The sequence below is a fragment of the Protobothrops mucrosquamatus genome, unplaced genomic scaffold, assembly GCF_001527695.2.
Source record: "Protobothrops mucrosquamatus isolate PMUCROS unplaced genomic scaffold, P.Mucros_1.0 scaffold42, whole genome shotgun sequence".
In the NCBI taxonomy this organism is placed as follows: Eukaryota; Metazoa; Chordata; class Lepidosauria; order Squamata; family Viperidae; genus Protobothrops; species Protobothrops mucrosquamatus.
In genome coordinates this window covers 1,095,355-1,161,316 of record NW_015386424.1, presented here as the reverse complement: position 1 = coordinate 1,161,316, position 65,962 = coordinate 1,095,355, and the positions used below count along the sequence as shown (strand labels likewise).

At 38.2% G+C, this 65,962-nt stretch overlaps 1 protein-coding gene across 1 annotated transcript; it reads left to right on the top strand.

Annotated features, from left to right (window-relative positions):
• Positions 1-16,351: 16,351 nt before the first annotated feature.
• LARP4B (La ribonucleoprotein domain family member 4B) lies at positions 16,352-42,705 on the top strand. Its single transcript, XM_015811493.1, has 16 exons — positions 16,352-16,467; positions 23,554-23,698; positions 24,252-24,413; positions 26,722-26,803; positions 27,747-27,883; positions 30,089-30,192; positions 30,446-30,556; positions 31,386-31,439; positions 31,524-31,736; positions 32,696-32,802; positions 34,067-34,318; positions 35,131-35,176; positions 37,270-37,431; positions 38,522-38,640; positions 40,427-40,535; positions 42,137-42,705. The coding sequence occupies exons 1-16, from the start codon at positions 16,387-16,389 to the stop codon at positions 42,398-42,400; spliced, it is 2,148 nt and encodes a 715-aa protein (XP_015666979.1). The 5' UTR covers positions 16,352-16,386; the 3' UTR covers positions 42,401-42,705.
• The last annotated feature ends 23,257 nt before the right edge of the window (positions 42,706-65,962 follow it).

Below are 65,962 nucleotides of genomic sequence, written 5' to 3'. Positions count from 1 at the left end.
ACCAGGATCAGCGCCAAGCTCCAGCTGGAGCCTGGCGCTGATCCTGGCGTTTCCACTGAGCCCTGACAGCCCCGAAGAAGCGCCAATCGGATGGAAAGCGGCACTGATCCTGGCGCTTCCGCTGAGCCCTGACAGCCCTGCAACTCCAGCCATCTCTCGCTCAGGCCTGTGTGGTGCTGCCATCGGTTCAGCTCATTCCCCTCCCCCGCTACCACTTTTCTAGGATGGTCGCGTACCACCTGCCAGGTGCCAATGTACCACAGGTGGTACCCGTACCACTGGTTGAAAAGCTGTGAACTAAGGAACATGGGGTTCTTTATCCATATCGTATAACAGCTCAATTCTTTAGTTCACTTTACATCAGTCCTGTATGAGTGAACTAAAGATCTGAGCTAAAGCTTTGATGATTTCTCAGCCAGCCCTTGTATCTGTATTAGTATATTAAATTGAAATTCATAGTAAATAAAAAAAATGTATCAGAGATAGGAAGATTTGTTTTTCTTCTAATTTTGTCCTTGAACAGAATGACTACATATTTATTGGTCCTGCTGGCCTAAAATGGCAGGCAAGTTAACATGTTTCTGAAAAATATGCAGAAATTCTGCTTCACTTTGCAAAATGTTGACAGCCAACAGCATGAATGTATGTGATACATGAATGGTTATTATAGTAGCAAGTTAATAGCTAGAAATACTTGATAGAGGAAACTGACTTCAAATAATAGGCTTCTAAGGTATGTATAATTAAAAAGGTTTAGGTGTGTTGCCTAAACTACAGTTTAGTTTGGTTCTTTATAAATGTATGACACATGGTTATGTTATTTCCCAAAATTAAAAATACTTTTGAATTATGTTCCTTGAAAACATCCAGTTTTAACACTATGAATTTACAAAGTTCTAACATACTTGTTTTTCATACTCAGCAATGTCAATACTTTATTGAGTCTCCTCAGGTTAATATGTCAATTTAAAAGAAATACCCTGGAATTTTAAATAAAATTTGGTAGTTTTTCAGGAATTTAGGATAGATTTTTAAAATATCTACAGCACAACCTGCTTAAAGCTAGTATTTCTTGCTTGTGATTTTTTTTATATTTTAAAAGTGTGTTCTTTCCTTAGCTACCTCAATCTGAATTGATCAAGTACCATAAATACATTTGAAACACTATGAACCTTCCCCTGAAGTTTGCTTCACAAACAAAAGTTGTCATGCTTCACTTGGTCCTCAGATCGATTGCATGAAAAAGTTTATGCACCCCTGGTCAAATTATATGTTTTAGTGAATCCCTAAGTGAACAGAAGCTGATGCAATATCTACATAGTAAAGTGTTAAACATTAAATTTTTTCTACACACTTGAATGCATTCTTACTAGTTTTGTGTAGTTATTTATTCAAGATAAGAAAACAATAAATATGGATGGGTATCGGTTTGGATACCTTTTTAGTCAGTATTTGTAACACTTCCTTGGCAGATAATGCAGCTTCCTGAAGCCATGTAAAAATGTCTGGGTTTTTGCTTTTGGAGTTATTTTTGCACGGTTTCTTGCAGCTCAGAAATATTCTCAGGCCTCCTTACATGCTTGAAATCTCCCCACAGATTTTCAGTTCTATCCCAGTCTGAGGACGATGAAAAATACTCCAAAATAGGTGTCTTTCTTTCCTATGCTTCATGGTTGATTTGAAGGTATATTTTGGATGTCACCATGTGTAGGTGTGTGCATGCATGTGCATATCTCTTGATTTATTCATATTGTGTTATGAACCTTTTTATGTCTTCCCCTCAGACAGAATAACAAAAACTTCCATTCAAGCATTTTGTACTATTTTCTGATGAAACTTTGCTATATATAAAAACAAAAGCATTTTTCTTTTTCCCAAAATGTTTTAAAATCTGATTCCAGTTCCTGTATAGTGAACTATTAACTTTATGTGACATACACCTCCATAAAGATCATTGGGAAAATACTCTTGAGTCACTTCTGTATCATTCCCCACCCCATCACACATCTCTCTTAATTTAATAAGAACAGTCCAGGAATTTCCAGAGTCTCTCACAGGTACAAATAACTGGTTATTGTCTTTCAATATCATAGACAGTTAAGTATGGTAACTTTTTAGAAAATAATACACCAAAATTATAGTACTACTTATTACTTGGTATTGCCATATAGTTTGTTTGAAATTGTTTAAGCTTTGTGTATTTTCAGATTTCAGTATGAGCAGGATTTGTACTTTGCCTGCTGTTATTTCTTTCAGGTTAAGATTTTTCTCATATGTATATGTATAGGACAATAAATACAGAAGGTACCGTATTTTCCGGCGTATAAGACGACCGGGCGTATAAGACGACCCCCAACTTTTCCAGTTAAAATATAGAGTTTGGGCTATATCAGGGGTAGGCAACCCAAAACACTCAAAGAGCCACTTGGACACGTTTCCCACCGAAAACAAAACACTGAGAGCCTCAAAACCCTTTTGATATCTAAAATGAAGATAAGACTGCATATATCCTTTTTTACCTTTATGATATACAGTATGGGTGTGTGTGTGTATATATATATAAAATAAAGGTAAAAAAGGATATATGCAGTGTTATCTTCATTTTAGATGTCAAAAGGGTCTCTCTCTCTCTGTGTCTCTCTTTCCTCTCTCTCTTTCCTTTCTTTCCTCTCTCTCGTTCTTTTTCCTCTTTCTCTCTTTCCTCTAACTTTCTCTCTCTCTTTCCCCTCTCTTTCTCTGTCTCTCTTTCCTCTTTCTCTTTCCTCTCTTTCTCTTTTCTCTCTTTCTCTTCTCTTTCCTTTCTCTTTCCTCTCTCTTTTCTCAATCTTTTTTCTCTTTCCTCATTTTCTCTCTTTCCTCTCCCCTTCTTTCTTTCTTTCCTCTCTTTCTCTCTCTTTCCTCTCCTTCTCTCCCTTTCCTCTCTTTTTCTCTTTCCACTCCCCCTCTCTTTCCTCTCCCTCTTTATCTCTTTCTCTTTCCTCTCTCTTTCCACTTTCCTCTCTCTTCTCTTTCTCTCTCTTTCTCTCTTTCCTCTCTTTCTCTTTCCTCTTTCTTTCCTCTCTCTTCTCTTTCTCTTTCTCTCTTTCCTCTCCTTCTCTTTCTCTTTCTCTCTTTCCTCTCTCTTTCTCTGTCTCTTTCTCTTTCTTTTACTTTCTCTCTCTCTCCTCTCTTTCTCTTCTCTTTCTTTCCTCTTTCTCTTTCCTCTTTCTCTCTTTCTCTTTCCTCTTTCTCTCTCTCTCTTCTCTTTCTCTTTCCTCTTTCTCTTCTCTTTCTTTCCTCTTTCTCTCTCTCCCTCTCCCTCCAGGTTAGGAGAGAGAGAGAGAGAATGAAAGGCAGACGGCACCGAACGGGCGGGGAGGGGGAGCAGGACGGGAGGCAGCGGCTTCAGTGGCGGCGGCGGCGGCCACTGCAGCATCATCAGGAGTCCACACCGCCCCCAGCCTGGCCACCGCGTCCTCAGCCGAATGGGAGGGAGGGGGAGCAGGACGGGAGGCAGCGGCTCCCGGCCGCCACCCCCATCGCATCCTCAGCTGAACAGGTGGGGAGGGGGAGCAGGACGGGAGGCAGCAGCTCCCGGCCGCTGCCCCCATCGCGTCCTCAGCTTATATAAAGGAGTAAAATAGAATACCCATATTTTCTGGCGTATAAGACGACCGGGCGTATAAGACGACCCCCGACTTTTGAGAAGATTTTTAGGGTTTAGAAAGTCGTCTTATACGCCGGAAAATACGGTACTTTTTCCCTTTAAACTTACTATCTGTGTTGAGAGCCTATAACTGGACTATAAAACTAATGAACCAATTTAATCTTATGAAATATATAGTGCTTTTCCCAGATTTTAATTTTATATAACTATAAAAGTATATGCTATATTCACAACTATTAATAGATGTCTTGTTTTGTTACTAGATTTTTTTCCCCCTGAATTGTTTGAGTTCAGGCTTAGTAATGGCTGCCTGCGGCGCAACAGTTATTTGGTTTCATTATAAGCATAGATTTAACCCTTGTTACATATATAGCAAGGGTACTGTATCATATTATTTGATAGATTTGCTTCTCAGTAGGTTAAATGGCGGCTAAATGTGCTGTGGTGGTTGATGACTCACACCTTTAACTTCTAGGATGTTCTCCTGCTGACCTTGTTCCTGAGATATAGATAAGAAAATAGCACTTTGGGAGATAATTTGCTACTCCCTCTATTTTTGCCAATTGTTGTGCTTTCCTCTGGCACCAGAACCATTTGTTTATGCTAAGGGTAAAAATTGTTGATTGTAATTATTGCCTTTAATGAGAAAGCCACCTCTCACCTTTTAATTTTTTTTCTTGCCTTAAAACTGTCATAGGAATGGTGTAAATTCTGGCAGCTTTCATTTGCTTTCATAGAAAAGTAACAGTCGGAAAAGTATCTTTATTAGTTGGATTCAAACATTTCAATTAGTGGCTGCATTTATACATTAATAACAATGGTTCACTTTACATAACACTCTAGATTGAAGCTAGATTAATTACTTTATAGCTAAATATGATGCTTGAACCAGCCATTGAATTAAAATGCACTTTATTAATGCTGTGAGTAGCTGTTATTTTTACTGAGCTGCTCTATTGTGATAACAGCAAGTTAATAACATAGACCAGCAGATTCTTGCTTGAATTGCTTATAAATAAATGTCAGTTAGGTTCTTTATATGTTACTTGGCTATAATATGTAGAAGAACCAGTATACTGAATCTAAGAATAGAGAGTCACAATTAGTTTTTTTTACTTATACTGGGCAATAAACATTATTTCTTCATGCCAGAAGCCTTGGCATAATTACCAAACTTAGCACTTGGCAGACTTTAATGTGAATGTCTACAATCTCCTTATGGAGTCCATTTGAATAAAATGACTAAATCTGGATTTCATGACTTCAATGTTAGACAAGTATTTACCTTTTTTTGTTTTTGCTCATGTCTGACATTGGTGATGAAAATCATAATTTTTCTGTATGCTCCTTTATGTGGCATTGAAATTACATTAGAATAAATAATTCAATTTTGGGTTATTCCTTTTTTTCACATTTAACATGTCCAACTGCACAAAGAGTAGAACTGCTTGAGGAGGTTTCAGACATTCACATAAGCTCTGCTAGGTACTAAGTTTGGTAGTTGTGCCAAAAAGTAGGTTACGTGGATTTCTTGTGCAATTATTGTTTTGGCTTGTTTGTTGGTTGAGTAAATTTTGCTTTTGCTCTTTTACTTTTTATTTGTTTTTACTTTATTTTTTTATTTTTATATAGGTAGTCCTTGACTTACAACCATTCTAAATTACAACAGTCCTCCCCAGTAGTACTTACAACATGGTTCTGAAATAATGGAGGCTGAGCATCCCTGCAGTCCTGTGACAATATTTTGGGCATTTGACAATCTTCCCACATTTATGGCTGGTTATAGCGCCTTATGGCCCATTTTATGATGCTTTGCCAGAACCCAGCATTTACCTCTGATTTTCAGCAAAACTGAATCAGAGTAAACAATTGATTTGCTTAACAGCTGCGGTATTCATTTAACAACTGCCACAAAAAAAGTCATTGGGTTAGTCATACGGGTGACCCATTCATAATGGATGTACAATCATAATGACGTACAAATGTAATAAATGTATGCCAGTTGCCAAGTGTCTGAATTTTTTTCATGTGACCATGCGGATGCAGAAATGGTCGTGTTAAAAGCGTTCATCAGTTGCTTATTTCAGTCCGTAACTTCATACGGTCATTAAATGAATGGTTGTAAATGGAGGACTGCCTGTAATCTTTAAAGCAGCCCCATGTAAGGTTCCTTGCTGTAGTATGTCATGTGGTAATCAGGGCATTGTTTACTGCAGTCAGACCCTCTTGCACCACATAAGGCTATAATTGTTGCACCAGCTGGAATTGGACAATGGGCCATCTAATCAAAACCTGCATTTACTTTTCAAGCAGGAACTGTAAATTTCGAAGTACCCCTAATCTCAAGCCTGCTCCTTCACAGGTAATACTTGCTTGTCAAAAGACAGCACTTGTATCACTTGTACAAACAGCATCTCTATTCTGTTTGGGTTCAACTTTAATCTGTTCTCTTCCGTCCAAATTCTTGCAAGTGCTGGCTAAAACATCAATAACATCTTGCCTATAGATTGGAATGGCAATGTGTAATTGGGTATGATCAGCAAACTATTAAATGACTTTTAGTAATTTTATACGAATACTAAAAAGCAGGGGAGAGAAGACCACTCCTTTGCACCCCACAAATCAGAGGCCACAAATCTGATTTCTCATCCCCATCACTACAAACTGCAACTATTCACTGAAGGAGAATGACCTTAAAACAATGCTTCTTATCCCCAACTCCCACAGATGATCTTATAATTGACAGTGTCAAAAGCTGCCAGGACGTGTAAAAGGATCAGGAGAAGTGCACTATTGCAATACAGATTGTTAAAACATTTTCAGTCATTTCAGAGAAGATATTTAAACAACTTAGAGTATTGTCGTAGTCATTTAAAGTTGATGCCAATAGTTTGCATTGGGAGAAGTTTGTACTATTCTATTCTGCCAACCCTGGATTTTATAACAAAATTCCACCAAGTGCAGGCTTTTGTTTGATTTTTTTTCCCAACATCAAGAATGCAATTTTTTTTGAAAAAAAAATGAAATTTTTTTAAATAATTTTCTTGGGGATGTTGAACTTGCAATGTACACTTCTCCAGTCGTCTGTGGGAGTCCACTTAATGATATACTGAGCCCAGTTGCAGACATTGCTATTAGTTGACTAACCCACATCCTGCTTTCCACTCAACTTTGTCTCTCAAGTATTTCATGAAAATGGTTCGGTGGCTAATAGTTGGTTCATGCAAGTGCTAATACTAGTTAGGATGTACTAAAAGCATAGTAATGAACAGAACTGTAGTACAGAGGTGTAGTGCTTTGTGAATAATAAATGTGACAATAAATATTAAAACACTAGATTTAATTGAGCTGGAGATCCATTTACTTGTAGCTCCTGGTGTTCAGAGATTTTTTATTATTATTAAAGAACATTCTAGATTAGGAAGCTTGTGTTAATAAACTGCTGTTATGGTATGGGTTAAATAAATCAAATGATATATTTATTTGCTTCCTGACAAAATGGTTATATGCAGTATAATAGTATCAAATTCAAAGTAAGACACAGGGAATGGTTATGAGTTAAGAAATAAACATTAATGGAACAGTAGGCATGTTAGTTGTGTTGATAACAATCTAGCTATACACAGATATTTGTCAGCAAAACAAACTTCTGCAGTGTTTTATTGAAATGATGTTAATTCAAAATTATTACTATGCAATTGGGTTTTAAGTTTCATACAATGAAGTAAAGAAAAAAAAGATGACACATCCCTGACTCAGTTACTTCGTTTGTTCTGTCAAATGCATTTAAAGGAAAGGATGACATGGTATCCTAATTTGGAACATTATATGTATTGGGACTGATTATTACAGAAAGAGAGAAGAAAGTCCTCTGAAGTCACTTCTTGTACTCTTAGCTACAGTAGGCAGTTGGCTCCATGACAGGGTCCTGTAGTTATGTATCTAGAATGCTGAGTCGTCACTGGCAGACCTGCAAAAGCTGTTGGATTGTTCTCCATAGCTTGCTGGTCTGCTCTTCAGACCAGACAGTGTTCAAAAAAAATGCAACACTACACAAATGCAAGATGATTTATTTGAATTTGAACTATTAGATGAATTTAAACGACTAGAAGATTTATTTCAGTTATCTCAAGCACTCTTCTTCAGCTATTATGCAGCAATCTAGGAACTTATTTTAATGTAAAGTTAGCATTGTGTTGATAGAAAGTGTGCTTCAGAAACGACTGTGTTTATTACAATTAGTTGTTTGTTGCCTACTCAAGCAACTCTAGCAGCTTACAATAATTAAGACTGTCAAATCAAAAATATTAAAAACATTACATCAATTCGTATTGTTAGCCTTTGTCTTTAAATTCTCAGAGTAGAGATGCTACATTCATCAGTTGGGTATATTATCTCTGCAGCTAGAATTCCTAAATGTGGTGGAGTACCACAATTTCCAAAGTGCAGCTAGTGCCATCTTAATGCTAACATCATTTTCAGTAGCATTTTTCTTCCTGAAAGATGCTTTAAGCAGTCAAAATAATTTATTTTCTTATTTTCTCCCAGTCAGAGACCAAGAGTATATAAGAAATGGGCACCAAGATAGCTTATCAGAAGCATATTCCTTCCAAGATTGATTATATAATATGTAGCATCCATATTTGGTATAACTAATGTAGAATTCCATCTTTGGGGTGGCAGTCAACTTTTAAAAGCTGTGTGCATGTTCATCGTTGATCATTTGTCTGATTATCATTGGAAGGATAATTACAGTGCTTCCATTACCAATGCTTTAAAAAACTAAAACAATAATTCCTAAGTAATGTGTCAAGGCAGATTAAAGTGCCTTTTTATAATGTAACTTGTAAACTCATTCCCATTTACATAAGATGCCTGAACCATCTTATGTTTGCAGAGTTGGCTGTGTCTTTATGAGAAGTCTCCATTGTAAGTAGGCAGTTGCATAGTGTATCTTCAAAATTTTTATCAGTTCACTTGGCTAATTGTAATGTGTATCCTTATAGCAAAATTGCTTGCCTTTGAAGAGTTTGTAAAAATGTGCAGCTCTGTGAGCGAAATAAACACATTTTTGATAGGGAAAAACTATCTTGTGAATTGAAAACTTGGAAAATGCTGACTATCCATACCAAATTATGATCTGGTAGCTGGATTCCTGTCACTGCATGTAATTGATAAAAGGTCCCAGAGATATACCCGATCATCTGTTGATGCCTTTAATCCCAGAGGCCTCAAGAGATGATGGTGAAGGCTCTGCAGCCTTCATCTTGTTCAAATCTTAACAATTTTGCAAATTGTTTTTGCTATCCCTGTTTTAAACCTCTGTTTGCCATTCAGCTAAAGGAAAAAAAACCAAACCAAGATATGATTTAGCTGAATTCTGATAAAATTCTGATTCTAATGAAAATTCTAATTCTGATAAAAGTGTAATCTTTCAAATAGTTTAATCTGTCCCCTATTCTGGCTGTTTTTACTGCCTTGGCATTTCTTTTCCATTCCTTTTCAGATGTTTAGTAAATCCTGGATTCATATAATGGATTTGAAAAACTGATGCTGTTTGCCACCAGTTATGTGCTGTGGAAGATGGCTTCCCAGATGCCTCTTGCAGCATGGCTACAAACTCTTGCAGGGAGCTGAATTGTTCGTTTCTTGCCCCTCCACTGGGCAAGGAACCTGCAACAGTAGTGCAAGCTCCCCAGTTGAACTTGAGTCCTCTAGCAAGAGTTGAGTTAAAGTAGCAACCACATTAAGACCAGCAGAATGTTCGTTAAAGTGGTTGAAGTGAAACTGGTTATAGCCTTACTTCAGCTTTCCTTTGCTTTACAGACCTGTGAAAGTCATAGATGTGAGGATTGGTCATAAAGTTATTTGTTCATCACCTTTTAATTGCAAAGTCTTTGAATGAGGCAGTCACTAAATAAGGACTACTTGCATTTAGAAAGGCAAAATAGTCCTATTTAAAATAAGGACCACATTTGTAATTCAGATTATTCTAATACATAGGTGCTAGAATTCTCAGATTTTTTTTGCAATCTAGATCACTCTGGTTTTTGTTTCATGCTAGTAAATAAATAAAACTTTACCTAACTTCTGTAGTAGACAGTTCACATTATTGGTACTGCCCTCAACTGCATATTATAGAATTTGCTAGGAAGGGTTTAGTTACCTGTTATCTAAAACTTTTGCAGATCAATAAAATAACTTATTTCTGATCATAACAACAATAGATCCAACTCATCTGAAAAATTACCACCTTAGGTTTATGCTTTATTATAGATATTATCTTTCATCACCAATTTGCCAGTTTGAAGCTCAAATACTTTTATATTTATAAGGCAGAAAAGCTATCATACTTGCAAAGCATTTCATCCAATTTGCCTGTTGCACATTTTGTAACCTTTGTGAAGACTAATGTTTTTACGGATAACTAGTTAAACTGTCAAATCTGAGGGTTAAGGTCAGGAAGCTGGAACCAAACAACAAACAGAGAAAAGTATAATTAGAGAATTATAGAAAAAATAATGTAATGGCATGAATAACAATTGATAGCAAATGAGCAGAGGAACCAGAATGCATAAACAGAGACAGAAAAAGTAAAATATCTTTGAATTATTTAAAAAGTCGTTCATTTTGGCGCCACACATATTGCTAGACTTTTAGACTCTAATATTTAGAATTGTTTATCAATAAGAATGACATACAAGGCTACATAGGTTTTGAAAGGAACAATAATGTTGGTGAGAATTGTGCAATATAGCAGCTGAAAATAGATGCCTTCTAGTTGTTCAAGGTGTAATGGCATCTGTTAATAACAAACAAGCTGCTAAGATTTTATAAATGAGAATAAAAACTATTGTTGTGTCACTTCCCTCACACAGATACATTTTGTCCCCAGGCTGTGATCCAGAGTGATGATTCCTGGCATACAGCTGACATGTAGCTTATTAACCTAAAAGTAGTTTAGCTGGCAGGATGTTTACCTTTGTATAGTATCTACGATTGTACACAACTTAGGTGGAATGGAAAAATGGAAGTGTCATCCCTAACTAAAATCCAAGTGATACAAAAATATGTATGTAATAGTTTTTTCTAGTGCAAGTTGTTGGTAGATGTGGTCAGCACCTTCAGTTTTAAGCTTTCAGTGCTTGGTGGTGTCATCTTTCCAGGTTTATTTAAAATATTTATATTTTGTCAGTTAAATGGTACATCTGTAAGTGATGTACAGAATTAAAAATGAAAAATACAGTAAATGAAACAATAAAACCACAGTTTAATAATGATAGTATTGATAATCAGGATTAGAATTACTTTGTCAAGATTATGAAGACTTTAAGATTAATAATCACATTTCAAAAATCTAGAGTCTTTGCAATTTTATTTTGAAAGGAAGGGCATTCAGGGAATGAATGTTACAACCTTAAATGTTATATTCCTGATTGATATCAAAGGAACATTTAGAGCAGAGGTCTCCAACCTTTTGGACCGGTTCCGTGGAGAGAGATTTTTCCATGGACTGGAGTGTGCATGGTTTTGTGGGACTTTGCTTGTTTGTGTGGACTGGTTGCTGGCCTGCGGTGGCCCGGTACTGGTCACGGACCGGAGGTTGGGGACCCCTGATTTGGAGGATGTTTTATACCTGATGTGGTTCATAGTAGACTTATGTAGGAGAAGGCATACAGACTTATGTAGGAGAAGGCATTCCGTCAGTGCCTCAATTACATAATATGAAAACTTTTAAATTGGTATGGTACCAAGTCAGCAGCCAATCTTTCAGAAACAGTTTATGCTGCAGTAACTCGGTAAATCATAGCAATTTTATTAGTGCATTTTGCATGCTACTAACGATAGATCTACATATTGCATTTAATGTTTCATATAAAGATAGCTCCCCCCATAGACCATGTTATAAGAATCACATTAGGAAGGGACTAATGTATTAATTCTAGGGACTAAGCTATACAATCCACGTGGTTTCTACATTTCTTACCTCTGCTGTTAAAACTTTAAAATAATTGTAGCTTTAAGTGTCTTTAGTGATGATTGTATATTTCTGTCAAGAATTCTGCATTGCTGCTTTAAAGAGGAGCACAGTCCTCATCCACAAGAGTGAGGTGTGCAGCAAGGTAAAGGTAAAAGGTAAAAATATGTTTGGGGGCACTCATACAGCATCTGTGTAACTCTTAAAGCAGCTGTATCTTTTCCAAACATATTAAGGCAGCTTTCCACAACTGTTGCACGGCCCCAGGAAAAGACACTTTCAGCGGTTGCAGACAGATGCTATATGTCTACTCTTGCAAGCTTCAAAATACTTTTTACTTTTAAATCCACAGCAGTATACAGCCCTCTTGTTTTTTTAGATTTGAGAGTCATATTCCCATAGAATATTTCAGTGTGATTTATCAATCTCATGAATCTTATACTCTAAGCAATCTTGTACTTCATTGAAGAGGGTTTTCCCACCCACCCGTTTCTGTTCCAGTTTCTAGGACTGTTGACAACCTCTTCCAGACTGAGGGATTCTTCAGAACACCATAGATGCAACACTGTGTTACTGACACAGTAAAGGGGAACTGACAGGTATCAGGGAAGGAACCTACAATTTGAATGTAAGAGGAAGAATTTGGGATTCCTTCCCCATCCATTACTAGAGAGTGCCCTCCTTTTTATTGTTTAGGGAGGCATTGAAGACATCTTTGCTGTTCAGCTTTCAGTGTTTATAGACTGTTGCTGGATGCTGGGAAGGTTGGCTTTTATTCAGTGTACAGTATAGACTTTATAATTTTTAATAGCATTGTTTTACACCACTTGGAATATGGATGTCTAGAATATTCCTTGATTAATTCTGTCATGCAAAGACAATTTTTCAATTGTCAGTATTTCAATATATAGATTAATTAATAATTAGATAGGAAGAACAGAATTTCTTAGGATGATTTATTATATTTGAATAAGGTGATCAGGTAGCATGAGCCAAACAAATATCATTTTTGAGAGCTTGGATTTCCCTTTTTAATAAAAGTTAATTTTTTAAGTACTCAGACAAGCTATGTGAGAGAAATACATTACTATTGTGTCATAATAATATAATTTTACTTATTTCTGAATGGCAACTATCTCTGGGTAAATCAACAATAATGCAATTTTTGCCTTAGATATAATAAGAACATTTTGTCATAACGGCTGGCTCCCAAGATTGCAAAATCTATCATATAGAATAGATGCAATTTGTGTTTGCACAATAGTTATCCAAGACATTTGTTTTAAGATATGAATATTGCAAATCTACTGATTTTTTTTACACTATAATTGGCATGTTGTTAAAAAGCTAACTTGTGAAGAAAAATAAGCATTTACAGGGCTTGGATTATTTTAAAGTTTTAATGCCAGAGGTACTCAGTGTGGTAATGAACTCAATGATTACTTTTATGTACTGAGGTGGGTCTCTGAATATACCTATTGAAGCATGTAAATGAACATATAAAATGACTTTATGTACATGCAGTACATGTGATCAACACTCTAGTCTTTAGGATATATTATAGGAGCAAGTTCTACTGCATGTGTACCCACTTAAGGCTCTACAGTACAAGTAGTAAGTTCAAACCCACACCCCAGTTTGCATATAATCTAGGTGACTACAGCATGTTCACTAATAAATGGATATTTTGCAAATAGTGAGCATGTCATATCTGCATAGCTTAAGGTAACATTAATTTTTCAGAGTTTGATAAATGTTAAAGCAGTTTATCTCTTACTGGAGGTAACTTTGCTAGAAAAATAGGGGAAGATGCAGTACAGCTTATTATATTAGCCGTAGTTTACAAATTTTTAAACCATTGTATTGTCAACTAAAATAGAATTCAGAATATTTATGCAAAACAATACAGTGGATACTCTGAATTTTAAAAATATTCATAATTTCTCTAGCACTTTTTATCAGGCTAGGCAGTCATCATAATTATCAAAAATGTGTGGTGAATTAATTCAATTTTAGAAATGGAAAAGTTATGTTACTAATGAATACATTTATGGCTGAGCAGAAAGTCTGCTTCTGCCCTTAGCAAAGTACAGTACTTGAGCATTCTTTCAAATAAGCTGTTACTTAATGTCTGTATTGTCAGGCACAAGCAACCAGTTCTATACATGAAGGGTTCAAATTGAATATACTTACTTTATTGTGTTCTATCTATGATAAAAGACTGCTTGCCTTTTTTGACACTAACAAATAAGATTCCGTGGAACCTGGCGAGAGGTCAGTCCGAGATCTTTTGTAGCTGTGCAGCAACTCAAGGCTAACTCCTTACTTGATTCTTCCTCCGTGTCTGGCTCCTAGTTTCCCAATATCACCCTTCTCCACAAAAGCCCCCCTTCCTTTTCCATGTTGCCTCTAATGTCTGAGTTCTCATAGGAAATTCAGACGAGAATTGTCTGCCCCAAGTCTAGAATTTTCCCCAGCCAGGTGGTAAGATACTACATATCCCTTGAGGCCTGCCACCATCTTAGGTCACCTAAAGTTTCACAGTATCCTCCTGTGTGGTGTCTGGAGGACACTTCCATGACCAGTTGTCTCATTATCATGGCAAAGCTACAGAAAGGTAATTGTCCCTTACAGTGATCTTATTAATTATCTTTATAATTGTGGACTGTGTGCATCTGGATTTCACCATTCTGAAATTCTGTCTCTTGCTTTTGAGGAACAAAAAAGGTAGGTACTAAAGCTGGTGACCTGAGAGTCTAATAAATCCTTTCTGCAAATTGGAATCCAAATAAGATCAACAGCTGATATTGGATATTTCTTCTTAGATGGAATTCTGGCCCCGCTTTCTATCAGTGCTGCTTTGTTCCAATCCACATCTGCCAACAACTTGAAATCGTCTATGCCTTCTTTGAGCTGCTGAATCTCGCAGCTGTCTGTCATGATTCATACTCAGAGTCTCTAAAGTGCCCCTTAATTCTGTCCATCAAGTTCTGGTAATTGTCCATGACCTGGTCATTTCCTTTTAGGATTGGCAGCACTCATTTAACTTGCCTTTAGCAAGCTTAGCACGAAAGATAGCCTTGCACATTCTGTAGGGAAATCTTCAGTTCACTCTGAGTGATAAAGTTCTTATCTGCTTCTCCGTCAAATGTTTCTGGCAAATCCCCATGGCAACACAGCAAAACTGGCTGTGCAGCTGGAATTGCTGGGGGTATTGGAACAGCCAGAGTCGCTGGCAGCAGGGTGTTCTTAACCTGTTGCTGAACTAGGTGAAGCACTATGGCCTCCAAGTTCTTCACTTCGGTCTCTATCCCTTCCTGATGCCATAGCGAGGCATCCACTATATTTTGACGTGATTCTTTGGGTTTTGGCTACCCCGGTAAACTTTCTCCTTTCCCCAGAAGAAAGAGAGAGAAATCTGGGAAGATTAATGTCAGGCACAAGCAACCAGATCCACATGTAGAAGGTTCAAGTTGACTAATTTGTTCTACCTATAAAACAAGTATCTGCCCAGACTGCTTGCCTTCTCTTGAGAACCAACAAAAAAGTTCCATAGAACCTAGGGGGTGTCATGTGTGTGTGTGTCAGTCTTTTGCAGTTGTGCAACAACTCCAGGCTAATTCTCTTTACCTTGCCTGGCTTGATAGCTTCTCAGCAGTTATGTAGAATTACAAAAACTTCCAAGGATTCACCTCTGGTTCTTTAATCATGTTTTGGCAAACTTCAGGTTTAATCAGCTATAAAATTAAATCTTGTAAAACTGTCTGAATTATTTATATGTATTACTTGGCATACAGTCTATTTGTTTAGGAGGAAAAATCTCAGATCTGAGCTGCCTCCCAGGTTAAAAAAAAAAGTCGTAACTATATAAACATTACTTAATGGTCAACATATCTAATTATCTAAAGGTAGTCCTCGACTTACAACTGGTTGCTTAGTGACTGTTCAAATTTATGACGGACCTATTTTGGAACTATTTATGATCCAGTTCTGAAGTTCCAATGATTGGGCTTCTATAGTCACATGACCAAACTTTGGGTGTTTGGCAACAAAGCTGCATTTAAAACTATTTGCAGCATCCCACAGGCATATGACCTTGTTTTATACCAGATTTGCCAAAAACTGGCACTTCCTGTTTTTGGAAAAATTAAGCCCATGGCAAACCATGGATTTGCTTTAAGCCTTTTGTTTAAAAAAAAAGGCTATAAAATTAAGTCAGTCCTGTGAGCAATCTATTTTATGAGCTAATAACTTTCAACCATCTACTACAATCAAATGTCAAGGACTACTTATATTCATTTGTAAATGCCACGTTTCCATGGAGTGAGCTGGGCAGTTCATCAGTTCACACTGTCATGAAGCAATAGTGTGGTAGTTCTTCAAAATTTTGACTTTCCAGTTAATTCATATCTAACAATCTGTTGCCAAATTGCATAGACAAGGTGAGCCTCTACATTCCTGCCCCAAGTTATATCTGACAGGCTCTAAATTAATGCAGCATGTGCTAAATGAAGTGTCTTTTCAGCATATTAAAAATTTATGTATTGAAAAAATAAGTGCTGTTACCAATGAGGGAAGAAGATTATTTTTTTCCCCACAAGATATATAAATCAGAAGTTTTTTCACAAACTTTCTTTCAACATAATATATTATGGGGTCTGTTTGATATTTTTATCTGTATAGAAAATAAATTATGGTGGTTTGTTTTGCAGTTTAGGTGATCCATATAGTTCTCTTTGAGGAGTCAAAAAGCAGACAGCTCATGACTTCTGATCAGGACACTAAAGTTGTGGCTGAACCGCAGGTGCAGCAAGTGCAAGAAGTTAAGGACAGTTTTCATCTGGTAAGTATTGAGATTATCTTGACTAGTGGGAACGTGCAAACATAATTAATTAGGCACTGTGTTTTATGCTGTGAAGTACATTTTTTGTGTTTGGTAATTTGTCAAGCTATTTTACAAAATCCATTTATAGCAAATAGTCTTCTCATGCCACTGTAACATATTTTTTCAGATTTTAGTTATGCCAACTAATACTAACTTACAGTAAATGAAGAAGTTACATAATTGATATTGCCAGTAACAATGGCTAGCAGATCAGTATTTTTATGGTTTCACCTTCAAATCCCAGCAGCTCTGAAAGCATTGTTAGAGACCAAGAATGGTAGGGGTTATGGTTTAGCAAGATGTTTACTCTAGAACAATGGTATTAGTCTAGATTGAAAAATGTGCTGTGATATATTGACAAGTTACAATATGCTCAGTTTCCTGCTACTACACAAACACTTTTTAAAGTATGATTTTCTACTAAGAAATAGTTCATTGGTTCTTCTGGGAAAGTTAGTTTCTACAAAATGACATATAAAAATGAAAATGGGATTTTTTTTACAATATTGCATATATTTAATATAAGTATCTATTACTATCATTCATTGGACTTGTAAGATTTCTTTTTTGTGTTTAAATTAGTAGCAGAGAAGATAGGCAGTTCAAAATATAGGAACATTTCATGTTTTGTTTATTTTTTGTTTATTAAATTTATATGCTGCCCATCTTGCTGTCCAAAGCGATTCTGTTTGGAATCTACTTGCCCAAACAAACTTGAATATTGTAATGTTCCAACATAGGAAAATAAACAATGTTCAGGATAACTTTAGTTTATTTTTTAAAATAAAAGTACCTTGGCCATTTTTTTTTTAGTTTGGGTAGTAGAAAGTTCATTTCTTAGAAAAACAATGGAGCAAGAACTTATTTTCATATTGTTCCCTTTGGGAAACACACAGAATGGAACAAATTTTTTTCACAGATTTGTAGAAAAATTCCAGAATATTTCAGGTGCTTTCTTTAAGCTTTAAAATATTTGTATGGCTTATCCATATCTGTTTTAAATAAAGGCTGTTAAAGTTTTTGGTTCCCTTTTTGAAGTGAGTAAAAAAAAAGATATTTTTGGCTTGAAGGATTTTTTTCTTTTTTAATTTTTCCTTTTTAAGGCTATAGTAATGGTGGAGTTTTATTTAAGAATTTGTTATGCTTTCTTGCTCTAATTTGTAGGCCACGTGTGTTGTGGGGGGAAATTGGATTTCTTCCCCCCTCCCAACAAAATACATTGAATTGAGTGTTACTTTGCTCTTAAGTTAATTCCGTATTGTATTAAAGTAATGTGTATATACAATGTATATCAGTGGCTTCAGAATTCGGCAAGCATTCTCTGGCTTTTTGACAACATTCTTGTAAGGAGAAACTGCTGAAGTTCCTAACTTGCTCCTTCCTCTTGTAGAATACAGTACAAGCCCCCCAAATACTTAAGGGGTAAATTTCTCAGTGCAAAACGCCTTGTATGTATAATATACTAAGGCATTTCTCAGAAACTGAGCTTAATGTTGAGTGGCAATAGCACATGAGCCCCCTGCACTGTTTAAACAGTACTATTTTTGGCATCTGGGTGTTGGCTTGTCTCCCCAGCAGTTTTATAAAGCGAAGTGGTTATATGCAGCAAAGAGCTTACAGCTCTGGGACTTGCAAAGGAGAACTTAAAATGGGCTGCTGTTTCACTAAGGAGCCAAATAACAGCCATAATGAGAAAATGAGCCTGCTGCAGAAAAGTATAGAAGAGGAAACCTCTGAAAATAGGATAAGTAAAACTTTAACTACGATTTTAGAGGCTAAGGAAAAAACGGGATTGCACGTAATCCAGGAGGAAGGTTGTCTAGAACCTACCATTTATAATGACTGCTGCATAGAATCAATTAAGCATCCTTCAATCCATCGGGTGGTGTTTGCTGGGAACATTTCCAGTAGGCAATTTAAGCCTCATTGGTTTAAAACCAAAAGGGATTTGAATAAGTATGATCCTTTATCAGAAACCGAATTAACAGATGAGATTAATGATAAAAAGCTAACAGAAAAAAGCAGTCATAACAATCAGTTTGTGAATAATGTAAGCAGCCATCATATTAATAGTAATAGTGAAAGTGAATTGATTCTCTCTGAAAAGCAACGGCATTCATTTGAAAATACTTCTGTTTTGTGTGCACCAATGGCTTTAAATAAAGGAAGTTTGTTCCCAAAAGCTCTAAATACATATAGTATGATGGACAATAGTTTCATGGCACATGCTGAAATGAAGACTGTTGAAGATAATGATGCAGTTTCAAGTAGAATGGATAAGGAAATAGCAGCTTTGACCTCTGTATGTTTTGACATAGATAGACATCACAAGAATGCCAAAGATGAATTCTATAGTATTTGTATAATTGACGATGATATGAGAAATGAAGAAAGGCAAACAATCACTGATGAAGAGTCTATTACAATTGTACAACCATCAGCTATTCAGGAAGGCTGCAGTTTAACATGTCTTATAGAAGAGAAGAAAGAATTCTTCGTTCAGGAAGCAGAGCGTGTGCCAGTTAATATCAGCATTCTGAAAGATGCTAATCTGATGAACAATAATACGGTGCGAGAAAGTGAAAAGAAAAAAGACCCTCCCCTTGGCTTGGTGAGCGAGGGTTATAGGTTAAATACTGAAAGCATAGCAACATGTGGTATAGAGGCACAAGCACGTGTTGAAGAAGGTCCTCAAAATAGAACTTGGGAAATGGATATGCTTAATAGTAGAATCATTTTGAATGAATCAGATTGTGAACACAATTATTCAATACCTGTGGAGGAAGGCATAGACGTGAATTCTTTGCAATTAAGTAAGTTAGTGTGTACATGCCATTCCAGCCCTGATAATGGCAGTAGCAATGATATTAAAGTGAATTTTGAACATAATGAAAATCAAACCATTGATGGAGAATATTGTAAATGTTTGTTATCGAAGCCACTGCTTCCATCAGAATGTAGTAATGCAACCATTGATTCAGTTTTTGTAAGACAAACTAATATAGAAGCTGTAAGGCAAGGAAATAGGCAAAAATCTGAAAACAAACAAAAGTGTTTCAGGAATGTGAATGAATTTCAGACAATTTCTGATTGCAGTGATGAGGAAATATCAGATATTTCTGAACACAATAATCTACAGAATCTCTTGAAATATGAAATAGTTTCCCATCAAGAAGCTTCATGCAGTCCTGAAAACCTGATTAAAAATGCTATCGTCATGCTTTCAGCATCAAATGATTTAGTTTCTGGAGCAGAACAAACTCATGTACCAGAGTTTAGCAGTAATGAAGATTGCAACTCTGTAAGAACTGGTCAGCAACTCCAATCTCAAATAAATAGCTTACCTTCAGAAAACTGTGGTTTGAAAAGAGGCCTGCTGGAGAACAAGGCAACTACCACTTTTTCAGACCTATTCAACATAAATGTTGAAGGTAAGAACATTGAAAAAGAAAATTGCTTGCAAGATCAAACCCAGCAAGATTTCTTAAAAAGCAGCAGTAAAACATATGAATATTCCCATGCACTTAATAAAGACAGTTATTGCTCCATCTCTTTGGCATGTTCTAAGTCAAATGAGTTGGATTTGGACAGGAAACAGTCAAAGGCATGGAGCAAATATATATTCTATAGGCCTGAAGAATTTTCTGCAAAAAAACTTATAAATGGAACCCATGAGACACTATTTAATGAAGTGGAATCTGAAGATTCTGATGGTTCCAATATTAGTTTTAGTTGCATATTAAATACCAGTAATAATTCACCAGAGATGCATAGTGTACCTCCAGAAGCACAAGAGATGCTTGCAGATCTGAAAGCTTCTAGAAATCTGCAGACTTACATATCTAAGAGCCAGTGTGAAACCAAGAGGTTTCCTGCATCGGATTTACTAGCAACAGAATGCAAAGAAACATCTAGTAATTTAAATGAAAAAAGTTCAGACATTTATAAAAATAGCTCTTCAATTGAACAAAGTAAAACGACAACTATATGCCCACGTGATCACTTGATTTCTAGATTTTCTGTTCACCATGAAAATTTATTACAAGAAAAAACAGAGAACTCTGCTTTTAAAGATAACCATGATGATGAATTAAAAACCAAGATAGAAAGCTCTTCTAAAGCAAGGCCTAAAGGCAATGTGAGCTGTGGTTTAGAAACTTATGAAGATGCAGGTATAAATTTTATTGACCCCAGACAAGAAGATAAGTATGCGGCTATTCCGTCCTATGAAATACCTCTTTTCCCTGATAACGAACAAGAATCTGAACAGGACAGTTCAAACAACGTTTTCGAGCTGATGGAAGATATATTAAAGGACCCTGATAATATGCAAAAACTGTATCTAAGAGATTCACAAGATGATGCTGCATCCCCAGTTTGTCAGTCTACTGAAATAAATAGATTGTTTTCAGGCACTGATTTTACATGTGGTCAGGAATGTATGAGCTACCTGTGGATCGATTCTTTTAACAAAGCTGAAAATGCATGCCTGTCAGCTGGCACAGTGCAAAATCAAGCTGGAGATCTGAGAGTTTCTCCTTTTCATATGGGAAAATATCCTTATCATTTGTTAATGAAAGAAAAGAGTGCTATTTGGGAATGGCAAGAGAGAGATGAAGAATGTGTAAGTTATTGTAATTTCATTCATAAACTTTCTTAGAAAACCCAATACAAATAGTCCTCGACTTAAAATAGTTAGTGACTGTTCAAAGTTACAGTGGCACTGAAAAAAGTTACTTATGACCATTTTTCATATTTACGACCATTGCAGCTTCCGCACAGTCATGTAATCAAAATTTAGATGCTTGGCAACTGATTCATATTTATGACAATTGCAGTGTCCTGGATTTATGTGATCACCTTTTGTAAACTTCTGACAAAGCAAAGTCAATGGGGAAGCCAAATTCACTTAACAACTATGTTACTAACTTAACTGTGGCAAGAAAGGTCATAAAATGGGACAAAAGCCACTTAACAAATGTCTCACTTAGCAACATAAATTCGTGATTGTAAGTCGAGGACTACCTGTACATGATTTGAAACTTAACTTGAAGATTTTAATTTGACAAAAGGTTTACCTAAAGATCCTGTGGCTTGGATCTAGAGGTGCCTGTTTGCTTACTGTACATTACTAATGCTTTCCTGCAAAAATGTTCTTGAGTTCCTTTAATGTTGCAGTTTCTTCATGGCCTGTCCCATTCTGTGAGAACATAGGAGGCTGCAATTGGCCCTATTGCAAGACCAAACCTCTTCTCTTGTTTTGTAGAATCAATTCACTGTTGTAAAGTTTTCTAATCTTCTCCCAAGGCTTAAGCCAGGAATATCACTCCTCCACCACCATTGGACAGGAAATGAGATTATAACTGAGATACTTTGAGAAATACAATTTAAATTAGTGTAGCTTGACAGAATAACATTATGTATTACATAATTCTGCAAAATATACAGAAAAGTGTGGTGTATATGATGCCCAAATGTCAAAGTTAGTACAGTGTTTAGAAGTAGCACCTAGCCACCTCGTTGAAATACAAGAACAGTGAGAAAATTCTTAGTTTATTGGACAACCTGTTGCAAAATACATGGGTTTGTCTTCCTTTTAAAAAAGATAAGAGTTTTTTGTTAACAATATTAATGTACTCTCAAGATTCATTTTTCATGACTGAAATCCAGATGCAGGAATATCAATAAAGAACGCATAAATATTGCCTCAATTGGATTTGTAACCAAACATGTTTTAATATGACAATTGAATATTGCCATTGTTTAAAAATGATAAGGCACTGACTTCCTTACTAACTCTGAGGGACTGAATTTTGTAGTATTGTTGGCAGACCTAACCATTTATCTTCATAAAATATTATGCTACATGTGTCTTATGCATCCTTTTGTCTTTATTTGGCAAGGAGATGTAATACCTAATGATTTAAATGCAGTGTATTATTCCTTTTAAAAATGTTCTCAGGCATATCTCTTTTACAGTGCAATTAAAACTAATTCCTTAAGGGAATTATTTAATTAAAAGAACCGTTTATAATATAAACATTTAAATAGCTTTTTTATTATGAATTGCTATAACTAGTTAAATTGTAAGATAATACATTAACGTGGAGAACTATAAACCTAAAGGATCTCAGTAGTTCTAGTGTAAATTTTACTTAAGGCTTTTAACCATGCATATTATAATTTATTGACTTAATTATCATTGGCTAGACTTGGACTTACAAACTACATAACTACTTAGGATTATGTGATTCAAACATTGTCCTGAGTTGTTAACCATAGTTATGCAACCTAATGGTTGGGCTTACATATTAAACACATTAAAAACAGATAATAGAGTGTATTCAAATTTAAGTTCAAAACTCTCCTCTGTTTTCACTGGTTAAGTAGCTCTAAAATAGCAATGATCTGTATCTCTATACATCAATGGCTTTAACTTTTGAGGTTTACTATAAGAATATAGTATTGCTTTTTATTTTTCTATTGATTATGCTTTTTATATGGCTCCCTTGTCCTCTGCTGTCTTTATTATGAGTTGATGAAGATATTGACACTAATCTTACAATGTTCTCAATGACTTAGATCTACTTTTTTGTCATAGATAAGAATGTTACTATTCTTTTTCTTGTTCCTCCAAAGCTTGTTCATGAGAACTGTGAGGATACAGAGCATGTTATGGGAATAAGTTGTGCAAAGAGGTTAAAGTGAACATTGGTGGAAATCCATCCCTTTACATTGGAACAAATTGGAATAAATTTAAGTTAGCGAATATAAATAGTGTTTTTCATAATAAAGAAATATAAACATGAGATGCTTATGATTTAGACTTAAGAAGCAAAGTGAATTCAGCTAAACATTCAAGGTCTTTATAGGAAGTCTCTTTTTTTAAAAAAGAGTATATTTTCAACTCATATTGTATAGTTCTTATATAGGCAGCTTACAATAATTTATTTTTAATGAGACAAATGCTGTGTGTATATCTGTATATGTGTATCTATGCAGTTAATGAACACACCTGTTCTGAGTATGCATTATGTATTACAGGAGCCAGCCAAGGTTTCAGAATTAAATCCTAATGCGAAAGTGTGGGGGAATCACATGGTACACGTGGAAGCAAGTGGTACTGAAGGGGGTGTGAACAAACCCTTGGAAGAAATAACAGATCACCCACCAGATTCCTGTAAAGAAGGTACAAGAAATCTGTTTTGAAATACCGCATTATTACTAGTACTAAAGCTAACTATTTCTATTTATATAATGCTTTACTTATACAAATAGTTTTCCTGTCTTCAGTCATACCTCCTCCCAGTCCCACATTCTTCTCTGTTTTTATTACAATCTAATGAAACCAACATTTGCTAACCAGTATGCTCCTCTTAGCTAACCTCTTGCTTTCCCTTCCCACACATCCCCATGCCCTAACCCAAAGGATATGCTTGTACAAACCCTGTCCTAATTGTTCAATTTAAAAAATGATTACTTAAAAAATTAATTAATCCACCCTTACAACATATTAGAGGCACCAAGTAATGGCTTAGCTTGAGGAAAGAAGAAAAGTTGTTTGCCAGCAGCAGTCGTGCATACACAAGTAACAAATCATTGCATATTTCTTGCAGGTTTCATTGAGAGAAACTTACAGTAATTATAGCGAATAACAGCAGTTAGTCAGAGTATGAAACCTTTGATGTCTAAGTCACAGCAAATGAAGTATATTTTTGTGACTCTTATAGTTTTCTCCACAGCATTAGAGGCCAATGGTGATGGTGACAAAAAACACCAGAACGAATCGTTAACAAAACATCAAGAACCATCACTATCTGTTCCATTATCAAATCAAACAGATATGAACCCTTTGGCTCTAGATCATGCAGAGTACGAAACTGTACATGAAAATACTGAGAAAGGTATGGAAAAGGTCCTTGCTCATTCTTAAAGCTGTTTAGTTTTCTGGTTTATAGAATGATCTTCAGGAAATTTGCACATTCTAGCTACTGAAGAAACATACCTGAGCAGGACTGAACTGTAGGCATTGTTACAGATGTGCCTATATAAACAACAGCTGTGACTATTAAATCCATAACACAGTATGAAATAGGAAATGCAGAGTAATAATTTTATCAGCAAACCCGTATATGTGTGAGTCATCTAATTGGAATTGTTGCTTGTCTTGTTAGATTTGTCCTGCTTACATACAATTTGCTTCCTGTCGTCTTCCATTTCAGTAGAGGAGGCTTTAAAAGACATACCAGTTTAGAATCCATTTGGGGGAGGAAACATTTGAAGTCAAATCCTTAAGTCTATATCTGTTATTTCTCAACAATAAAGAAACCTATTTAACCCATTCTCAGAATTATTCTGGTTGCTTGCACCTGGCATTTCTGGATGCTTATATACCATTTGTTCTAAATTTATTTTGGAAGAGTGGTGTTCTTACCACTCTTACCATTTTCATTTGATGGAGTTATTTTTGAACTTCTGATTTGTTCACAAACCATGAAATGCAGTTAACTGGAAGTGTGCTTAGCTCCGACATTCCCTTGGTGTAGTAAAAAGTCAAGTTCTTCCTCATCATTGAGGCCTACTGAATTGGCAGAATTACTGCTTTAGCTTGGTTTGAACCATATGTGTATTTATTTCCGCATGGAGAAGCTGGGAAATGTGAATAAATAAACTTGCCCAATGACTTTGCATAAACTGGAGGTCTGTATAAAAGGAATGTAAATAAAAGATCTTACAGTGAGTAATAACAACAAAATGCTTGTAGTTTGAGTTCTCATACCATAAGCATTTGCTCCACTGAAGGCTTTGTCGTTCTATAAGATGCAGCTCTATAAAGTAAGTATAAGCCCATAAGTCATATCGGTTGCAAAACAGACCACCTACATGACCAACTTGATTATAGAAATTTTTTTTGCATCTGTCAAAACTTAGGAACCGGGTCATAAATACATCTGAAGAGGTTCATCGTAACTTCAAATGATCACTCAGTGGCCAGTCATAAGTCGAGGGCCACCCGTAGTGTCAAATAATATGCACAATACTAGCTATGTTGCTTTAAAATTGTAATGTTTTCCTTAACCACTAGAAATAGTTAAAGCAAACAAATACTTTTTTCAATCATGTCAAACATCAAATTTCAGGTGCTGTTACTATGATAGATAGATGATAGATAGATAGATAGATAGATAGATAGATAGATAGATAGATAGATAGATAGATAGATAGATAGATAGATAGATAGATAGATAGATAGATAGATAGATAGATAGATAACCTTTATTGTCATTTTTTACTGTGGGCACAATGGTACACATTAAAAATGAAATTTAGTTGCTTGCTCTCAAAATGTACACATACATGATACACATACAAACATACTATATACAACATATGTATAGACCTACACCCTTACATATAAGTAACATATAAATATTAATCACTGTCCATCTTGAATACATAACAGAAGGATGAAGCTTTAGAGTTCACAAGGTTAATATATAATGTTATATATACTGTGTATTAAAAGATCCAAAACAGTGATAGCTGAGTATTGGAGGCCCTTAATTGTTTTCAGATACATAACACCAGCCTTAATCCAAAAAGTTACTTATTTTTTATATGTAAATGATTTCTTACAGCTTGTTAATTTGGAAAGAAATCATGAATAAATTGTGTATTAACTCTTAAATATATTTTTGTTCATTGACTGTTCAATTTAGGTAATTTCTCTTTTATCTAATATTTCTAAAATCTATGATTACCCTTCTAAATGTTAGCTTAACACCATTGATTTCATCTGCTGAGAATCAGAGGTCTTGGCTTATCTCAAAAACCTGAACCAGTTTAAATCTGGTTAATGCTTAGATAGGAATTTCCTGGTGAGTCTGAGTAGGAAGTTTAAAAAGAAGAAAAGTAGTAAACAATTTCTATACTGATTTAAAAAAAAACTGTATGGATTTGACCATGTAATGTGAACACCACATGCCATAGTGGTAGACTGTCTAGGTCAGTATTTTTCAAACATAGCAATTTAAGATGGGTGAACTTCATGCCCCAGAATTCCAGCCATTATGTACTGGGGAATTCTGGAAGTTGAAGTCCACCCATGTTAAAATTGCCAAGATTGAAAAATCCTGATATAGGCTCATCACTTGCTACTTTTATGAAGAATTATATACCATTTTTTTCTTTGTTTCTTGTTTTCCATTTTAGGAAGTAAAGAACATCTTCGGCCAGAAGGTCAAGAACATTTACGTGAAGTGCTTAAAAAAACACTGGAGTTCTGCTTATCAAGGTAAGTATATAATGGATATAATATAGTCAAGCCTCATGTTATTGCTAATAAGAGGACAGATTAAATGTTAATTAGGGTGGAATAGGCAATATAATTAATTATGAATGCCATAACCAATATGTTAGTCTCTGGACTGCATAGAAATTCATGATCGGGCAGGGATATATTTATATGCTAATTTTATAGCTTGAAATTCAGAAAGGATTGGGAAGGAATGAAAACTCAATAGTAAAGATTTTATTTTCCTTAATTGTTTAATTATCTTATTTCCACAACTGAATCGCAAAAGATAAAATGCAATTATACAAGCTGCCGGTCATTTGCTAGGTATTTCGCGGGCTCTCTATTACAGGAAGGTTTGTTATTTCAGTACTTTAGAAGAACTAATTGTTGAGAATAGATGCAATTCAACTGTATGCTGTCCTCTGCACTAAAAATATTGGCACCTTATTTTGCTTATCATTAAATGTAAAGTGCCAGACACTTGGAACTCTTGTATAGAGTAAATTATATAGCAGTAATTTTTCAAAACTCACCACATGATCTGATTACTGTTAATCTTTAATATAAAGCTATAGCTTTAAACTAAATTTCATGACGCTAATATAATCCACATGCTGCCTTCGTGACTGGCTAGAAGTTTGGTAATATCACACAAGTGTTTTTTTCTGTCTACCTGGATACTGCTTTTTAAAAGCATCTGAAAATGGGCTACTTTTGGCTTTCTATGTCAAATGGTTCACGAAAAGCAGGACTTGACAATCTAAGAGGCAAGGACAACAAGTTTGGCTGTAATTCTGTGATTTTGCAAGAAATGAAGTGTTTTAAAGTGAAAACATGACTGTATCTTAATATTTAGGAATAATCTTAAAGGGTAATGCAACCAACACTCTGCTAGGAATTGCATGGAGAGTTAATTTTATACTATTTTTTTCTTCTACAGAGAAAATCTTGCCAGTGACATGTACCTTATATCTCAGATGGACAGTGATCAGTATGTGCCAATAATAATACTAGCTAATCTTGATCACGTCAAAACGTTGAGCACAGATATGGATTTGATTGTTGAAGTGCTACGATGTAAGTAATGGCAAATCATGTATTTTGCACCATTCTTTAGAATAAGAGAGCTTAGTTGAGATGGACAAGGTTGAAACTCATTTTTATTCCCTTAAGAAGCAATGTATCTTAAAATGACAGTATCATTTTTTTGTAGGAGAGTTTTATAGAATATTAAGTTCTTTTATCTTAAACAGAAGTAAGTCTTTTTATACAGGCAATCCTTGACTTATTGGGACTGGAAAATTTGTTGTTAAGTGGTACAGATGTTAAGGGAGCTATCATGTGACCACACCCGAGTTTATGATCTTTATGTCACGGTCATTAAACAAATCACCATACCCATTAAATGAAACATAACATGATTGCAATTTGAGACCTTCCTTTCCATCTTCCCATTAACTTTTTTTTTTTGGAAGCTGGCTGGGAAGATCACAGTGATCATGTGACCCCAGAATTCTGCAGTCATCACAAATCCAAGCTGATAGCCAGTGCCCAGATCCTGGTCATGTGATCACTCATCATAAGTGTGAGGATCGATCATAAGTTATTTATTCCAGTGCTTTGAACAGTCACTAAATGAATGATCATAAATCAAGAACTACCTGTATATACTCACTAACCTGACTCAGGCTTAAGGAATGTACATGTGCCTGCTGGCTTCTTCTAGTGAACTATGAATTTGCAAACAGATATCCTGAATAATGGCAGTTTTCCTGAACACACTGTACATTGAGTGCCTTACTTTGAGCTTATTAGCATTCTCAAGAAAATCTGTGTTGAAGCCTTTAAGTAGTCAGCAAAAGGATAAAATGACTTCTTTTCTAAAATGGTTCTGCCAGCACCTCTTAACATGAAACACATATTTTTCTGAGAGTCCATGGTTGAAACCCAGGAGAAACACCTTCTTTTAGGAGGTCTCCTCAGCCCCATCCAAAGCCTCTTTTCCACCTCGGATTACAATAGCTGTGTGTTGCTGTTTAAAGTTTAGACATGGTAGATAGAGCATGGTAGAAGATAATTTCTACCTTGGGCATTGAGTGTGTTTGATGGTATAGGGCAGGGGTAGTCAACCTTGGCTCTTTTATGACTCGTGGACTTCAACTCCCAGAATTCCTCAGCCAGCTTTTTATTTTCACGAGTCCACGAGTCATAAAAGAGCCAAGGTTGACTACCCCTGGTATAGGGTCAGGTGAGCCTATAGTATAAAAACTCAAGTATAGTATCTTCCTTCCCCAGAAGCCCTCTAGATGTAGTTATTAGGGTGGCAGAAGAGAGATGCCTTTATCCCACATCCTCTCACTTAAGTATGTTACAGAGCCTAGGAGCTCCCAACCTATAGTTAACAGATAAAACTTTCAGTGGCAAAAGAAATAAAAATAGCATGTTGCTCCATTCATAGCAGTATCTTAAAAGAATCTCCTATAAAATGTTTCAAAGGAGAATTTCAGTCTGAGGCAGATCTCAGGAGATAAGACATTTAACATAAGAGACACTACTGCTGCTCAGAGATCTCAAAATGCATTAAACAGAGAATATCTGAGCTTCCATAGTATGAAATATGTATCAGAACCAATAAAGTTCTGCTTGTCCACAGGAAATAAAGAATAACCTTATCTCACTGCTAAATAAATATTTATCTTTGTTGCCCAAGTAACAGTCCTTTTGAATAGTGTGGAGTTCTTTCCTGGTTCATTTTTACTTTTTGGTTTTCTGGAAATTTAAATTGGAGCTAAAGAAGGTTTCACCTTCTATCCATTCTAATATAGATACTTTCTTCCTTTTATTAGTGATCAGTCTGTATTTTATAGGAGAACAAAGACTCTTCGTACTCCTCAGTCTTGTTTCAGTTAGATTGAATATAGATTTAGGCTCTGAACTTGTTTGGGAACGGTTACAGCAGGGGGAAATTATGTTTTTAATTGATTCCCCTGTTTTAATAACAATTGAGCCAATTCTATTATAGGATTAATAGAGCAATGGTTCTCAATCTGTGGTCCGCGAACCTCTGGGGGGGCCTTGATGTCATCAGAGGGGATCTATGAAGGCTGGAAAAAATGTTATTTAAATCTCGGGTTAAGTCTTGGGGGTCCGTGGCTATGGTCCGTGGCCACAAAAGGTATTTAAAGGGGTCTGTGGTGAAGAAAAGGTTGAGAACCACTTTAATAGAGTATTAAAAGTAATAAATACAAATTAGTTGCAACAACATTGTTTGTTTGTTTTTAGCATTGCCTTTAGTCCAAGTAGATGAAAAAGGTGAAAAAGTCAGGCCAAACCAAAATCGCTGCATTGTAATTTTGCGCGAAGTACCTGAATCCACTCCAATTGAAGTAAGTATATTATTTCATCAGAGTTTTTAGTTTTATTTTTTAAATTTATAAATATAGTAAAACACTAATAAGAGAGGGGATACCTGGAGCATTAGTTTCATGACCTGTTCTTGAATACTCTTTATATTCAATTCTAATATGGCTTCAGTTGGGGCTGAATCAGTCATGGTTATAATTCTTAATGAACCCTTCTTCTCTCCAGCCCTGACAAATTATCATTCCATCCATCCATCCATTTATGTATTTATTTTAGGAGGTTCAAGCACTCTTCAAAGTTGAAAACCTGCCTAAGTTTATCAACTGTGAGTTTGCCTATAATGACAACTGGTTTATTACATTTGAGTCTGAAGCAGATGCACAACAGGTAAGTATGTGTGCCCTTGTGCATATGTTATGTTGAATTATCTATGTTAGAGACTGTATGATTCAAGTTAATCATGGCTCAAGCACTATGATGAGAACACAACCAAAGAAGACTTCAGCTACTAAGGGACCATAACAGACCATTCTCCCATGTTTGGAACAAAATGCTGACTCTGTTATGCAAGTAAGGGTTCCATAATTAAATATACTAATTATTTCCCACAGTTAATTTGGTAGTTGGCAAATAATTAAAGGTAATCAGAGCAAATAGTTAAATAAGCAAGTAGCCACAGGCAGGGTTGTCATATAATTGGAAGTTGTCTAGTTGGAAAGGGATTCATAATGTTAATAGGTAAGTTCATAGTAAGCATAGCAAGATAGTTTATCCCCCCCCCCCCTCTTATTAGCATGGTCTTGGTAGATTTTGGAAGCCTGATCAAATGGACCCTGAAGCTATCAGTTTCTTATATGCTATAAGATGCCAAAGTATCACTTGGGTTCAAGTCCCACTAAAATGAGTTATATAACTTATTCCTGTTGGCTTTGGTAAATCTAAAATGCCTATTCTGTGATTGTCAAGTTTGCCTGGATTTTTCAACTCCCATAACTGCAAAGATTTCTAGTGCTTTCTCTACCTGATTCTTTTCCACAATATGCAGTTAATTACCAGATCAAAATAACACAAAAAAATTGATGCATTTCCAAATATAATATGTTATTTGTAAGTCTGAATTACATATGGGCATTTTTCTTTATATAGAAAGGTATTCGTGCTTTTTTCCCATTAGTTCAATTGCACCATTTCAAACAAGTATATCTTTCTCTTAAAGGCTTACAAATACCTAAGAGAAGATGTGAAAACTTTCCAAGGAAAACCAATTAAGGTAAATGTATTTTGGAATTTGAAATTGTAATTGGTATAATTCTGAAAAGCACCTTCTAAGAATACAATCTTTTATCATTTATAGGCAAGAATAAAAGCAAAAGCAATAGCTATAAATTCATTTTTGCCAAAGAATGGATACAGACCTGTGGACATGAATATCTACACACAACAGCGTTATACAACATCATTTGCATACTTACCTCCAGTATACGGACCCCAACAGCAATTTCCACTATATAGTTTAATTGCGCCACAGGCCTGGTCTACAACACACAGCTATATTGATCCATCATTGGTAAGCACTGGGGAACCATTTGTTTTGTTTGCTTGTTTGATGATGTTCATGCTGCTGCAGAATATTTGGGGGAACTGTTCAGGGAGAGAAAACTTACACAATTGTATTTTACAACCATTCTATGTATTATTCCTCTGTACCAAAAACTCCCTGTGTATCTATGCTTAGATGGAGAGGAGTATCCTAAACCTTTCTGCAGTGATATTCAGTAAAACACAGGGAACTTTTAATAGGGAAAATAAAAACCCTTCTACCTTTGAAACCTGATGGTATAGTCTTGAAGCCTTTAGTATATTTGCGCTCTTTGCAAAGTGCGATTTTTAACCCTGTGCTTTCCTTTTTGGGTTGACATCAGGGCGTTTCCTGAAGCAGCTTATTTTAGAGTTAAGTCTATATTACTTGATCTACTACTATGATTCAAACTCAGAGCATTCTGTTTAATAAAATCTGGGATGGAATATCAAACTGATTAAAATTCAGACAACGTGCTGTAATATAACATGTTTTTTTATATTTTAAAACTTTTGGTGTAAATCAGATTGATTTTTACCTTGTCCTTGATGTGTAATGATTTTTATAACTCCATTATACTAAGCTTACTAAATAAAATCTCGTAGGATGTAAAATTGCATACTGAGACATTTTGTCAAGACATTTCTCTCTTGTATGCTTGCATGCTTATTTTCTTCATGTAAATTTTTATCCAGAAGATAAAAAATGGTTTTAGAAATATAAATGTATTTATATTGCATTGTATTATATTATAAATATATTTATAAATATATTCTAAAGCTAAGGTTATACAAATATAAATGTATGTAATGAAAATATTAATAAGCACAAGTATGATACTTATAAGGAAAGGTAAAGTGAACTAATGAAACCATTGTGCTATTTTTCAGAACTTTATGGATATACTGAAAGTTTCAAATGTACATCTGAAATTTTCTGTTCTATAGGTTGCACCATTTCCAAATACTGGATTTATCAATGGATTTACAGCTCCTTCTTTCAAACCAATTACTGCTCCACTTGCTACTCTTAGGCACTATACACCAAGAACCAGGCAAGTTCTGTTAATACATTTTTGTCTATCTGGACAATATGCCTGGTGCAAATAAACTCATATATCTCTCAGGGCATTATTTTATCACAAAATGTCACCATTTCTATCTCTTGGTCTCCTAAAAAGGCATACACAACAAGAAAGGCCGTGACCAGGGGGGCGTTTTATCAGGTTCGCCTGATTCACCAGTTGCGGCCTTTTCTGGACCGGGACGCCTTACACACAGTCACTCATGCTCTTGTCACCTCCCGCCTGGACTACTGTAATGCTCTCTACATGGGGCTCCCTTTGAGGAGCACCCGGAGGCTTCAAATGGTCCAAAATGCGGCCGCGCGGGCGGTGNTCCAGCAAGCGGACCTGACCTAGGGTGGATTTTACATTGGGTTTTAAATATTCGGAAGACGCAACATTAAAATTCGGTTTAATTCGGTTTTAAGGGGGGGATTGTATATATGTTCTGGTTTTAAATATGTTGTGCGCCGCCCTGAGTCCCTGTCGGGAGAAGGGCGGCATATAAATTAAATAAAATAAATAAATAAAAAGTGAATAGGGAAATATTTGTACAGAAGACAAAGAACCAATGCCAATTGGAAATTGGCTGTAAATGTTTTATAGTAAATTATGAATTCCATTACAAAATGACCACTGAGTCATAACTGCTGTCTTTGTGCAGAGAAGCATACTTCCAAAATAAGCTATGGGCTACAGCCACCACCTACCCTATTCTAAAGATGCCTCTAGGATTTGTGTTTGCCCCAGAGGCATTCTTGGAAATGGAGACTGCGGTTGAGGGTAGTGCCAAACACTGTGATCAATTGAACTTAGACCAGCGGTTCTCAACCTATGGGTCGCAACCCCATTTGGGGTTGATTGACCATTTCACGGGGGTCGCCAAGCAAGGCTGTCCGCCATTTTGTTTCCCCTTTTCAGGCGGGTGCCTTACCTCCCTTGGGCTGGGCCAGCTGGTGGTCGGCCTGCTCCGTCTCTGCCGCTTGCCAGCTACGCCTCGGCCAGCACAGGGGGCGGAACCACACATATGTGGCGCTCCCGGGAAGGGAAAGTCCTCGACTTACGACCGGTTGGGTAGTCCTCGACTTACGACCAGTTTAGTGCTCTACTTACGACCGGCTGGGGGTCGCGGCATTAAAAAGGTTGAGAACCACTGCCTTAGACTCTAGTAAAAGCTTGCATGTTGATGCAGTTCTAAACATCTCCTGAAGATGTCCTATGACGCTCTGAAAGGTTTTTATTTTTCCCTGTCCAGAAATCCCAGCAAATCATATCTACGGCATACAATTCCTACTGTAGACAGAGGGACTGGACTGCTAGAGAGCCCTACAATATTCAATCTTTCTGCTGACCGATTAATCAACGGTGTCAGAAGCCCACAAACCAGGCAGCCAGGACAAAACAGAACACGGATGCAAAGTACTACAAGCTACATAAAGCGAGATGTAGGGAGCGGGCGAGTAGAATCCATGGCTTCAGATTCATCCTCCAGCTTAGGCAGAGGAAGGTGGGTATTGAAATTTAGGGTAAGGCACTAGCCCCTGAGGTTGGGAATGTTGTGTGTTTCCATGTTAGAAATTTCAGAAAGAAGAATTCTATGGAAATAAAACGAAGAAAAAAATTCTCAATTTGTATTTGATAGTATAATCAGTGGCAAAACACTAAGGATATTCTCATGTCACATTAAGCCGTGATGAGTTAGTTCTCTTCAGTATATGAGCCAAGCTTTGTTTATAGAGAATAGTTTCAGTGTCCAGCTATGAAATCTGTCTGTCTGTCTGTCTGTCTATATCTATCTATCTATCTATCTATCTATCTATCTATCTATCTATCTATCTATCTATCTATCTATCTCTATCTATCTATCTATCTATCTATCTATCTATCTATCTATCTATCTATCTATCTATCTATCTATCTATCTATCTATCTATCTATCAATCAATCTATTCCAGAATGCTAGCTGGAGTGCTACAAATAAATGGAAAGCATAGGTTGGGTAATAAGGCCATTCAGACATGTATAACTCTTCCTCTTGGAAATTCGGGACAGTATACAAAGTCCTCCATTTTCTACTTCCATCCAAAAATTTTCACGTAATAAATCTGAGAGGTAAGTTATACTAGGCTGAATAATAGTGATTTGCCCAGGATCGCCGTTCACATACCTTAGAAGAAGAGTCTTGAGCCTGCTTCTTTGACCTAACTGAAAGTTCTGACAGCTACACCCCAAAGGATTTCTCGGTGTAACAGTACAATCACATTTAAGAATGAATAAGAATGAATAAATTGCTAATAATGATGACTTCTGTCCTTCCAGAAAAAACTTTTACGGCTATCGAAAAAAGAGAGATGACAGGTTTGTGGTGAGTATGCAATGTCTAGATATTCAGTTGAGACTAATACAGTAGCACAGCCTTGGTGAGGAATGATTTGACATGATGTTAAATGGTGATTTAAGCAGTAAAAATACCTATTCTAAATTACCCCAAATTGTCATGAGGTAAATGCCAAGGTTGATGGTGACTCATATTTGCATTAGATTTTCAAGTTGTTAAAGCAATTTTACAAAGCATCTCCCTTCCTGGTCCAGCTCTATTTGAATTCATTTTCTGTCCAGAAATTAATTGGTTCTACAAACATAGGAGAAAATTCTCCCATAACAAAATAACTGATTCTCATTTTAGTCACAAACTCCTTGATGTTTTAGCTGATCCTGTTCTTATTTTTCTCCTTATCTATAATTTCCATCTTTTTTTTTCTTTTAAGTGGATCTTGTTTTAAAATTTGAATCTCCCTTTCTATTTTTTTCACAAAACAGAGAGGCTTACATTACTGGTCATATTAGTAAGAAGAAGAAACACTTAATTCTCCCATTTAAAATATTACAGTGGGTATTGTTTTCAGCTTCTTGTAGAAAGCCAACTAGAATCATAATTAAAGGAAGCTGAATGCTGGATGGCTGTGTTTTTAATGACTAATTGAAACTTTAAAAAAAAGATTAAACCTAATATAGACTAATATAAAGAAACAAGAGATCAACAAGAAAGAAAGTGCAAGAAAACAAAAGTTGAATATAAAGCAAGAATATATATAAAGAGATAACTTCTGATATTCTTCACAGCAGCTATAAGTTCAATTACATTTTAATCTCTCTCTCTAAAGTTACATCATAATACTCTTCTTTCTCTAATGTATCCTAATAATCAAAGCCATAAATCTCAAGTTCATTTTTTTTCATTTTTACACGAAAATCTACCAATAAATGTAGATAGTGTCTTTTCTGTAATCAAATAAGTTAATTATCCATTTCTGTAAGATGTGTCAATTTCACCAAACATTCCTCCATAATGAATAGTGTTGAATCTTTCCTTCTCTCTGGGTGATTGTTTTTCATGCTTAAAATTGTCAAGTTGTGCCCAGACAATCTGCATCAATTCCTTACAGTAAGAGCTGATTTTTTTATATATTCACCTGGGTTTCTTGAAATGAGATGATGGTGAAAGGACTTTCTTTGTTGCATTACCTTTCCTATGGGACAGCCTCCCTTGGAGAATCACTCCCCTCCCACCATTCCTTCCTTCGAGACAACCTTAAAAATATGACTGTTCCCGTAGGACAGTGATGGCGAACCTTTTAGAGATGAGTGCCCAAACTGCAACCCAAAACCCACTTATGTATTGTCGGGTGCCGGGTGGGCATGGCCCATTGGGTGGGTATGGCTCGGTGGAAACGGCAGATTGGGTGGGACTAAAAAGTTCAATCAATCAATTCCAACTTGGCGAGATCTTTTTTTTCCCCCTTGAGAAGTTGAAATTGATTGATTGATTGAACCTTTTTTTTTTTCACACGACAACGGAGGCCTAAAGCGAAAAGGTTTTATAAAACCCAACTGAAGGCCTAGGATTTGGGCAACGGTCCGTGTGCCCACAGAGAGGGCTCTGCGTGCCACCTGTGGCACGTGTGCCATAGGTTCGCCACCACGGTCGTAGGATTTAGTTACATTACTTACTGTCTTAGATTGGGGTAATATGGAAGACTGTTTTCTTCACAGTTTCCTCAGGGTGATGGTTTTTCTTTATAGCATGTTAATTCCTCTCTTCTTAATTTTTGCTAAAAATTATTTTTATGTTAGATAGTCTAGAAATTGATTAATGGATAGATGGATAGATGGCAATATTAATCCACTACTCATGGACAGTGCTTATAATGCATTGAATTTCTTTCTAATTTATGAATGATAAATTTAAATCTATATCGCCTACTCAGGCATAGCCTACTGGCAGGAAAGAAATCTATTTAATAAATAGAAAGTCAACTGATGTATCTACTTTATGACTGCTTGAGTGTAAGATATGCAGTTATGTTCCTTTAGATTTTGATTGTTTTCTACAAATTTTGGTCCTTTTCCTTGAGAGCTGCTGTTGTCTTGCTTTCTAATCCTACATTTCTCTTACAGAGAGGACAAATGCTGTCTCCACCCCCTATAAAACCACCATCTCCGAGTTTTGAGCTGGGCTTGTCCAGTTTCCCTCCCTTGCCTGGAGCTGCTGGCAATCTAAAGACTGAAAATTTGTTTGAAAACCGGTTGTCAAATGTGATTGTGTCATCACAAGAAAAAGTAAAAATCCATAGATGTTGGGCAAGGGTGCATTTGGGGACACACTTTGATGTTCACTCTGAGAATCATGATTCTTTAATGGTACTTGTGATTGCTTTGAAAAAAGAAACTCAGGAACACCCATCTTATAAAGTATTTCTTTCTCCAGTAGGCTATTTTCTATAGTGTTGTTGTACTTGATAGTAGCCTTGCCAATATCGTTCTGCTTGACATGAATGTTTAAGTATCTTTAAGTCCTACTCAGAATGCTATGTAATGGGATACATAATCTTCAGCCTGGAAAATGGTCACACTTCAAACACTTGGTGGAAATGCTTACTGTTACACGTGTTGCTAAACCCCTCAGATACCGAACTGTATAGCATCAGATATTAAATCTACTGTTTATTTCTTGTGGTGGACAGTTTTTGAAATAGGTCTACACTTGGACAAGATCAAAACAATATATCATATTCAGCATTGACTTTGATGCAGATTGACATTATTTTAAAAGGTCATCTAGCACTATTGTGCCAGGCTTAGTATCTGAGATAAACGTGACTTAATCTTTCTTTAAGATTTTAGTAATCTACAACAGGGATTGGACAGGGCTTCTGCAGGTAGTCCTTGACTTACAATTCGGCCTCAAATTTCTGCTAAGCAAGGCAGTTGTTAAGAGAGTTTTGCCCAATTTTACGACCTTTTTTGCCAAAATTGTTGAGTGAACCGCTGCAGTTGTTAAACAGATCATATGTAATTAAATAAATCTGGCTTCCCCCATTGACTTTGCTTGTTGGAAGCCAGCTAGGAAGCTTACAAATGGCAATCAAGTGACCTCTGGGAGGCTGCAGCCATCATAAATACATGCCAGTTGCCAAGCACCCAAATTTTGATCATGGGATGCTGCAATGGTCATAAGTATGAAAAATGGTCATAAATCATTTTTCAGTGCTGTTATAACTTAAAATGTTTAATTTAGTGATCATTTGAAGTCAGGGACTATCTGTACTATATTTCTTCCAACTCTTGCCTCTGATGACAATGGTTTAGTTATAAATATAATGTTGTTGAATTGAAATGTAGTTTAAAAGACTTGATTTTTTTTCCTCAGGGCATCAGTGTAGGTACAAATACAATACCAGCTGGAATTCCTCGTGAGCCTTCTTTGCCAGTTTCTTCTGCTCTGCTAAGGACATCTGAAATATCTCCTTCCCGATCACAAGCTCCTAAGTAAGGATCTCATAATACAAAGCTTTGAACACATTGTTTTGAACCAACATTTCCCATCATTGAAAGGCTAGATATTATTCTGTCAATGTTGAACCATTTAATAAATGTCAGTGCTTGTGTAATAGCAGCTTGTATGAATTGTGCAAAAGCGCATACTGACTTACGGCTTGATTGTCAGTGTTGAGATAAATTATCTATATGTCTGCAAGATAAACAGTTTCTTACAATAAAGATAGATATGTTTTCTCCCATAGTAGTGATTTGCTAAGGAGCTGGCAGATATTATCTCAGAACCATTGCACCACATCTTTCATAAATCCTGGAACACCGGGGAAGTACCTGAGGATTGGAAAAGGACTGATGTGGTTCCCATCTTCAAGAAAGGGGAAAAAACGGACCCAGGAAATTACAGACCAATCAGTTTAACATCAATACCTGGAAAGATCCTAGAAAGAATAATCAAAAAACAGATCTGCGAACAACTTGAAGCAAACAAAGTTATAGCTAGTAGCCAGCATGGGTTGTTAAAAACAGATCATGCCAAACAACCTTATTTCATTCTTTGATAAAGTGACTAAACTAGTAGACCAGCGAAATGCTGTGGATGTACTATACTTAGATTTAAGTAAGGCATTTGATAAAGTAGACCACAACCTATTCCTTCTAAGCTAGAAAAAAGATGAAATAAACAATATCACCATCAGATGGATCTGTAGCTGGCTGGCAAACCGTACTCAATGAGTAGTCCTTAATGGTACTACATCTACATAGAGGGAAGTAAGCAGTGGGCTACTACAAGGCTCCGTCTTAGGCCCAGTACTCTTCAATATCTTTATCAATGACTTAGAGGAGGGAATTGAAGGGGAACTCATCAAATTTGCAGATGACACCAAACTGGTAGGAGTAGCCAACACCCCAGAAGACAAACTCAGTATCCAAACTTGAACAATGGGCCCTATCCAACAAAATGAGTGACAATGTCGAGAAAAGCAAAGTTTTACATTTAGGCAGGAAAAATCAAAAGGACAAGTACAGATTGGGCGAGACCTGGCTTAAAAACATTAACTGTGGACAATCACTTGACTATGAGCCAGGAGAGTGCAGCAGCAGCCAAAAAAGCTAATACAATCCTGGGTTGTATAAACAGAGTCATAGAATCAAGATCACGTGAAGTATTATTACCGCTTTATAAATCCTAGTAAGACCACACCTGGAATACTGCAACCAATTTTGGTCACCATACTACAAAAAAGATGTTGAAACGTTGGAAAAAGTTCAGAGAAGAGCAACTAAAATGATCAAAGGCCTGGAGACTAAAACATATGAAGAACGGCTGCAGGATTTGGGTTTTGGCTAGTCTAAAGAAAAGAAGAAATGGAGACATGATAGCAGTATTTGGGTATTTGAGGGGCTGACACAAAGAAGAGGGGATCGTGTTATTCACCAACGTACCAGAGGGCAGGACAAGAAACAATGGTTTGAAACTGATCAAAGAGAGAAGCAACCTGGAATTAAGGAGAAACTTCCTAACAGTGAGGACAATTAACCAGTGGAACAGCTTGTCCCCAGAAATCATGGGTGCTCCATCACTGGAGATTTTTAAGAAGAGGCTAGATAGTCACTTGTCTGAGATGGTATAGTCCTCCTGCTTGAGCAGGGGGCTGGACTAGAAGACCTCCAAGATCCCTTCCTATCCTATTCTATTCTATTCTAAAAATGTCACTAGCAGAAGATAGAATTGAGGTATTTTCATTATACTCACATGTTCCTTTCTATTATTTTGCAGTAATTCCAAAGCTGTGGACAAGCAGAAAGAAACTCGAAGTACTCAAAGACATTGTTGCATTGTTACTACTGCTTCTAAATCAGTACAAGTCAATGGTGATCTTCTAGCAGTAAGTGCATTTTGATTTTTATAAGAAGTTGATGAGAAGCTTTTGGCTTTTATATTTTCATTTTTATTTATATTAGAAGAGAGATTTGTTGCCATAAAAATACATCACACTGAACCATAATGTGATCCATTTTGTTTTGACTTAGTATATTATGCAAATCCGGCTCTCTGATACTTTTCAAAGAAGTCATCATGTTTTCAAAGTTCTCTCTAACCTCAGAATTCCAGTTGTCTTAGAGATGGCAGACATAGAAGTCTTAAAATTATGACATGCTGAATCGAAACGTTACAATTAAATACAGCATCAAAGTAGTCAGAATGTGGTGTATGGGCAGTAAAACCATTTTGTCAAAACCAGATATGTTAATATCTATCTTACATGCTGAGAATCAAGAATTAAACCATAATGAACCATTGTTATGCATGGCCAGCCATTTTAATTTAAACACTGGATTATGGTTCGCTCTTTTGTTTGAATTAAGCCAGTTGAGGTTTATTTATCAACCATGACTTACTACATGCCGGTTCATGTCTGATCATGACTGTTATAGCCATCCTCCTGATAGTTTGTTCTTATAGGTAGTCCTCAACTTACATCAATTCCTTTGAAGTTACAGTGACCAATCCCCAAAGTTATGGCCGTTTCAATACTCCTATTGTCACATGATGAGAATTCAGGGACTTAGTAGCACACCTGCACTTAAACCTTCTTCAATTACCTCCACCCACCTATCTCCCTCCATCTGTGCCTTTTTGGCACCCAGCACTGCACTTTTCCTGCTGTCCTAGTTGACCGTTGCCATCTTCTTGCTTCCACTGCTAACCAAGCATGCCTAGCCTTTGCGAGGCAACTACTGGCTGCACAAGGCTTTCTTTCCTGCTTGTGCCCAATGGTTTCCTCACAAGACCTGGGGAAGATGGCTTCACGTTGCCGACATTTGTCTTAGGAAGAGCTACCTCATCAGCAGTGGGACTAGGAAGATGGCAAAGATTAGCTGGGATGGCAGAGCACATGGTGATAGTGGCCTCAGAGTGCATTGGGACAAGGCTGAGGTTTTGTACTCTGCTGCTGGGGCTGGGCTTCGCATTGTGTTGTGGCTCAGGATCTGCTCTCAGGCCTAAAATTACAGCATACTAAGAAGCCATTTTGTTGCACACTGCTGGGCCGAGCTAAGGCTTCTAGAGTTGACGGCAGTCTCACACTGTAGTTCAGGATCTTCCTACAGACCCAGAGCTGCAGTAGGCCAAGAAGCTCTTGAGCTGAAGTATGGCAAGCAGCCCCAGAGTCACACAATTCATAGGATGGAGGGTGACCAAAAGCAAGGATTTCTATCACTCTGAAAATATTACGCTCTGATGCCCATCAGGGGTTCAAGATTCCAGTGCACAGTTGAATGTCTTTACTCTATTTATGTTTCAATTCTTCAGAACAACAAAATTTCTTAAGGAGTAACTCTTCATGCTGGAGAATCACAAATCTAAGCAAGACCTTCACCTTATTTTGTGCAAAATTAATATTTCTGATAATGATGAGATTGTTCAGTTTTATTCAATTTTATTTGTGTGTGTGTGTGTGTGTGTGTGTGTGTGTTTTTAATAAAGCAGGAACGGCGGAAACCTAGTTATGCAGAAATCTGCCAGAGGATCAGTAAGGAGTCAGCTCCGTTGCAGTCCCCAAAAGAACAGAAGCCAAACACAGTTGGTTGTGGGAAAGAGGAAAGGAAGCCCACAGAAACACTAGAAAGAAGCAAAGAATTGAAATCTAAAGACCAGTGGAGACCATCAGGACCCAGGTCTCCTCTTCCTCCAGCTACTGGGAAACGTCTGACTAAAGAACAGAGCACTTCTCCCAAATCTCCTCAGTGAAATTAGCACTTAGGATGAATTTCAAGAGGTTTTCACTATGAAGTTACCCCATGTTGACACTCAGAGTACAAAGGAGTTGCTGGTTAAAAGCTTGCAGGAGTTATGAAGTATATGAAAAGCTTGCTAGGTTTTTTTCATTGTTGTTTGTTGTTATTGTTTATTTCTTGTAAAATAGTTTTTTTTTCCCTTATCTTTTCTTACATCCTTATCATCAAATTCTCCTTGAGTAAACAAACAGTCAACTCTGTCAGGGTTTAATTAAACTTTATGTTAGGTTGGTGCTGAACTTAAGACGATGCCTAAAATCTTTTTTTTTTTTCATTAGATGGAAGATGCATTAATCTGAAATCCATTTTTTATGAAGCCTCCATGTGGCTGTATGAATACAAGCGTGTTCTAATGAGTTTTTTTTTCTAATTTACTAGACAGAACTGTGCTGCTGTATTTCTTTAAATAAATGGTTTATAAGTAGGAATCTTCAAAAAAAATCCTGAAGACTAATAATAGCAGCTAATACATAAGGTATAAAGCAGAACAGATGTTTTATAAAACAGACAAGTTTAACTTTTTTTTTTTTTTTTTTTTTTTTGAAATTCCAGTTGCTGTAGCAAATCAGCAAACAGGTTATACTTTTTTTTTTAAGTTTAAAAAATAAAACTGGTTCTAGTATTTATGTTCTTGGCCAAAGGAGAACTTCATAAAGGTCAACTGTGAATGTTCTCTAAATTATTTGTATTGATAGTCTGCAAGCAAGTAACCAGTTTCTCAGTCCAAGCTGAAATGATACCATGAATTTCAGGAAAAGGGGAAAAAGCACATTATGAATTAAATAAATGTACCTTTCTGTATGGCAGATGCAAGCTAATGGCAGTTTTTCACAAGATAGCACAATAGCACTCTTGTGATGAAGATTTCATTTTTTCCCCCTGTTCTCAGCTGAAGAAGCTAATTTTGAACCCTTTTCTGGTTGAACCCCTTCTCTTTGTAAGTTTTCAAAACTGTGTCCCAAATGCTCTTTGAAAGAGTTCATATCTTAATCAGCCTGAGTGCTGACACGTTCTGTAACTACCAACATTGGCATATGGATTTAATTATTATTATTTTTTAGTCCATGAACTGATGGCGTTTTTGTATGTGTGTGCATGTATGCGGAAGAAATACATTGCCCTGTATCCTGCCTGGGGTGAGATTTATCACACTTACTTTAGAAGCAACATGCTTCCTGAAGGATAAGACTGCACTTAAATTAATAAATTTCTAATAAAGTTGCTGGTAACTATTTTTGTTTTAAATACCTAAAGTTTTTACTTTCAGTGTTTAAGCAGCAGATGGTTCAGATCAAAAGGTGTTCCTGCTAAGTACAGTTTATCCCACCTACACACACCCACACCCACACACACCAAAAGATTTATTTAAACAACTGATTTTTTTTTACAAAAAAAGAACTATTTCCATCCAATCTTTAAAAACTTGAATTTTATTTAAACTTGAAAATGACTTTGCCTTAACTTTTGTATAAGACAGCTTAGAATTATTGAAGTCTGACCCTCTTAAGGGTTAGCACGGGGTGGCATATACCGAATTACTCAGTTACAGTATATATGTATTGTCACTGGTCTTACTGGGTAAACATACTCTAGTACAGGTTGTGGTGGCAGTTTTTGTAATATACCTTAAAAGATCTTAAGCAGTTGATCTTTTTCAAAATGTTGAAAAATCTGTAAATGGAAATAGTCAATACTGTATTAAAATGTGCACTTGGAAGTGTGTTATTTTGCTTGTACAGGTGTAAATAATCAGAACATATAAAAAGGTACCATTAAAAACTGATAAAAATTATTGATATATTATAAATGTTGCTGTTGAACTGGATGTAGATAACTAAGTGTTGTGGTTTGAATATTACTTTAATTTGTTTTTCCCTTGTTTCTTTTCTTTACTCTGATATGTTGAGCTAAGTCTGCCTCTTCACTGCTAAGGGGAATGGAAGGAAGTCTGTCTTTAAAAGTCCTGACCTTGTAAATACTTTCTGGAAGTTTTACATTTCATTCATATGGAACACAGGTGTGCAGTATAAATGTCAATTCCTAGGAGCTGAAATTTGTAGCATTATTTTAATGGGATTAGAAAGAAACAACATTGCCACCAGAAGCTCCCACCCCAAGTATACTCAACCTCTCAGAAGCCAACATGTTCGTAAAACTGGATTTAAATTTCCACATAACTACTTAAAAAAGCAAACAAACAAAAATCATAGGCAGTTGATCCCCTAACACAGGGGTAGGCAACCTTTGCTCTTTTATGACTCGGCTGGCTCAGGAATTCTGGGAGTTGAAGTCCACGAGTCATAAAAGACCAAAGGTTGCCTACCCCTGCCCTAACATAAGTTGCTGCTATTTATAATTATCCTTATCAAAAGAAAAACAAACAAACCATCTTGCTCCTTGCACTGCAGACTTTAAAGCGGCAAGTTGAGTCTTGTTTGTTATTTCCTGAGAAGACACACAAGCAGAGAGTCAAAGTCACCTTACTTAGCATTGGTTTAACATTGATCCTTCCCCCCCCCTCCCACGAGCAGTGACAGGCAGTGAGACAGGAGGTATGATTTAGGCCGGCTATGAGTTGTCTTTGTTTGCCTGCTGAAAGCATGAATAAAACAGCTGCAAACAAAGAGGTGGCCAGGACAAGCATAGAGCTAATCATCGGAGCTAGCTGATACAATAACTTTTGCAGGTCAGTAGATAAGACTGTATTTTTAATGAATTTGCTGCTGCTCTTTATACTAGGCTAATACACTGTAATTCTCACTCAAATAACAGTCTGTGACAAAAGTTTGAAACTTTACTGCGATGGCTTTTTTTTTTCTTTAAAAGAAAGTGTCATGCCAAATAATTTCTCAAGTAATTTTTAACATTCTCATATTCAAGCAGTTCAGGACAATTTAACAACACGGGCTATTTATGTTTAGCTATTCAGATCTGCCTTTTTTTAAAGTTTTTTTAAATTATTGAGTGCAGGTTAAAACAGGGAGAACCCATTGGAAATGGTGGACAGGAAGGGGTAAGACTACTTTGGTGCTCCTTGTATAGAATTATATAGGTTCTTCAGAGTCTGTTTATTCAAAGGATGCATTCAGATATAATTTTGTTTCTGCGTATTTAACATGTACAGTATTTTTGCCTTGGGATATCCTATCTACCATTACTACCCTTGCTCCAATTTTGCACCTAGTCAGAGAAACCAATAAATTGTCAAGCTCTTAATTTTGGTTCCTTTTTTTTCTGCCTCTCTTCTGGAATTAGAACTTGTTTCATTCCTTGGATGCAGTGCATTGTCACAGCCACTGATTGACCAAGGTTTCCAGTCGTTTCTATATCCCTTTCAACATGCTGTAGTTTTAGGGGTTACGGGCCCAAATCAGACTGCTAGCAGCGGACAATCAAAGGTTACTGCAAAGTGATAGCTGCCAAGTCATTAAAAGCAAAGATGTCATAGGGAGGCCGTATTTTTTTCCTGAAGGTGGGTTTTTAGTTCTTCTGTTTAAGACTGGAATCAAGCTTACATGTAAACTATTTGATAATTTAAGTTTCCTTTTGTGTCATAAAATGTACAACTGTCTAAAAATGTAGGTTATGAAAAATAAAAAATTTTAGCACTGTTGAGTTTCTCTCTTTTTTTAAAAAAAAAAATTAAGTCTTTAAAACTGTTGTCTTTGCACTCACTTATATTTAGGCTTGTTGCAACAAAGACCAAGATTAGGAGTTCCTTTGCTCCCTTCTTGGGATTGTCTGGTGCTCTGACAATGTGCCCATTTGTCAAGCAGTTTGCTCTTTGGTAATGTTTGACTCCATAGACAACACTGACTCCCTCAGCTAAGAATCGAAGATGAGCCAGACACAACTGGACAGGGGAAACTTTACCTTTAATTTTTTTTATTTAGCTTTTGAAAGGCAATGGTTTATCTTAAAATGATTGGCTTTGCCCTATTTCAAAGCTATTTGCCAGATTTGTTTTTAAGAACCTCAATTTTCTTAATCGGCCCTCTCATATATGGGCATTGTGGGACTATGATACCTATGCTAGAATTTGTTCACAAGCCAGTGTAATCAAATTGTAAATTATGCTGTTTCCCTCTATGGTTTTTTTTTTGGGGGGGGGTTAATTCTCCACGGTAATTTCAGACATTTGCTACTAATACAGTGGTGGCGAACCTATGGGCACGCGCACCGTCACCCCAGTACTAGGCCTTCAGCTGGGTTTTATAAAACCTTTTCGTTTTAGGCCTCCGCCACCGTGTGCAAAAAAAAAAAAAAAAAGATTCAATCAGTCAATTTTAACTTCTCGTGGGGAAAAAAAAGATCTTGCAAAGTTGGAATTGATTGATTGAACTTTTTAGTCCCACCCAGTCTGCCATTACCACTGCAGCCACGCCCACCCAATGGCCACACCCACCCGGCACCTGATGATGCATAAGTGGGTTTTGGGTTGCAGTTTGGGCACTCGGTCTCTAAAAGGTTCGCCATCACTGACCTAATACATACCTTACCATCAGAACAGACAGTATTAAATCTTTGTTCCTTTCAAATATCAGTGATGAAACTGCTCTTGGCAAGTAGCTTTATACATCTCTTCCAGATGAAGGAAATTCAAAGTTCCAGGAGAGCAGCCTATTGGAATTCCTGCTCATTATTCCAGGTAGAAAGATGCGGAAATCTGTTAGAGCTGTGTTTTATAATAATTAGGTGGGCGACTTAAAGTATTTGAATAAAGGTCTAGCTGCAACTAAGACCTCATTCATAACTGCTGTGGGCGAGTTCTTTGGTGCCCACCAAGATTTCAATTATTCCTGGTTTTTATTCTGAGGCCAGGCATAGGTGGGAGAGACTTACAAGCAACTTGCAACCTTTCTGGTTTTCCCCATTAACTGCTTGTAGGAAGCTGACAGAGAAGGTCACAAATGATCACATGACCGTGGAGCACTGCAACCATCATAAGTGCGAGCCAGTTGCCAAATGCCTAGATCAGATCACGCAGGAAGCTCTATTTGTGCAAGCAGCAGGAGCACGTGCATGCAAATGGAGATGCATGTCCATGTACCATCCCCTCTACCACCAACCCACACTGGTTTGTAAAGCTAGAAAGGTTGGGGACTGCTGGCCTAGATCATGATAGTTTGACTGCAGGGGTGGTGCAATGGCTGTAATTTCAAGCCCAATCATAAGTACTACACCTTCAGCAGCTTCAAATAATTGCAAGCAAGGATTGCCTATAGTTTAATGACACAGCCAGGCACATCAACCTCTATGGTTATGTGGAAGATATCTTGAGGTCACCATTCTCACAAACAGAAATGGACAGTTGGAGATGGGAGGAAGCAACTTAGAGAATGATGAGTTTGCCCTTGATTTAATGATAGATGTTAGCTGGTTGGTAGGTTTTGTTTTGCATTGACTTGTATTCCGATTATAGGAATAGGTTGATTGTCTTTGTGTGTGTATAACCTCACCCTAATCAAGATAGCCATTTTGTGCTGATACTCTTCACCACTACAAATACGTCCATATCCTTCCAAGTAAATTGGGGTCCCCTGTGCTGAAACAAATCTCTTAGATTAGGGGTGCTCAAATGTATTCTTTACATAATTTCTCCATGTTAAATAGCCTGACAGCCCACAAACTGTTTCACTGCCTTCTATGTATCTACAGAAGATGAGATACAGATAGTCCTTGACTTACAACCAAATTTAGCCTCAGATTTCTATTGCTAAGTGAGACAGTTGTTAAGTGAATTTTGGCCTATTTTAAGATTTTTCTTGTCACAGTTTTTAAATGAATCACTGCAGTTGTTAAGTTAGTAACACAGTTGTTAAGTGAATTTGACTTCTCCATTGGCTTTGCTTGTCAGATCACAAAAGTGACGGGGACACAGCAACCATTCTAAATATGAGTCAGTTACCAAGCATCTGAATTTTGATCACACGATCACGGGGATGCTGCAACAGTCATTAAGTGTAAAAAATGGTCATAAGTCACTTTTTTCAGTGCCATTGTAACTTTGAATGGTCACTAAATGAACTGCTGTAAGTCGAGAATTACTTGTACTGTAATTTTCCCATATAACCTGTAAGTTTCTTCTTAGAAATGTTTTTACCTTTTTTTAATGAAAGTAAATAGTCTACCTTCCTAATTAGGCCTATGGTGATGAAACATCAAACCACTTGCACATTGTCAATGAAGTTTTAGTTGACCTAAAACTTTTTTGTCAAAAACTTTAATACAAGGAATGAAAGAGGTAGGATCAAAGAGTAGACTTGATTGACAAGAAAAAAGACTCAATGTATGAGCCATCCTTACATTTTAGTCACGACTGCTCTTAGCATGAACAATTAGGATGACATCATCTCTGCTGTGTCAATCCAACATCTTCACAAAGTGAAGAATTCTTGCAGCTGGCTTGGATAGGAAAACTGATTAAGCAGATGCCTGAAGTACCTGTGGAGCTTCCTACATCAAAAGCAGGGCCTAAGGAGGTTGGGAATTCAATCCTACTCTGAACATATGCACTCAGCCTAGGACTGAGGTGTTTGAGTACTCTCTGAACATGGGAAAGTTAACTTGGATTAATTAGCCTGATTAAGCAGGATTTTGCCTATGGATCCTCTTTGTCCCACCTAATTGCAAGCAAAAATGTGCCAGCATCATTCAGACCCATTGTAAAGCTAAATATTTACCCACATGACCAACCCTTGTTGTTTTACTATGCACAGACCACTTGAGGAATTATGGGGCAACATCAGTATTTAACATTAAGTTTATAAACTTTTCTTGATTCTCTTCTTCACTGAGTGAGATACCTGACATATTATATTGTATGAAAACAGAGATGTTTTTCTAAAATGAATTGATGTCGCTTTGAAATACAGGTAGTCCTCTACTTACAACAGTTCATTTAGTGACCGTTCAAAGTTACAACAGCACTAAAAAAAGTGACATGACTGTTTTTCACAGTTATGACCTTTGCAGCATCCTCCTGGTCACGTGATCAAAATTCAGATGCTTGGCAACTGGTTCGCATTTATGACTGTTGCTGTGCCCTGTGGTCATGTGATCAACTTTTGCGATTTTCTGACAAGTAAAATCAATGAGGAAGCCAGATTCACTTAACAACCATGTTACTAACTTAACAATTCACTTAACTGTGGCAAAAAGATCATAAAATGGGGCAAAACTCACTTAACAAATGTCTCACTTAACAATATAAATTTTGGGCTCAATTGTGGTCATATGTTGAGGACTACCTGTCTAGCTAGTCCTTGACCATTCATTTAGCCACTGAAGTTACAATACAACTGCATTGAAAAAAGTGACTTGTAGCCAGTCCTTACATTTATGACCATTGCAGCAGCCCCATGGTCACATGATCACAAATCGGGGACTTAGTAATTGCATGAATTTACAAGGTGAATTGAAGTGTCCCAGGATCATGTGATTGCCTTCCCAGCTGGTTTCCAACAAGCAAAGTCGATGGAGAAGCTGGATTTGCGTAATTGCATGATTCAACTGCAGTGATTTACTTAATAACCATGGCAACAAAATAAAATATTGGGTGCAACTCACTTAACAACCACCGTGTTAAGCAATAGAAATTCTAGTCCCAATTATGATCATAAATCAAGGACTACTTGTACTGCTTGGAAGATAGCCTGCTTGAGGCATAATGGAGGCAAAACTAATAATAAAAACAATTTAACCAAGCTAACATAGGCCCACAGGAAGCTGCAAATCCATTGAAACCTTCCCTGAAGTTATATTCCACCTGACAAGAGCTAATCAAAGATAAATTGCCTAACAATGCCAAGTTTGGCCCTTAACACCTTTCCTCACCCATCACATTCCCCCCAAAAGATCATGAGATAAGTTATTTATTGGGAAAATTAGGCATGGAAAATAGGATTTGCTGCAACCAACAGATGTAATATCTGTTCACAACCTATTACATTTTAGGGGGACTAGTTAGCCAATACCTCCTCTAGGAAATTAGAAATACTTGTGTCATTTTAGAGATGGACATTTGGCATGAACATGCCATGTAGAAGTTAGAAATGGCTACTTTGGATTCATTCATTTTGTGATCCATGGAATACTAAGAATGAGAGAAGAGTTAATATTAGGGTGGCCAATTGTTTCTTAAATGTTCATTTTACAGATCAGAGGTTGACTCAGTTTCCTAGGGAATAATTGGTCAATTGTTTCATTTACATTATCCTCAGCAAAGGTCATCCAAAGGCCATTTCCAGAATTTTTATTGAACTGAATCTAGAAAATCAAATTTATTTGATCAATTTCAATTAAAAGTCCAATTGTCCTGCCTTAGTCAGAGGAAGAGGAAGACTCAAAGGACTTCTGCCTTTCATAAGAATGATGCGATGGCATCTGGAATTATGACTTCTTGTGATTCAGAACTGCAATCTTGTTTGCCCAACCCATGAGAATGTTGTGAACTCTGTGAAGAGCCAGCAAACAGGGAATCAAATTAATTTTGGGTTGCATAATGAAACATGCTAACTTGGTGCTGGAAATCAGGTTTGCACAGTGCCAGCTGCACTCAGCTGGAACCTGAGAGCTTCCTATGTTTAAGTTCTCACCTGAGTGCCCTCTGGCATTGGAACAACTCCCCATGACAACCAGATGTTGGACGCCTGATGCAATGCTCTAGCCTTGACGTGGACTACAAAACTCCTTCGCTCAACAAACTTTTAGTTCCAGTAGAAAGAGTTTCTATTGATCTCAGTCTGTTAAATTAATGACTTTGTGATTGCTAATGAACTGACTCTACTTAGAGCAGCGGTATGCATGTAGCAGAGGGACTTCCTTACTTCACTCCTAGCATTTTCAAATATCATAAAGGCTTCCTTTCACTTGATTGGATGTTAAAAAGCCTAACTTCCCTAACATATCATACCTAGTCTAGGCAAACATCTAGTAGCCAATTTACAGTGCCTGGCTTTATAGTTCAGTTTGCTTTTTCTTTCTAGGGGGAAATCAAATTAACAATGTATGGGTAAATGTGTCAAAGGAATACAGCCAAATAACTGCTAACTAATTGCTTCTGTTAGAAAACCTCCAGTATTTGATGATGTGCAACCAGTTCTCTTCCAGTTACTAAGACAGAAAGTGTGAAACCTCTCTTGTTTCTTTGGTTTGCCAGCCTGCTCCACAAAGACAGGAAGATCCTAAGGTTAAAGCTCTAGAATTTCTAGGCAACCTCAAACTCTTGGTGCCCTTTGAAGTGTGAGATACGAAAGAACTGATTGTCTACATGCTCTATTCCCATCATAGCCCACATGGAACATTGCAACCAGCAGATTTAGAACAATCCAAGGTTTCAGGGCCCCTGTGAACTAACTGTTCCAAACTTGGTAGTACAATTTTCCAGTTTGATATCCCATCCCATTTTATTAACTACTTGGCAAAGAGGTGGAAAGGGAAAATGTGTATCATGTACAGTATATTAAAACCAATATATGCTCATGCAAACTAGGCTATTAAATCACATTCAGCTGAGTCACAACATTTCTTCATGTATAGTAAACTAATGTTTGTGCGGTTCTTGGTGCTTGCTGAGCTTGGTGGTTTTCTTGCAGATGGTTCAATGCCAAACTAGGTAACATCTTCAATCCACCAAACTCAGAGAGCACCAAGGAGTTCAGTTCAACCCTGAGCTACACATATTCTCTTCTATTGAGACCAGTGTTTGCCAGAGTTGGCAGCTTTAAGATAGATGGATTTCAATTGCCAGAATTCCCCAGCCAGCATGCTCCATTTTTAATGAAAAATGCTGGAACCAAATGCCAGGATGTTCTATTTGCACAACACCTTCTCTGTGTTCTACCTCTGATTCCATGTCAACTTTTTAGCACAGCTGTCCCAATTCTCTAGCAATTGGCTATCTATGTACCCTGCTGTATTCCCACTGTCTTCAGTTTATATCAGAAGAAGTTTATAAAAGTGATACTACTTTTTTTTACAAAAATAAATTTGAGACAGTGGAAATGGAGTTCCAACTATGACATGGATTAACTTTCTCATTTTCAGATTAACTTTCAGTTCTTTATTATCCCTTAAAATCCACCTCTTAATTACATTGCTAATTGCAGCATAATTAAGTCCTTAAGGTTCTTATTAATGCTGCTTCTCAGAACCTAGCAAAAAAGAGCTTGAATGTAAAAAGATATTCCAATGGGGAGAATTTCTGTGAAGTTAGTTACACCTACAAGACAAATGTTGCTGTAGAAAAAATAAATAAAACAACAATGGAATATAGCATTATAACAATGGAATATAACAAATAACAAGCATTTATACATAGTTATTTTTAAATTTTATTTGTTTGACAGTTGAGGAAAATGCTAATGTCTATAAACTCTTCAGACAAAAAAAGGCTGGCGATGAAGGAGATCTGGCAGAAAATAATTCAGGCAGGCAGGCAGAGGAAATTCTCCCCTTTTCTGGCAACTATTGTCATGGATACGTCCCTAGACCCCTCTCCGGATACCAGTTCAGAGGAAGAGGGTATGAGTTTGCAGAGGAAAACACAGTGTTGGTCAGGATCAGGGCTCAGAGAGTGCTAGCCTGATGGAGCAGCCTCAGTTGGTCCATCGGATGAGTGACAGACTGTGGCTGAGTGAGGAGAACCACAGCTGCAGCAAGTTTGCCAGGAGGCTCCAGTTAGCAATGAGGAGGAGGTAGAGTCCACACCTCCTCTTGATCCAAGGACACATAGAGCAGAGAGGAGACAGGTTCAATGCTGGTCAGCTAGACTATTCGCGAGGAGGCAACCTCTCATGAAGGGCTGCACCAGCATTCCCTACATAACAACAATAATAACTTTATTGTCACTGAATGTACACCAATTGGCATACATCAAAATGAAATTTCATTGCATACAGCTCTCAAAGGGCCACCAGCTCCAATATACACTCTTTGTTCATGGCCAGCTCAAGTTTCAGAACATCCATTTTAGTCTCTAGGGAGTGAATGCTGGCAAACAGCATAGATGGAAATGGAGCTCCATGTGGATTACTCCTCAAATTAGCTTGTTGTTGTGTACTTCGTTCGCGAGCGAGTAATGAAGACACATGGCGATGTTGAACAAACGCTTTATTCTCTTCCACAACAACGAAGCAAAAGCAAAAGGCACGCAGGCCTTTTTATATGGCCAGAAGCCCGTACAGTGTCAACCAATAGGAACAGAGCGTTTCGCGCCTTGCGCATGCGCACAGGGCCGGCGCCGCTCTGTCTGGTCCCGGGCAGCTTTTGGAATGCCCGGGACCAATGCAACATCCCAAGCCTGCCCCTGCAGGCTCAGGACACAACACCCCTCCCCCCTAGATGGAGCACACTTCTCGTACACACATGTACGACAAGCAATGGGAAGAGAGGCCCACAGTTGCATCATTCAAATGCAAAGAATGTGGAATACACGAGGCTGCCCTCAGGCGAACCCCTTTTAATATTTATCATTGTGAATAAATGTATCCGAAATCAATAAACTAATACAGATAACCTACTCATGTTATTCCCTTTAATCAGAGGTCTCCTGAGCCGGTCCTCATGATTTGACAGCAACCTCACAAAATCTCTCAGATGTTTGGGTGAGCACTTGGCCCACTGCGACCTTCTAAAGCCCGTAGAGATTGTCTGGCCCGCCTGCTCGCCTACCAGGCTAGGCAGGCCAGGACGTTGCTGCCCTAAATTCCCAGGTGACCCTGGTGAGGGTGCCTGGCCTACCTGCTCGCCTACCAGGCTAGGCAGGCCAGGACTTTGCTGCCCCAAATACCTGGTTGACCCACCCAGCTGCTGGCTGGCCGGACCCTCTAAGTCCAAGCCAGCATACCTTGGAGGGGTGAAAGTCCCCGGGTCCACAATGGACCCCTCTTGGGAACATTGTCCCTCGAGCCCAAGGCCAGCAGATGGAGAATCCTGGGTAGCGGAAGTGCCCCAGTACTCAGTGGCCCCCAAGCACAAGTCAAAGGTGCCAGAGTCAGGAGTCACCTCCATAGCAACCCCCTTTGCTGGTGCCTTCCTTTTGGGAGCAATTGCAGAATTAGGCAAGCGCCCCTGATGGAATTCCTTTTCTCTTGCTGCTTGTGATTTGTGTGGATACCCCCGGTCATTCTCCCCATCTGGAGCACTATCTGTCATATGTGAATACTGTGAATACCCCCGGTGTGACTCCCTGTCTGGAGTAATTATGGATGTGTGGGATGACCCCCTATCCAATGAATTCCTATTTGGAGCACTTGCAGAACCTTGGGATGAATCCCAAACAACCTCCGTAGCAGCTAGTGAGGGCCTGTTAGACCTGGGAAACTGTGACCCAGAATGCATGTTATGGTCCTCCTCTCCCCCCAGAGCAGAGCCAGGAGCGGAAGGGTGAGAGTCCAGTCTCCAACGCAGTTGGTTATTTGCCTGCAAAGAACGCGGCCGTCCCCCAAGGCAACTTCGTAGGACAACGGCCCAGAGACCTTGCAGACCACAGCTGTGACCCAGAGATGTCCAGGCCCATAGTTTCTTGCCCAAACCGGATCGCCCATCTGGAGTCTCCTAGGTGCCCGCGGATGTGACACCTGTGAAGCCACCCAGTCAGGGTGCAGCCTGTCCAGTTTAGTAATGAGGCGGCAACCCCAGCGGAGTTCAGCAGGGCTCTTCCCTGTGGCTGTGCATGGTGTGGTGTGGTGTGCAAGAAGGAAATCTGCTAACCTGTGATGCCAGTTACCATAAGTCAGTTTCTTGAGAGCATCTTTGGTGGTGCGCACCATTCTCTCTGCCAGTCTGTTGGAGGATGGATGGAAGGGAGCCGATGTGGCATGCCGGATCAGGTTGGCTTGAAGGAAAGCCTGGAACTCAGAAGATGTAAATTGAGGGCCATTATCAGAAACCAGAACATCTGGAAGACCGTGTGATGCAAAAATTCCTCTCAACACCTGGATGGTCCTGGCAGTAGTAGTGGAGGAAACAGGAACAACCTCTAGCCACTTGGAATGGCTATCAACCACAACCAGGAAGAATTGCCCCTGAAAGGGCCCAGCATAATCTATATGCACCCTAGACCATGGGGTTTGAGTTTCCTCTCACCTATGTACTGGGGCCTGAGGCATTTCAGGCCATGACTGTTGGCACACTTGGCACCCGTGCACCTGGGCCTCGATGGCTTTATCTAGCCCAGGCCACCAAAGATGGCTGCGCGCAAGTGCTTTCATCCTGACTATACCAGGATGTCCCTCATGCAAAGAGATCAAGATTCTAGACTTCAATGATGCTGGGATCACTACCCTGCTACCCCATAACAGGCAACCCTTGAAAGTGGAAAACTCATGCTTCTTGTGCCAGAAGCTTTGGAACTCAGTATCTGGGCATTTGTCAGGCCATCCTGACAACACCCATGTCAATATGTGTGTAAGCGTGTGATCAGTGGCAGTTTCTGCAGCCACATCTCTAGCATTGAGGGGAGACTCAGGCAACTCCTGAATGGAAAGAATATTAATGGCTGGGGCAGGATCTGGTTCTAATTGATTCAGGGGTAATCTGCTCAGGCCATCTGCATGACCCATTTCTTTTCCAGGTTTATGAACTAATGTGTAGTCATATGCTGACAGGAAAATGGACCATCTCAGCATACGAGGAGAAATGATATGTGGGGTCTGTTTGTTGGTGGTAAACAACCCTAGCAAAGGCTTATGGTCAGTATAGACTGTGAAATGGCGGCCATATAAGAAATCATGAAATTTCTTTATGCCAGCCACTATGGCCAAAGCTTCCCTGTCAATTTGAGCGTAATTTCGCTCTGCAGAAGACAGAGTCCTTGAGTAATAGGCTACAGGGACCTGTGTCCCATCAGCCTTCAGATGGCTAAGTACAGCCCCCACCCCATAAGGAGATGCATCACATGCGATGCAAACAGGCAGTTGCTCATTGAAATGCGCTAACACATCATTAGAAGTGAGCAAGGCCTTAACCTCATTGAAACTCTTTTCATGGACTTTAGTCCACTGCCATGGAGCCTGCTTGTCTAAGAGCCTGTGTAACGGCTCTGCCACTGCAGCTTTGTGTGGGAGAAATGCATGGTAAAAATTTAATAGTCCCAAGAAGGCTTGCAGCTCACTCTTGGACTTGGGGCTTGGGGCCTGGGGCCTGTTGAATAGCTTGTAGTTTAGCGTCAGCAGGGTGAATGCCTTGGGCATCAATCCTGAAACCTAAGAAGTCAGTGGAAGTGACTCCTATCTTGCATTTATCCTGCTTTAGCTTACGGCCTGCTTTTCTAAAATGAAGCAAAACAGCCCTTAACCTCTCTGCTAAATTTTGAGATGACTCCCCAGCAATGAGGATGTCATCAAAGTAGGGACAGACCCCAGGAATACCTTGAAGTGTGCTCTCCATGACACTTTGGAATATGCCAGGGGTTACATTTACCCCAAATTGCAGTCTCTTGACCTTGAATGCCCCCCTGTAAGTTACAATAGTCTGGGCCTCTGCAGCTGCCTCATCAACAGGTAGCTGTTGATAGGCCTGTGCCAGGTCAAGCTTCGCAAAAATGCGCCCCCCCTTGAGGGAGGCCAGAATGTGACTTACCACAGGCACTGGATAAGCGTGCTGTTGCAGCGCCTTATTCAGTATGCACTTATAGTCTGCACAAATACGTATTTCCCCATTAGCCTTTAGAGGCATTACTATGGGGGTTTCCCATGGACTAGAATCCACAGGTTCTAGAATGCCCTGCTGGAGCAATTTGTCCAGCTCAGCATCAATCCCACCTTCGTCGCCAGTGTTGTGTACTTCGTTCGCGAGCGAGTAATGAAGACACATGGCGATGTTGAACAAACGCTTTATTCTCTTCCACAACAACGAAGCAAAAGCAAAAGGCATGCAGGCCTTTTTATATGGCCAGAAGCCCGTACAGTGTCAACCAATAGGAACAGAGCGTTTCGCGCCTTGCGCATGCGCACAGGGCCGGCGTTGCTCTGTCTGGTCCCAGGCAGCTTTTGGAATGCCCGGGACCAATGCAACGTCCCGAGCCTGCCCCTGCAGGCTCCGGACACAACACTTGTATTCCTGCATAACAACTTCACCTCCTTTTCTTTTTCTGATCCTGTCTCTTCCATCTTTTCTTTAAAGGGGCCTCGCTCTTTTTCGCCCCTGGAGCATGCTGCTGCTGCCTCCAACTCCTCCAAAAGCCTCTCTCCCTTCCTCTGGGCCTGCCGACAGCCTCATCCAGTTCCTTCGCTCCATAAGTCCCGGGACCTCTCCTCCTATGCCTGCTTCGGAAACAGCCCTGATTTGCAATAGAATCCGCCGCTGTGCCAGCAGTCAGATCTTGCTGCCGGCAGAACAATTTCAAACAGCACAAACGAGTCTCACCAACAGTTCCAAAACAGCTAAAAACTCGCCATACCAGCAAAGATTGTCGGTCATATGTTAGCTTAGTCCCACTATGTTGCTCAAACACATTAAAATCTCCCCAATCATGTGGCCTATATCCCTTATATCCCTCCAAAACCTTTTCGCCTTTGAGAGCCAATGTAGCCACAGCCGATCCAGGCGCCGCCATCTTAACTTAATTCTGAGGACTTGAGTGTTGCTGGAGCAACGTGCCCAGTTGTGTGCCTTGTGTGCTTGTACCGTACATCCTGAGCCATTCAAATCATGGACTCTCTTCCTGGACTTTGTGTGTGCTTGTTGGATTCGGTTACCCATTGACTCCTGCCATGCTGAGCTTGGAATCCAATCTTGTGCAATAGAGGGGTGTTTTCCAAGGACCTGTTTGGATAAACACCTGTAGATTCTTGGGGTACATGGAGTGGGGCAGCACAACTACAAGAGGTAAAACTAGGAAAATTATCCCTCCCACACACACAATCAAATATCAATTCAAGCCTGGGAGGAGTATTTTAGAGGGTTGTACGTGAATCTTGCTAGTAACATACAATAGTTCTTGACTTACGGCTGTTTATTCAGCAATCATTTGAAATTATGGTAGTGCTGAATGAAGAGACATAATAATAATAATAATAATAATAATAATAATAATAATAATAATAATAATAATAATAATAATAATAATAATAATAATAATAATAATAATAATAATAATAATAATAATAATAATAATAATATTATTCACAACTTCTGGAGGCAGGTTGTTCCACTGGTTAATTGTTCTAACTGTCAGGAAGTTTCTCCTTAGTTCTAGGTTGCTTCTCTCCTTGGTTAGTTTCCATCCATTGCTTCTTGTCCTGACTTCAGGCGCCTTGGAAAATAGCTTGACTCCCTCTTCTTTGTGGCAGCCCCTGAGATATTGGAACACTGCTATCATGTCCCCCCTCATCCTTCTCTTCATTAAACTAGACACACCCAATTCCAGCAACTGTTCCTTATATGTTTTAGCCTCCAGTCCCCTAATCATCTTTGTTGCTCTTCTCTGTACTCTTTCTAGAGTCTCAACATCTTTTTTACATTGTGGTGACCAAAACTGGATGCAGTATTCCAAGTGTGGCCTTACCAAGGCATTATAAAGTGGTATTAATACTTCACGTGATCTTGATTCTATCCCTCTGTTAATGCAGCCTAGCACTGTGTTGGCTTTTTTGGCAGCTGCAGCACACTGCAGGCTCATATTTAGGTGATTGTCCACTAGGACTCCGAGGTCCCTCTCACAGTTACTACTATTGAGCAAGGTACCCCCTATACTATACCTGTGCGTTTGGTTTTTCTTGCCTAAGTGTAGAACCTTACTTTTTTCACCATTGAATTTCATTTTGTTAGATAGCACCCAGTGTTCAAGTGTATCCAGATCCTTCTGTATCCTAAGCCTGTATCCTGTATCCTAAGGCTGTATCCTAAGCCTGTCTTATGACTGATGCTTGAAGTTACAGCCATTGCAGTGCCCCCATGGCCAAGTGATTGCAACCTGGGCTCTTGGGGAACTCATTCATAATTACAAGCTTTCCATGATCATGCAATTGCCATTTGCAATCTTCTCTGCTCGATTCCTAAGAAAGTCAACAAGGACAAAGTGCTTCCTTTCTCCAGCATAGCATACCAGTTCCCCTTCCCTCTCTGGGCTAGAAAGTTAAAAATGTATGCAGAGACACTGAAGAGATCCCGGTTTAAGAAGAAGACAAAAAAAGGGGGGGGGTGTATCTGTGTTGTGCAGAAGCATGCATATTGCCAAACTATATTGCCACACAAATTATACCTAAGGTTTAATGAGGACTACTAATTTAGTTCATTTTTGAAATGTTAGCATTCTACTCCCTAAATTCCCAGGGAAGTGAAAAGCCTTCAAACAAAATTAAGCATAGAGACCTTCCTTAAGAACAAGATATACCATCAACTGGATCCTGAAGTATGTTATGGATGCTATCAGTACTATCCAATTAGACCCCTGTTTAAAAGTAGAATAGAATAAGAATAGGATTGGAAGGAATCTTAGAGGTCTTCTAGTCCAGGGCTTTTCAACCTTTTCACCCATTGTACTACTTTTAGGATATGGCAACATCCAAGTAACACCAGTCGCCTAGCAAGGTGTCAAAAACTTAATGACAAAAAAAAGGAAAAAGGAAAAAAGTGAGAAAGTACAGGTAATCCTCGACTTACAACAGTTCGCTTAGTGACTGTTCGAAGTCACAATGGCACTGAAAAAAGTGCCCCCCAAGCCACAGCCGAGCAAGACGTCTGCCCACCCGGCGGCACTCTTCCTCCTGTCCGAGGTTTTCATTGTTGTGAGCATTTCTGTTGAGGATTGGCAGTGGGGGTTGGGTGGGTGGTGTTTTGTTTTTATTCCCCCCGTCTGCTGGGTGGTTGCAGCAGGTTTTGGTCACTTCACATGACCCTGGGACACTGTGACCGTCATAAATATGAATCAGTTGCCAAGCATCTGAATGTAAATCACAAGATCTTGGAGATGCTGCAACATTCCAGCTGATCGGCGCTTCTTCTGCGCTCAGCAGAAGTAGCAGGATCAGCGCTGAGCTCCAGATGGAGCCTGGCGCTGATCCTGGCGCTTCCGCTGAGCCCTGACAGCCCCAAAGAAGCGCCGATCAGATGGAAAGCGGCACTGATCCTGGCACTTCCACTGAGCCCTGACAGCCCTGCAGCTCCAGCCATCTCTCACTCAGGCTTGTGCGGTGCTGCCACCGGTTCAGCTCATTCCCCTCCCCCACTACTTTTCTAGGATGGTCGCGTACCACCTGCCAGGTGCCAATGTACCACAAGTGGTACCCATACCACTGGTTGAAAATCCGTGTTCTAGTCCAATTCCCCTATACCAGACAAATGACTGACCAGTCTCTTCTTGAAAACTCCAGGGTTGGAGTACCCACAACTTCTGAAGGCTAGTTGCTCCACTGATTAATTGTTCTTACTGTCAATAAATTTCTCTCTACTTCCAGGTTGATTTTCTGCTGAGCTTCCACCCATTGCTTCTTGTCTGGTCCTCTAGTGCTATGGAGAATAGGCTGATCTCCTTTTTTCTGTGATAATCCCTCAAATACTGGAAGACAGCTATCATGTCACCCCTAGTCCTTCTCTTCATTAGGCTAGACATACCTAGTCCCCTCAATCGTTCATCGTACCCAAACATCTGTTTAGGTAAATATTTTATCAACACAGACAGAAATATGTTCTAGATAGAGATAGAAAATCACAAAATGGTAAAGAAATAGATGAAAACCTATAAAAAACTAAAAGAAAAAATAAAGGGGGAAAGTACTGTATGTCACATATTAATCAATCTCAAACAGATTTTTCAGTTTAGCTTGGGAAGAAAAAGCCATTCATAATTCTCTAACATTGAAAAATATCATAAAATTTAGTCCACAGAAAAAATACTCTTTTTTTAAATTAACAGATAAACTTGCCTTCTCAAAAACAGAGAAGACTGACAATTCTTTGATTCAAACCTTAATCTCAGGAATATTGCTAGCTTAATTTTTCAAAATAAGTCTCTTAGCAACATCCCAGGCCTAATACAACCATCACTCCTGAAAGCAATCAAATTCCAGAATTTTGGAACAGAATTTAACATAACTTCCTTTATACTAAAGAATTCCCTCATAAATTAATTTATGTACATTATAATGTTATTCCAGAAAGTTGTAGATGATTCACAGGACTAAATCATATGAGTGAATGACCCTTCAAATATTTTTACATGACCAACATCTCTTCCTTTCCAATGCTTTCTCTGAGATGGTCAGTTTACTCAAAATAAGATACTTTTATTACAGATTTATTTGAGACATTGTACACTCTAAGCTAATTCACTGGAAGAGTGTAAGTGTTTAGAGAGCAACTCAACTCTTCTGCAAAATGTTACTTTTCTATTCCTTTGTCTCTGTACAGATAGTCCTTGACTTAAGATAAGTGGGACCAGAGCTTCCATTGCTAAGCAAGGTGATCATTAAGTGAGTTGCAACCAATTATACAACCTTTTTGCTGTGGTTGTTAACAAATACAATTTCCCCCATTGACTTTGATTGTCAGATGCTGGCTAGGAAGCTTGTAAATGGTGATAATGTGATCCCAGGATACTGTAATTGTCGTAAATACATGCCAAGGATTGAAATTTTGATCACTTGACCACAGAGATGCTGCAACAGGGTATTGTATGCCAAGACAGCTAGACACAGAGCCAGTTTTTTTACCCTCAATGCCATCATCTGCTGGATATCTAATTCTCATAGGTGACAAAACACAGTGGCCGCTAAGTTCTATCTAATGTGTGTGTATATATTAATTCATAGAATGTGGCTGTGGTATTATTTATCCTTTTATTGCAGTTCCTTTTATTTCCCCCTTCTAGTGATTGCACACTTTTAGTATTATGGTTTATTGAAGAGTCATCCATATATTCAGATTGGATTTGACATTTTTGTCTACCTATCAAGTCCTTTCCAAGGATGTGGGATAGGCAGATGTGGATACTTGATGGTATTACAGGTATTATTATTATTATTTTCTCTATTGTTTTGCAAGTACTGTGTTTCTATACCTGAGATAAATTCCTTGTGCTTCTAACCACACTTGGCCAAATAAAGTATTCCATCCCATCCCATCCCATCCCATCCCATATTCTGTTCCATTCCGTTCCGTTCCATTCCGCTCCATTCTGTTCCGTTCCGCTCCGTTCTGTTCCGCTCCGCTCCACTCCGCTCCACTCCGCTCTATCTATTCTATTATTCCATTCTCTTCCACTCCATTCACAGTTGTAAGTGCAAGGACATGTTGTGAGTCACATTTTTAGCGCCGTCACAATTTCAAACATTTGTTAAATGACTGCTTATAAATCGAGGACTACCTGTAATCTTGAAATCCCCAATATGGTATCTAATTCACCAGGAGGCCCATACATACTTTCCTTGGTCTCCAACACTCTCTCCTCTTCTGTTTTTAAAAAGATGTTCATTCATGGATTTTGCTTTTGACTGGAAAATGAGAAACTGTAAAATGATTCAAGATTCCCCAAGGTTATTCCTTCTGTCCCTTGCAGGGCTTTTCAACCAGTGGTACGGGTACCACCTGTAGTACATTGGCACCTTGCAGGTGGTACGCGACCATCCTAGAAAAGTGGTAGCGGGGGAGGGGAATGAGCTAAACTGGTGGCAGCACCGCACAAGCCTGAGCGAGAGATGGCTGGAGCTGCAGGGCTGTCAGGGCTCAGCGGAAGCGCCAGGATCAGTGCCGCTTTCCATCTGATTGGCGTTTCTTCGGGACTGTCAGGGTTCAGTGGAAGCACTAGGATCAACGCCGGGCTCCAGCTGTAGCTCAGCGCTGATCCTGGCGCTTCTGCTGAGCCCTGAAGAAGCACCAATCAGCTGGAATGTTGCAGCATCTCCAGGGTCTTGTGATTTACATTCAGATGCTTGGCAACTGATTCATATTTATGACGGTCAGAGTGTCCCAGGGTCATGTGAAGTGACCAAAACCTGCTGCAACCACCCAGCAGACGGGGGGGAATAAAAACCAAACACCCCCCACCCCACCCCCTCTGCCAATCCTCAACAGAAATGCTCACAACAATGAAAACCTCGGACAGGAGGAAGAACGCTGCCGGGTGGGCAGGCAGGTGTCTTGCTCGGCTGTGGCTTGGGGGGCACTTTTTTCAGTGCCATTGTAACTTCGAATAGTCACTAAGCGAACTGTTGTAAGTTGAGGACTACCTGTACTTCATCACTTTTTTCCTTTTTTTTGTCATCAAGTTTTTGACACCTTGCTAGGCGACTGGTGGTACTTGGATGTTGCCATATCCTAAAAGTGGTACAATGGGTGAAAAGGTTGAAAAGCCCTGCCTTACAGGAAGTGCCTAATTGTTTTTGCTTTGCACACTATTAGGTTTTGCTTGATTTTTTTTTGTTGCTTTGATTCACTTTAAGTGAAATGTGTGCTGTGTCTCATTTGATATAAAGAAGACAGGGGGTCTGGGGAGAGGGTCAAAAAAGCCAAAATAGCATCCATGGCTAGACAATCAAACCGTTGCCTCTTTCATGCACTTACAAAGAGGTTTGTTTACCCTTTAGTAGCTCCTCTCTTGACTTTTATGCCCCCAAGGGGGTTGTCTTTGACACGTATGTTCTCCCAGCATTACGGCTTACTGTAAAATCACTATTTTGTCTGAATGTTTCAGAATTAAGCCCTCCTTTTCCGATATTCATTTTCTTGGCCAAATCCCTTTGCCTGAAGCTTCATGACCTTACAGCCTGTGAAATGGATGATGGCATGAAAAAGCAAGACTTTATAGTCAGACTTGTGGGAAAATTATTGCTCATTTTAGCTCCATTACCAGTCGGCTTTTGAGAAAAACTGGAGTTTCTTACCACAACAATAATTTAATGAGCAGACAAGATTCCTCCTTGATAGAGCCAACATGAAACATTCATATTGTGTCCCATAAAAGTGAAAACTCTGTTATCCTTGTTTTTTCTGTCCATCCAAAATAATTTACATGAATACCAGTAGCATGCTGGAAGCTGAAGAGTTCAGAGGCTCATTTAAAATTTCTTTTTAGTTGTCAGCTTTGAAAAGTCATTGTTAATTTCAGCACTGGCACTCATCCTCAATTAGACCACGTTTTCTATTACCTGTCTACAGGGAACAATAGCTATGCAAAAGAGCAAATATATCACATTACAGCATCTGGAAATTTATCTTCTTTGAAGTGAAGAGGACAATAAACAAAGAACTAATTTGTTATTGCTTATGGGAAACTGATTGCAAAGGAACACTAGGCAGTAGGATATTCAATAAGGTCCTGAGCCCTGTCATGCAATCTATCACATTTTTTAAAAATAACAGGCAGTCTCTTCTGCTTTATACCACCCTAAATCATGTTGTTATTTTCTGACTGAACAGAATATCCTAAAAGATCAGACCTTTCATATTTGGATACTAGCTGTGCCCAGCCACGTGTTGCTGTGGCTCAGTCTGGTAAAAGCGTGTGTTCCTTTTACGTCCAACAGATGGTGCTGTTTTTCAAAAAAAGCATGTTCTTACCTGTCACAGGTGTGACATCTATATAATATAGGTATATAAAAACACGTGCGTATTCGAATGCAACGTTGTGTCAAAATTTCAAAGCAATCGGTGAAGAACTTTCGGAGATTTAAGATTTTGAACAAACGAACATTTACATTTCTATTTATATAGATTATGCTCCTAAAGATGAAGTTAAGGACTCCTAAATTCAGCTCAGCTTCATCCATGAAGATGGTCATGCACTTTTATCAGTAATATAGATGTGGTCTTCATTGTCTAGTTCAACAGACTTTTAGGAAGGCTCCATCTACAATGAGTAAGCCAATGTATGGTGGTCATGATGTTATGATTAAAGATCCTCCCACTTTTTATGTGTGTCACATCTTTATAGTATTAATATGCTAAGTATAATTCTTATAATTAGATCTTAATATTGTTAAGTTTTCCAATTCTATATTAGTAATCCCTGCAATTACTTGAGGCTACTTGAGGAACTGTCTCATCCCACTGGGATTGGCCGTACCAACAGAGGAGGCATGTTGCCAACTTTGTCAGTCAAGGAATTCTGACTGGCAGGGTCCAGGAAAAAGGACCAGGAAAAAGAAAATGGCTTCTGCCCTGTGGAACATCTTATTCCCTGAGGGAGATTGACTCCCACCCTTCTGTGCTTTCTCAGGAGCCTGAAGTCTTGACTCCACCAGATGGCCTGAGGCCCTAACAGGAGAGCATCACATTGGAGATGGTGGATGAATTAAAAGGCAATAGCACTAGCATTTAGCAATAGCACCTAAACCTATACACCACCTTATAGTGCTTTACAGCGCTCTTTAAACATAGACTCAGCATATTGCCCCTACGGAGTCAGCATATTGCTCCCAACAATCCTGTAATGGTTATAATTCTATGTATTTTTTTTTTACTGGTCTACATCCAAAATAAAATTTGATTGACGACTCTGTGATTATTGGAGGGAAGCAGAGTGGAAAACTGAAGAAATGATTGCTGTCTATAAGATACTTCCCCCCCCCCCTTT

Bases quoted from the DNA above. Each gene is read 5' to 3' on its own strand.
- LARP4B (XM_015811493.1), top strand. From the start codon at position 16,387: ATGACTTCTGATCAGGACACTAAAGTTGTGGCTGAACCGCAGGTGCAG. The intron at 26,804-27,746 runs GTAAGTATATAA...TTTCTTCTACAG, and splicing joins CTGGAGTTCTGCTTATCAAG to AGAAAATCTTGCCAGTGACA. The intron at 30,557-31,385 runs GTAAGTATGTGT...TTTCTCTTAAAG, and splicing joins CTGAAGCAGATGCACAACAG to GCTTACAAATACCTAAGAGA.